The 72089-nt window shown below is 46.7% G+C and overlaps 1 protein-coding gene across 1 annotated transcript; it reads left to right on the top strand.

The window, feature by feature from the left end:
• Positions 1–18769: 18769 nt before the first annotated feature.
• LOC145339359 (ATP-binding cassette sub-family C member 10-like) lies at positions 18770–59543 on the top strand (the record flags this gene model as incomplete). Its single annotated transcript, XM_080183802.1, has 6 exons — positions 18770–18855; positions 19527–19719; positions 21548–22946; positions 56270–56497; positions 58460–58616; positions 59389–59543. Coding segments are annotated over exons 2-6 (2100 nt in total), but the record flags the coding sequence as incomplete, so codon positions are not given.
• Between the last annotated feature and the right edge of the window lie 12546 nt (positions 59544–72089).

Genomic DNA, 72089 nt, shown 5'->3' with positions numbered 1-72089 from the left:
TACTCTTGCTCTGGGCTTTGTGCAGTGTCTGGGATATTATTAAATGGGGTGTGATTTACTCTTGCTCTGGGCTTTGTGCAGTGTCGGGGATATTATTAAATGGGGTGTGATTTCCTCTTGCTCTGGGCTTTGTGCAGTGTCTGGGATATTATTAAATGGGGTGTGATTTACTCTTGCTCCGGGCTTTGTGCAGTGTCTGGGATATTATTAAATGGGGTGTGATTTACTCTTGCTCCGGGCTTTGTGCAGTGTCGGGGATATTATTTAATGGGGTGTGATTTACTCTTGCTCCGGGCTTTGTGCAGTGTCGGGGATATTATTAAATGGGGTTGATTTACTCTTGCTCCGGGCTTTGTGCAGTGTCTGGGATATTATTAAATGGGGTGTGATTTACTCTTGCTCTGGGCTTTGTGCAGTGTCTGGGATATTATTAAATGGGGTGTGATTTACTCTTGCTCTGGGCTTTGTGCAGTGTCTGGGATATTATTAAATGGGGTGTGATTTACTCTTGCTCTGGGCTTTGTGTAGTGTCTGGATATTATTAAGTGGGGTGTGATTTACTCTTGCTCTGGGCTTTGTGTAGTGTCTGGGATATTATTAAATTGGGTGTGATTTACTCTTGCTCTGGGCTTTGTGCAGTGTCGGGGATATTATTAAATGGGGTGTGATTTACTCTTGCTCCGGGCTTTGTGCAGTGTCTGGGATATTATTAAATGGGGTGTGATTTACTCTTGCTCCGGGCTTTGTGCAGTGTCTGGGATATTATTAAATGGGGTGTGATTTACTCTTGCTCTGGGCTTTGTGCAGTGTCGGGGATATTATTAAATGGGGTGTGATTTACTCTTGCTCTGGGCTTTGTGTAGTGTCTGGGATGTGATTTACTCTTGCTCTGGGCTTTGTGTAGTGTCTGGGATATTATTAAATGGGGTGTGATTTACTCTTGCTCCGGGCTTTGTGCAGTGTCGGGGATATTATTTAATGGGGTGTGATTTACTCTTACTCTGGGCTTTGTGCAGTGTCTGGGATATTATTAAATGGGGTGTGATTTACTCTTGCTCCGGGCTTTTTGCAGTGTCTGGGATATTATTAAATGGGGTGTGATTTACTCTTGCTCTGGGCTTTGTGCAGTGTCGGGGATATTATTAAATGGGGTGTGATTTACTCTTGCTCCGGGCTTTGTGCAGTGTCTGCGATGTTATTAAATGGGATGTGATTTCCTCTTGCTCTGGGCTTTGTGCAGTGTCTGGGATATTATTAAATGGGGTGTGATTTACTCTTGCTCCGGGCTTTGTGCAGTGTCTGGGATATTATTAAATGGGGTGTGATTTACTCTTGCTCCGGGCTTTGTGCAGTGTCTGCGATGTTATTAAATGGGGTGTGATTTACTCTTGCTCTGGGCTTTGTGCAGTGTCTGCGATGTTATTAAATGGGGTGTGATTTACTGTTGCTCCGGGCTTTGTGCAGTGTCTGGGATATTATTAAATGGGGTGTGATTTACTCTTGCTCCAGGCTTTGTGCAGTGTCGGGGATATTATTTAATGGGGTGTGATTTCCTCTTGCTCTGGGCTTTGTGCAGTGTCGGGGATATTATTAAATGGGGTGTGATTTACTCTTGCTCTGGGCTTTGTGCAGTGTCTGGGATATTATTAAATGGGGTGTGATTTACTCTTGCTCTGGGCTTTGTGTAGTGTCTGGGATATTATTAAATGGAATGTGATTTACTCTTGCCCCGGGCTTTGTGCAGTGTCGGGGATATTATTAAATGGGGTGTGATTTACTCTTGCTCCGGGCTTTGTGCTGTGTCGGGGATATTATTAAATGGGGTGTGATTTACTCTTGCTCTGGGATTTGTGCAGTGTCGGGGATATTATTAAATGGGGTGTGATTTACTCTTGCTCCGGACTTTGTGCAGTGTCGGGGATATTATCTAATGGGATGTGATTTACTCTTGCTCCGGGCTTAGTGCAGTGTCGGGGATATTATTAAATGGGGTGTGATTTACTCTTGCTCTGGGCTTTGTGCAGTGTCGGGGATATTATTAAATGGGGTGTGATTTACTCTTGCTCTGGGCTTTGTGCAGTGTCGGGGATATTATTAAATGGGGTGTGATTTACTCTTGCTCCGGGCTTTGTGCAGTGTCTGGGATATTATTAAATGGGGTGTGATTTACTCTTGCTCCGGGCTTTGTGCAGTGTCGGGGATATTATTAAATGGGGTGTGATTTACTCTTGCTCTGGGCTTTGTGTAGTGTCTGGGATATTATTAAATGGGGTGTGATTTACTCTTGCCCCGGGCTTTGTGCAGTGTCTGGGATATTATTTAATGGGGTGTGATTTACTCTTGCTCTGGGCTTTTTGCAGTATCGGGGATATTATTAAATGGGGTGTGATTTACTCTTGCTCTGGGCTTTGTGTAGTGTCTGGGATATTATTAAATGGGGTGTGATTTACTCTTGCTCTGGGCTTTGTGCAGTGTCTGGGATATTATTAAATGGGGTGTGATTTACTCTTGCTCCGGGCTTTGTGCAGTGTCTGGGATATTATTAAATGGGGTGTGATTTACTCTTGCTCTGGGCTTTGTGCAGTGTCTGGGATATTATTAAATGGGGTGTGATTTACTCTTGCTCTGGGCTTTGTGCAGTGTCTGGGATATTATTAAATGGGATGTGATTTACTCTTGCTCTGGGCTTTGTGTAGTGTCTGGGATATTATTAAATGGGGTGTGATTTACTCTTGCTCCGGGCTTTGTGCAGTGTCTGGGATATTATTAAATGGGGTGTGATTTACTCTTGCTCCGGGCTTTGTGCAGTGTCTGGGATATTATTAAATGGGGTGTGATTTACTCTTGCTCCGGGCTTTGTGCAGTGTCGGGGATATTATTAAATGGGGTGTGATTTACTCTTGCTCTGGGCTTTGTGTAGTGTCTGGGATATTATTAAATGGGGTGTGATTTACTCTTGCCCCGGGCTTTGTGCAGTGTCTGGGATATTATTTAATGGGGTGTGATTTACTCTTCCTCTGGGCTTTTTGCAGTATCGGGGATATTATTAAATGGGGTGTGATTTACTCTTGCTCTGGGCTTTGTGTAGTGTCTGGGATATTATTAAATGGGGTGTGATTTACTCTTGCTCTGGGCTTTGTGCAGTGTCTGGGATATTATTAAATGGGGTGTGATTTACTCTTGCTCTGGGCTTTGTGCAGTGTCTGGGATATTATTAAATGGGGTGTGATTTACTCTTGCTCTGGGCTTTGTGCAGTGTCTGGGATATTATTAAATGGGGTGTGATTTACTCTTGCTCCGGGCTTTGTGCAGTGTCTGGGATATTATTAAATGGGGTGTGATTTACTCTTGCTCTGGGCTTTGTGCAGTGTCTGGGATATTATTAAATGGGGTGTGATTTACTCTTGCTCTGGGCTTTGTGCAGTGTCTGGGATATTATTAAATGGGGTGTGATTTACTCTTGCTCTGGGCTTTGTGTAGTGTCTGGGATATTATTAAACGGAATGTGATTTACTCTTGCTCTGGGCTTTGTGCAGTGTCTGGGATATTATTAAATGGGGTGTGATTTACTCTTGCTCTGGGCTTTGTGCAGTGTCTGGGATATTATTAAATGGGGTGTGATTTACTCTTGCTCTGGGCTTTGTGCAGTGTCTGGGATATTATTAAATGGGATGTGATTTACTCTTGCTCTGGGCTTTGTGTAGTGTCTGGGATATTATTAAATGGGGTGTGATTTACTCTTGCTCCGGGCTTTGTGCAGTGTCTGGGACATTATTAAATGGGGTGTGATTTACTCTTGCTCTGGGCTTTGTGCAGTGTCTGGGATATTATTAAATGGGGTGTGATTTACTCTTGCTCTGGGCTTTGTGCAGTGTCGGGGTATTTATTTAATGGGGTGTGATTTACTCTTGCTCTGGGCTTTGTGCAGTGTCTGGGATATTATTAAATGGGGTGTGATTTACTCTTGCTCCAGGCTTTGTGCAGTGTCTGGGACATTATTAAATGGGGTGTGATTTACTCTTGCTCTGGGCTTTGTGCAGTGTCGGGGATATTATTAAATGGGGTGTGATTTACTCTTGCTCCGGGCTTTGTGCAGTGTCTGCGATGTTATTAAATGGGATGTGATTTCCTCTTGCTCTGGGCTTTGTGCAGTGTCTGGGATATTATTAAATGGGGTGTGATTTACTCTTGCTCCGGGCTTTGTGCAGTGTCTGGGATATTATTAAATAGGGTGTGATTTACTCTTGCTCCGGGCTTTGTGCAGTGTCTGCGATGTTATTAAATGGGGTGTGATTTACTCTTGCTCTGGGCTTTGTGCAGTGTCTGCGATGTTATTAAATGGGGTGTGATTTACTCTTGCTCCGGGCTTTGTGCAGTGTCTGGGATATTATTAAATGGGGTGTGATTTACTCTTGCTCCGGGCTTTGTGCAGTGTCTGGGATATTATTAAATGGGGTGTGATTTACTCTTGCTCCGGGCTTTGTGCAGTGTCGGGGAATTTATTTAATGGGGTGTGATTTCCTCTTGCTCTGGGCTTTGTGCAGTGTCGGGGATATTATTAAATGGGGTGTGATTTACTCTTGCTCTGGGCTTTGTGCAGTGTCTGGGATATTATTAAATGGGGTGTGATTTCCTCTTGCTCTGGGCTTTGTGCAGTGTCGGGGATATTATTAAATGGGGTGTGATTTACTCTTGCTCCGGGATTTGTGCAGTGTCTGGGATATTATTAAATGGGGTGTGATTTACTCTTGCCCCGGGCTTTGTGCAGTGTCTGGGATATTATTTAATGGGGTGTGATTTACTCTTGCTCTGGGCTTTTTGCAGTATCGGGGATATTATTAAATGGGGTGTGATTTACTCTTGCTCTGGGCTTTGTGTAGTGTCTGGGATATTATTAAATGGGGTGTGATTTACTCTTGCTCTGGGCTTTGTGCAGTGTCTGGGATATTATTAAATGGGGTGTGATTTACTCTTGCTCTGGGCTTTGTGCAGTGTCTGCGATGCTATTAAATGGGGTGTGATTTACTCTTGCTCCGGGCTTTGTGCAGTGTCTGGGATATTATTAAATGGGGTGTGATTTACTCTTGCTCTGGGCTTTGTGCAGTGTCTGGGATATTATTAAATGGGGTGTGATTTACTCTTGCTCTGGGCTTTGTGTAGTGTCTGGGATATTATTAAACGGGATGTGATTTACTCTTGCTCCGGGCTTTGTGTAGTGTCTGGGATATTATTAAATGGGGTGTGATTTACTCTTGCTCTGGGCTTTGTGCAGTGTCTGGGATATTATTAAATGGGGTGTGATTTACTCTTGCTCCGGGATTTGTGCAGTGTCGGGGATATTATTAAATGGGGTGTGATTTACTCTTGCTCCGGGCTTTGTGCAGTGTCTGGGATATTACTAAATGGGGTGTGATTTACTCTTGCTCTGGGCTTTGTGCAGTGTCTGGGATATTATTAAATGGGATGTGATTTACTCTTGCCCCGGGCTTTGTGCAGTGTCTGCGATGTTATTAAATGGGGTGTGATTTACTCTTGCTCTGGGCTTTGTGCAGTGTCTGGGATATTATTAAATGGGGTGTGATTTACTCTTGCTCTGGGCTTTGTGCAGTGTCTGGGATATTATTTAATGGGGTGTGATTTACTCTTGCTCTGGGCTTTGTGCAGTGTCGGGGATATTATTAAATGGGGTGTGATTTACTCTTGCTCCGGGCTTTGTACTGTGTCGGGGATATTATTAAATGGGGTGTGATTTACTCTTGCTCTGGGATTTGTGCAGTGTCGGGGATATTATTAAATGGGGTGTGATTTACTCTTGCTCCGGGCTTTGTGCAGTGTCGGGGATATTATTTAATGGGATGTGATTTACTCTTGCTCCGGGCTTAGTGCAGTGTCGGGGATATTATTAAATGGGGTGTGATTTACTCTTGCTCTGGGCTTTGTGCAGTGTCGGGGATATTATTAAATGGGGTGTGATTTACTCTTGCTCTGGGCTTTGTGCAGTGTCGGGGATATTATTAAATGGGGTGTGATTTACTCTTGCTCCGGGCTTTGTGCAGTGTCTGGGATATTATTAAATGGGGTGTGATTTACTCTTGCTCCGGGCTTTGTGCAGTGTCGGGGATATTATTAAATGGGGTGTGATTTACTCTTGCTCTGGGCTTTGTGTAGTGTCTGGGATATTATTAAATGGGGTGTGATTTACTCTTGCCCCGGGCTTTGTGCAGTGTCTGGGATATTATTTAATGGGGTGTGATTTACTCTTCCTCTGGGCTTTTTGCAGTATCGGGGATATTATTAAATGGGGTGTGATTTACTCTTGCTCTGGGCTTTGTGTAGTGTCTGGGATATTATTAAATGGGGTGTGATTTACTCTTGCTCTGGGCTTTGTGCAGTGTCTGGGATATTATTAAATGGGGTGTGATTTACTCTTGCTCTGGGCTTTGTGCAGTGTCTGGGATATTATTAAATGGGGTGTGATTTACTCTTGCTCTGGGCTTTGTGCAGTGTCTGGGATATTATTAAATGGGGTGTGATTTACTCTTGCTCCGGGCTTTGTGCAGTGTCTGGGATATTATTAAATGGGGTGTGATTTACTCTTGCTCTGGGCTTTGTGCAGTGTCTGGGATATTATTAAATGGGGTGTGATTTACTCTTGCTCTGGGCTTTGTGCAGTGTCTGGGATATTATTAAATGGGGTGTGATTTACTCTTGCTCTGGGCTTTGTGTAGTGTCTGGGATATTATTAAACGGGATGTGATTTACTCTTGCTCTGGGCTTTGTGCAGTGTCTGGGATATTATTAAATGGGGTGTGATTTACTCTTGCTCTGGGCTTTGTGCAGTGCCTGGGATATTATTAAATGGGGTGTGATTTACTCTTGCTCTGGGCTTTGTGCAGTGTCTGGGATATTATTAAATGGGGTGTGATTTACTCTTGCTCTGGGCTTTGTGCAGTGTCGGGGTATTTATTTAATGGGGTGTGATTTACTCTTGCTCTGGGCTTTGTGCAGTGTCTGGGATATTATTAAATGGGGTGTGATTTACTCTTGCTCCGGGCTTTGTGCAGTGTCTGGGATATTATTAAATGGGGTGTGATTTACTCTTGCTCCGGGCTTTGTGCAGTGTCTGCGATGTTATTAAATGGGGTGTGATTTACTCTTGCTCTGGGCTTTGTGCAGTGTCTGCGATGTTATTAAATGGGGTGTGATTTACTCTTGCTCCGGGCTTTGTGCAGTGTCTGGGATATTATTAAATGGGGTGTGATTTACTCTTGCTCCGGGCTTTGTGCAGTGTCTGGGATATTATTAAATGGGGTGTGATTTACTCTTGCTCCGGGCTTTGTGCAGTGTCGGGGAATTTATTTAATGGGGTGTGATTTCCTCTTGCTCTGGGCTTTGTGCAGTGTCGGGGATATTATTAAATGGGGTGTGATTTACTCTTGCTCTGGGCTTTGTGCAGTGTCTGGGATATTATTAAATGGGGTGTGATTTCCTCTTGCTCTGGGCTTTGTGCAGTGTCGGGGATATTATTAAATGGGGTGTGATTTACTCTTGCTCCGGGATTTGTGCAGTGTCGGGGATATTATTAAATGGGGTGTGATTTACTCTTGCTCTGGGCTTTGTGCAGTGTCGGGGATATTATTAAATGGGGTGTGATTTACTCTTGCTCCGGGATTTGTGCAGTGTCGGGGATATTATTAAATGGGGTGTGATTTACTCTTGCTCTGGGCTTTGTGCAGTGCCTGCGATGTTATTAAATGGGGTCTGATTTACTCTTGCTCTGGGCTTTGTGCAGTGTCTGGGATATTATTAAATGGGGTGTGATTTACTCTTGCTCCGGGATTTGTGCAGTGTCGGGGATATTATTAAATGGGGTGTGATTTACTCTTGCTCCGGGCTTTGTGCAGTGTCTGGGATATTACTAAATGGGGTGTGATTTACTCTTGCTCTGGGCTTTGTGCAGTGTCTGGGATATTATTAAATGGGGTGTGATTTACTCTTGCTCCGGGCTTTGTGCAGTGTCTGGGATATTATTAAATGGGGTGTGATTTACTCTTGCTCTGGGCTTTGTGCAGTGTCTGGGATATTATTAAATGGGATGTGATTTACTCTTGCCCCGGGCTTTGTGCAGTGTCGGGGATATTATTTAATGGGGTGTGATTTACTCTTGCTCCGGGCTTTGTGCAGTGTCTGGGATATTATTAAATGGGGTGTGATTTACTCTTGCTCCGGGCTTAGTGCAGTGTCGGGGATATTATTAAATGGGGTGTGATTTACTCTTGCTCTGGGCTTTGTGCAGTGTCGGGGATATTATTAAATGGGGTGTGATTTACTCTTGCTCCGGGCTTTGTGCAGTGTCGGGGATATTATTAAATGGGGTGTGATTTACTCTTGCTCTGGGCTTTGTGTAGTGTCTGGGATATTATTAAATGGGGTGTGATTTACTCTTGCCCCGGGCTTTGTGCAGTGTCTGGGATATTATTTAATGGGGTGTGATTTACTCTTGCTCTGGGCTTTTTGCAGTATCGGGGATATTATTAAATGGGGTGTTATTTACTCTTGCTCTGGGCTTTGTGTAGTGTCTGGGATATTATTAAATGGGGTGTGATTTACTCTTGCTCTGGGCTTTGTGCAGTGTCTGGGATATTATTAAATGGGGTGTGATTTACTCTTGCTCTGGGCTTTGTGCAGTGTTTGGGATATTATTAAATGGGGTGTGATTTACTCTTGCTCTGGGCTTTGTGCAGTGTCTGGGATATTATTAAATGGGGTGTGATTTACTCTTGCTCCGGGCTTTGTGCAGTGTCTGGGATATTATTAAATGGGGTGTGATTTACTCTTGCTCTGGGCTTTGTGCAGTGTCTGGGATATTATTAAATGGGGTATGATTTACTCTTGCTCTGGGCTTTGTGCAGTGTCTGGGATATTATTAAATGGGGTGTGATTTACTCTTGCTCTGGGCTTTGTGTAGTGTCTGGGATATTATTAAACGGGATGTGATTTACTCTTGCTCTGGGCTTTGTGCAGTGTCTGGGATATTATTAAATGGGGTGTGATTTACTCTTGCTCTGGGCTTTGTGCAGTGTCTGGGATATTATTAAATGGGGTGTGATTTACTCTTGCTCTGGGCTTTGTGCAGTGTCGGGGATATTATTTAATGGGGTGTGATTTACTCTTGCTCTGGGCTTTGTGCAGTGTCTGGGATATTATTAAATGGGGTGTGATTTACTCTTGCTCTGGGCTTTGTGCAGTGTCTGGGATATTATTAAATGGGATGTGATTTACTCTTGCTCTGGGCTTTGTGCAGTGTCTGGGATATTATTAAACGGGATGTGATTTACTCTTGCTCCGGGCTTTGTGCAGTGTCTGGGATATTATTAAATGGGGTGTGATTTACTCTTGCTCTGGGCTTTGTATAGTGTCTGGGATATTATTAAATGGGGTGTGATTTACTCTTGCCCCGGGCTTTGTGCAGTGTCGGGGATATTATTAAATGGGGTGTGACTTACTCTTGCTCTGGGCTTTGTGCAGTGTCGGGGATATTATTTAATGGGGTGTGATTTACTCTTGCTCCGGGCTTTGTGCAGTGTCTGGGATATTATTACCTTTCATATTGCTGGGGGAAGAATGATTGATAGGTGAGGTGTCAGGAGTTGTTTCATTTTGCGTTTTAGGTTGTTGGCTGCTGTGTTAGTTTCGAAGGCGGATACCAGACTGAAAAGCAGTGTTTTTCTATCTCTCTCTGGTGTGGTACATTCTGCTGGCTAGCTGGAAGCAGGTCTTCTTGCCTTTCTGGCATGAAAATTCTGCTGCTCGTTGTTTTTAGCTAGTAACTGGAGTCTCTCCCTCCCAGTTGTTTTGGGAAGTTGTTCTTACTTCACGATTATCTGTATGTGTGTGATGATGTGGAGATGCTGGTGTTGGACGAGGCTAAACACATTAAAAAGTCTCACAACACCAGGTCAAAGTCCAACAGATTTATTTGGTAGCAAAAGCCACTCACTTTCGGAGCGCCTGCTGCTCCTTCATCCAGTAAGTGGACCCTTACCTGATGAAGAAGCAATGGTCTGAAAGTGCTGGGGGTGGAGGGGTGGGGGGGAGGGGGAAATGGTGGAACCAGCACAAGTTATTGGTGATCTAGACACCTAAAAGCCTGAAGCTCTCAACCATTTCTACTTAGTCTCCATTAATGTAGAAAGAAATCTCACAACACCAGCTGAAAGTCCAACAAGTTTATTTGTAGCAAATGCCCCAAGCTTTCAGAACATGTTGCTCCTTCATCGGGTGGCTGGGAGTTCTGATCACAAACGGCACAAAGACACAAACTCAATTTACATGCATAATGATTAGAATGTGAGTCTTTACAGCTAATCAATTCCTTAAGGTACAGACAGTGTGAGTGGAGAGAGCTTTAAGCACAGGTTAAAGAGATGGGTATTGTTTCCAGAAGGACAGTTCGTGAGATTTTCTAAGTTGAGCTAAGTTGTGGGGGTTACAGATAGTGTGACATGAACCCAAGAATCCGGTTGAGACCGTCCTCATGTGTGCGGAACTTGGCTATCAGTCTCTGCTCAGCGACTCTGCGCTGTCGTGTGTCGTGAAGGTCGCCTTGGAGAATGCTTACCCAGAGATCAGAGGCTGAATGTCCATGACCACTGAAGTGTTCCCCAGCAGGAAGAGAACAGTCTTGCCTGGTGATGGTCGAGGTGTGGTTGTTCATCTGTTGTCGTAGCGTCTGCATGGTCTCCCCAATGTACCATGCTTCGGGACATCCTTTCCTGCAGCGTATCAGGTAGACAATGTTGGCCGAGTTGCAAGAGTATTTACCGTGTATCTGGTGGATGGTATTCTCATGTGAGGTGATGGTATCTGTGTTGATGATCCGGCACGTCTTGCAGAGGTTACTGTGGCAGGATGCGTGGTCACTGTCTCTGGAAGGCTGGGTAGTTTGCTGCGGAAAATGGTCTGTTTGAGGTTGTGCGGTTGTTTGAAGGCAAGAAGTGAGGGTGTGGGGATGGCCTTGGCATGATGATCGTCTTTGTCAATGATATGTTGAAGTCTCTGGAGAAGATTCGTAGCTTCTCCGCTCCGGGGAAGTACTGGACGACGAAAGGTACTCTGTCCACTGTGTCCCGTGTTTGTCTTCTGAGGAGGTCGATGCAGTTTTTCGCTGTGGCACATCGGAACTGTCGATCGATGAGTCGAGCGCCATATCCTGTTCTTATGAGGGCATCTTTCAGCATCTGCAGGTGTCTGTTGCGATCCTCCTCATCTGAGCAGTTCCTGTGTATACAGAGGGCTTGTCCATAGAGGATGGCTTCTTCAATGTGTTTAAGATGGAAACTGGAGAAGTGGAGCATTGTGAAGTTATCTGTGGGCTTGCGGTACAGTGAGGTGCTGAGGTCCTTGATGGAGGTATGTGTGTGCAAGAATGCAACTGATTCCAGAGAGTAGTCCATGGTGAGTCTGATGGTGGGATGGAACTTGTTGATATCATCATATAATTGTTTCAGTGATTGTCTTCCTTTGGCCTCATGGTGAACAATGTCATCGATGTATCTAGTGTATAGCATCGGCTGAAGATTCTGTGTGGTGAAGAAGTCTTGTTCGAACCTGTGCATGAAGATGTTGGCATATTGAGGTGCGAGTTTGGTCTCCATGGCTGTTCCGTGTGTCTGGATGAAAAACTGGTTGTTGAAGGTGAAGACATTGTGGTCCAGGGTGAAGCGGATGAGTTGTAAAATTGCATTTGGAAACTGGCAGTTGTCAGCGTTGAGTATCGAGGCAGTTGCAGCAATGCCATTGTCGTGGGGGATGCTGGTGTAGAGTGCCGAAATATCCATTGTGACGAGGAGCGCCCCTGGTTCAACTGCTCCACGTGTACTGAAGGAAGTCTGTAGTGTTGCGGCAAAAGCTGGGGGTTCTTTATACAATAGGTTGCCCTCGACATAGCCGGATAGGCTCTCGCACAGGGTCCCATTGCCCGATATGATGGGACGGCCAGGTGTGTTTGCCTTGTGAATCTTTGGGAGGCAGTAGAGATCTCCAACGTGGGGAGTACATGGGATGAGAGTACGGAGGGTGCTCTGAAGGTCTGGATTAAAGGTCTTGATCAGAGTGTTGAGTTGACGGGTGTGTTCTTTGGTCAGATCTGCGGGTAACTGTTTGTAGTTTTCCTCATTGTTCAGTTGTCGGTACACTTCTTTGCAGTAATCCATTCTGTTCAGTATGACAATGGCCCCTCCTTTGTCTGCTGGTTTGATGACAATGTTGCAATTGGTCTTGAGAGCGTGGATGGCGTTGCGTTGTGCTTGGCTGATGTTCGGGGCTGTCTTGTGAGCGCGGTTGATGAAACTGGTGTTGACGCACCTCCTGATGGCTTGGGCATACATGTCAAGTTGAGGGCAGCGGCCTTCCGGAGGAGTCCAATTGGACTCTTTCCTCTTTGGTTGCCGCACTGTGGATCTCTCTGTCGGCTGTTCCGATTCATTGACTGTCTCATTGTGTTCGCTGTTGGCCTCTTGGGGTTTGTGGAAGAACTCCCGCAGCCTCATTTACCTGATAAATTCCTGTGTGTCTGAATACACATCACTTTAATCTGTGCTTAAAGCTCTCTCCACTCACATTGTCTGCACCTTTAAGAATTGATTAGCTGTAAACATAAGAACATAAGAAATAGGAGCGGGAGTAGGCCATCTAGCCCTTCGAGCCTGCCCCGCCATTCAATAAGATCATGGCTGATCTGAAGTGGATCAGTTCCACTTTCCCGCCCTCTCCCCATAACCCTTAATTCCCTTGTCTATCAGAAACCTATCAACCCGTGACTTAAATATATTTAGCGAGGCAGCCTCCACTACTTCAACGGGCAGAGAATTCCAGAGATTCACCACCCTTTGAGTGAAGAAGTTCCTCCTCAACACCGATCTAAACTGCACCCTCCTTATCTTGAGGCTGTGCCCTCTAGTCCTGCTATCCTTTCTAAGCTGGAAGAATCTCTCTACCTCTACCCTATCCATCCCTTTCATTATCTTATATGTCTCTATAAGATCCCCCCTCATCCTTCTAAACTCCGAGTACAGACCCAGTCTATTTAGTCTCTCTTCATAGGCCAACCCCCTCATCTCCAGTATCAGCCTAGTGAACCTCCTCTGCACTCCCTCCAAGGCCAATATACCCTTGCGCAAGTGTGGCGACCAAAACTACACACAGTACTCCAGCTGCGGCCTCACCAGTACCCTGTACAGTTGCAGCAATACCTCCCTGCTTTTATATTCTATCCCCCTCGCTATAAAGGCCAACATCCCATTCGCCTTCTTGATCACCTGCTGCACCTGCAGACTGGGTTTTTGCGACTCATGCACAAGGACCCCCAGGTCCCTCTGCACTGTAGCATGCTGCAGCTTTTCGCCTTTTAAATAATAATCCCTCCTCCTATTATTTCTGCCAAAGTGGATAACCTCACACTTGCTAACATTATACTCCATCTGCCAGGTCCTCACCCACTCGCTCAGCCTATCCAGATCCCTCTGCAGACTTTCCACACCCTCCACGCAATTTGCTTTTCCACTCATCTTCGTGTCATCAGCAAATTTCATCACCCTACACTCAGCCCCCTCCTCCAGATCATCTATATAAATGGTAAATAGCTGAGGCCCCAGCACCGATCCCTGCGGCACTCCACTAGTCACCAACCGCCAACCAGAATAGCACCCATTGATAACAACTCTCTGCTTCCTATTAGACAGCCAATTCTCTATCCATGCTAACACCTTACCCCCAACTCCATGCACCCTAACCTTCTGTAACAACCTTTTGTGAGGCACCTTATCAAATGTGGAAAGTAAAGACTCACATTCCAATCATTATGCATGTAAATTGAGTTTGTGTCTTTGTGCTCTGTTTGTGATCAGAACTCCCAGCCACCTGACGAAGGAACAATGTGTTCCAAAAGCTTGGGGCATTTGCTACAAATAAACTTGTTGGACTTCAAGCTGGTGTTGTGAGATTTCTTTCTGTTTTACCCCAGTCCAACGTCGGCATCTCCACATCATGACTCCCATTAATGTAGACAGGGGAATGTTCTCCTCTGTGCCTGAATGGCCTTGGATGATGTACACGGTAACAGTGACGTCAATGCATTGACTTGATGCAAGCCCTGCCATTTTGAAGCTCAATGCTCCAGCTAACATCTACTCTTCACCTCACACATTTTACTCACAGCAAGAATCTCCCAGTGCCAGTACTCAAAGGGATCATCAACTATTTGCTGGCTTGTTAGTTGCTTCAATTCTACAAGTGTGTGGTACTTTTTATAATAGCAACTACAAAATCTACAATTTTGCAACTACAATATATAAGTTGCAAAGATCTACTTGGTGTGATACTGAAGGAAATTTTGCTGATTTCTAGAGAATCAGAAGGCAGAACATAATGCAGGTCAATGTCTGGTATCTTGGTAGATGTTATAATGCCTTAATTCCAGAAATCTACTACATCAACTACATATACTACAACAAACCAAAATACGGTGACTGAGTGACTAGGACTATCCACTGATGACATAGCTGATGACTTGGGGTATTAAAGCTTGTCCACTATCTACAAGGCACAAGTCAGGAGTGTGATGGAATACTCCTCACTTGCCTGAATGGGTGTAGTTCCAACAACACTCAAAAAGCTTGAATTCATCCAGGAGAAATCAGCCAGCTTGATCGGCACCATGTCCACAAACATCCACTCCTTCCATCACCAACAGTAGCAGGAGTTCAGTTTATTTATTCGTGCCACAAGTAGGCTTATATTAACACTGCAATGAAATTACTGTGAAAATCCCTTAGTTGCCACATTCCAGCGCCTGTTCAGGTGCACGGAGGGAAAATTTAGCATGGCCAATGCACCTAACTTATATGTCTTTTGGACTGTGGGATGAAACCGGAGCACCTGAAGGAAACCCATCCAGACACGGGGAGAACATGCAGACTCCTCACAGTCCCTGAAGCTGTGAGGCAGCAGTGCTAATCACTGTGCCACCGTATGTACTATCTACAACATGTCATCGATGAAGATAAACAACGCGCCAAGGCCATCCCCACACCCCCACTATTTGCCTTCAAACAACAGTGAAATCTCAAACAGACCATTGTCCACAGCAAACTATCCAGCCTTCAAGAGAACAGTGACCATGACACCACACAACCCTGTCACAGCAACCTCTGCAAGACATGCCGGATCATTGATACGGATGCCATCATCTCACGTGAGAACACCATCCACTAGGTGTACAGTACATACTCTTGCAACTCGGCCAACATTGTCTACCTGATACGCTACAGGAAAGGATGTCCCGAAGCTTGGTACATTGCGGAGACCATGCAGACGCTACGACAACGGATGAATGGACACAACTCGACAATCACCAGGCAGGAACGTTCCCTTCCTATTGGGGGACACTTCAGCTGTCAACAGTATTCAGCCTCTGATCTGAAAGGGTGGCATGGTAGCACAGTGGTTAGTACTGCTGCTTCACAGCTCATAAGAACATAAGAAATAGGAGCAGGAGTAGGCCATCCAGCCCTTCGAGCCTGCCCCGCCATTCAATAAGATCATGGCTGATCTGTCTTGGCTCAGTTCCACATTCCCGCCCTCTCCCCATAACCCTTAATCCTCTCGCTTATAAGAACATAAGAAATAGGAGCAGGAGTAGGCCATCTAGCCCTTCGAGCCTGCCCCGCCATTCAATAAGATCATGGCTGATCTGTCATGGCTCAGTTCCACTTTCCTGCCCTCTCCCCATAACCCTTAATCCCCTCTCTTATCAAAAACCCATCAACCCGCGTCTTAAAAATATTTAGCGAGGCAGCCTCCACCACTTCAACGGGCAGAGAATTCCAGAGATTCACCACCCTTTGAGTGAAGAAGTTCCTCCTCAACTCCGTTCTAAACCGCCCCCCCTTTATCTTGAGGCTGTGCCCCCTAGTCCTACTGTCTTTTTTGAGCAGGAAGAGTCTCTCCACCTCTATCCATCCCATTCATCATCTTATACGTCTCAGTGAGATCTCCCCTCATTCTTCTAAACTCTAACGAGTACAAGCCTAGTTTATTCAGCCTCTCCTCATAGCTCAACCCCCTCAACTCCGGTATCAGCCTAGTAAACCTCCTCTGCACTCCCTCCAAGGCCAAAATATCTTTGCGCAGGTGCGGCGCCCAAAACTGCACACAGTACTCCAGCTGCGGCCTCACCAATGCCCTATACAGCTGCAGCAAGACCTCCCTACTTTTATATTCAATCCCCCTCGCTATGAAGGCCAGCATCCCATTCGCCTTCCTGACCACCTGCTGCACCTGCAAGCTGGGTTTTTGCGACTCATGCACAAGGACCCCGAGGTCCCTCTGCACCGTCGCCTGCTGCAGTTTTTCGCCCTGTAAGTAATAGTCCTTCCTACCATTATTCCTACCAAAGTGGACCACCTCGCACTTGCCAACATTAAATTCCATTTGCCATTTCCTGGCCCATTCGCCCAGCCTATCTAGATCCTTCTGCAGACTCTCCACACCCTCTGCACAATTTGCCGTTCCCCCAATCTTGGTGTCATCAGCAAATTTCGACACCCTACACTCGGTTCCCTCCTCCAGATCATCTATATAAATGAATCCCGGCTCGGGTCACTGTGTGGAGTTTGCAGATTCTCCTCATGTCTGCGTGCGTTTCCTCCGGTTGCCCCAGTTTCCTCCCACAGTCGAACAGATGTGCGGGTTAGGTTGATTGGCCATGCTAAAATTGCCCCTTAGTTGTGAGCAACAGGTAAAGATGCTGTTAACACATATATCTGTACACCATAGAAAAATAGCCTAAAGTTAGGTAGACTGGATATAGACAGGCACATTGATAACCCACATTATGGAAACTGTGATTGTAGTCACAAACATAGGGCATAAAATTCGCTGCTGCTAACAGAGCAATAGTCAGGGACAATAAAGAAACTGCCTGTGGTGTAGGAATAACACCAGATGTATGGTGTGCAGTGAAGCATACACCACATCCTGAAGGAATGTACGAGGTCCAGGTTGTAAAAGCAAATGGTATACAAGATGTGTTGTTTCTACAGCTAAGCATAGAAGGGGGAAAAAGGTCACTGAGATAGTCGGGACAGCAGTGATCAAGTTGGCAAAGGATTGATTACCGCCAATCTGAACTGGACATGTAACAGTGTTGGATAAGATGGATGAGTTTACTAATGCACTCTTGTGATAACAGGAGACATTGTTAGGTGGGGAGTAGAGGGGATGGAAACTTGGGGCACCTCGAGCCAATAGGGGAATGACAACCCATAGATGGGACAGGGACCACCAATTAGGGGAGAACAACACATTGCAAAGCCATTACAATGCTTGTAAAAAAGTATAAAATGTGCTGCAAATCAATGTAAGGTGTGCCTATTTTTTTGGACACCCGGTCTTGCGAGAACGTTAAATAAAATATCTTGTTTCTTCAGAACTTGACTTGACTAAATTGTTTGACTGTGAGCTGCGTTTCTCACATTAGTGGAGTAGGATTCGTGGGTAAAATATGTAGAGGTATGGGAGTAGGGCCTAGGTGGGATTGTGGTCAGTGCAGACTCAATAGGCCGAAGGGCCTCTTTCTGTACTGTCGGCTTCTATGGTTCTCTTACAATCTTTGGGTAAATGTTCTCCAAGGCGGCCTTCGCAACACACAATGCAGAATCGCTGAGCAGAGACTGATAGCCAAGTTCTGCACACATGTGGACGGCCTCAACCGGGATCTTGGGTCCAGGACACACTGTTAACCCCACGATTTGCCTGGGCTTGCAAAATCTCACTAACGGTTCTGTCTGGAGACAATACACATCACTTTAACAGCTCTCTCTACTCACTTTGTCTGTACCTTTAAGACTTGATTACCTGTAAAGATTTGCATTCCAACCATTATTTTGTAAATTGAGTTTATGTCTTTATATGTCCTGTTAGTGAACAGAACTCCCAGTTACCCAACGAAGGAGCAGCGTTCCGACAGCTAGTGGTGTTTGCTACCAAATAAACCTGTTGGACTTTAACCTGGTGTTGTGAGACTTCTTACTGTGTTTACCCCAGTTCCATGCCAGCACCTCCACGTCAATAAATGCTGGTCAGCCAACGATACCTATGTTCCACATATTAATTTTAAAATATAATCCACAATTTCATCTGAATGTCAAGAATCCACATGAAATGTGACAGGGTATAGCACAGGAGTGGTGAAACAGTAGTGCCAGCTGTTTGGACTGCTTGAGGACCCCCACATTACTCAGTGGAGTACAGCAAGTGTTCAGATTGATGGTTATTTTTGCATGTTGCATATCCCCAAGGCCATGAAGGCACTAGCTTTGCCCCCCAGCTGTATGAGGAGTAACTGAGGAACAGGTATGAGGATGTGAGGAAGTGCTCCCGAATCTCTGATTGACGAGACTGACATGAACTTTGATTGCAGTCAGTAGATTATCACCAGTATTAAAAGAACAAGTGTTCTGGAAGGCTTTGCTGTGAAGATTGCTACGTGAAGATTAGCTCCTGCTCCCATAGTGAACAGGAGTTAGCTGTGAAGTGGAAGGTGGCTTGTAGCCTCCAGGTCTCAGGGGGTGCTCTCACAGCTCTGTCAGGCATTGAGAAGCTATCATCTTGTTTCAAACAGATCTTGTTGTCGAGGGAAGGGTGGAGTTTATCTGAATTACCGGCTCGGGGCTTAATGTAAGGTTTAATTTACAGTATTTCAGCAATACAAAATCAAAATGCAGCTAATGTCTGAAATAAAAATAAAACAAAGGACATCTCCACCTGAAACTTTCACCCTGCTTGGCTTTACAGGTCTTGCCTGATGTTTCCAGCATTCTTTTTGCTTTTAATTATTTCAGTGTCAGTAATGTTAAAACCGATAAGAAGGGAAGCACTCTAAAACCCGGCCCTTTCCATAGCCTTCATCATCATTTCAATTATTTTGCTATTGTTGGAAGCTGCCAGTCCTATCCGGAGAAATAGAAGGCAGGAATCCCACCTCGCAGTCTCCAGGAATGATCAGTGTCTATTGTCAGCTTCACCCACTGTCACCTTTTACAGTGTAATTTCACCCTGACACGGCAATCTCTGCACAGAAATTTGCCTGTTCTTATTGGAAATTAATCTCTCACTCAGCGTCGGGCAGTTATAGGCTTGGTATTTAGTCCATTTCCAACAGGGACGACTGGCTGATGTTTATGATCACTAACCACTAAATATTACTATTAATTCTAACAGTACCTTCACTGAGCTCAACTAACTGGGCCAAGTGCGATGAACAATGGCACTTTCCGAGAGCTATTTTTCTCAAGGATTCATCAATAAAATATGACATTTTTAAAGAAAAAAAATCTTTATTCAAAACAATAACTTTTAAACGAAGACAGTGCCTTTATTAAACTTGTTGTGTCCACTTTATAAAGACTGTTGTGATGGCGTGCTTGTTGCCTTATTTAACTAATGTATTATTTCTTCTTTCCCAGGTGTTCCCTGATCCTGTGGCTTCTGTCCTGATATGGCTGACTTCCTGGCTGAATTATGTGACACTGACCCTTCGAACCCATTTCCAGTGTGGGACAACGGTCGTGTTGGGTATTGCTTCACTCAACTAGTCCTTAATGTGGTACCACACACTGCTCTGGCTTTTGCCAGTGCCTGCTACCTTAACACCCCTCGGTATGTGAGTTCCACACTTATGCTATTATAGCAAGTTACAACCTCCAAGAATGGAGATCTTTTTATTGGTTTGATGAGCTTGTTAATGTTCAGGGGCTGGGGTGTCTGGTGCTGAAATATCGAATTGTTGCCTGGATAGAAGTAGCAAGTGTGAGTATTAATTTTGAGCTTATAAGTAAGGCCAGTGTCACACTAAAACCCTGTACTTTGATCTTTGCCTCTGTTTTTTCCCTCCATTGCTCTCACTTGGATAAGGAACAAAAGACACTTCTTAGGCTTCATGAGCACCGATTCTCTCTGTCAGTGGTACCTCGGTTAGATGGCCATTATTAGTGTGAAACTTGGCACTGTGCTAACAGGGTATTCACGTGTGGGAGGAGTTTCACATTTGATTCTCATCCTTTCCCCACTTGCTGACTCATGTTCCAGTGAGACAATTGTTGCTCAAGAGCTGTAGATGATTTCTGCATAACTCTTATAACATTGTGCATTTATCTATTAAGGACCATATATATAAGATTACACACACAAGAAATAGAATCAGAAGTAAGCCACCAAGCCATTCAGTACAATCGTGGTTGATCTATGCCGACCTCAACTCTTTTCTGTGCCATTTCCCCAAAGCACTCCATTCCTCGATCTATCAAATATTTATCCATCTCCACTTTGAATACTTACAATAATTCAGCATCCTTTGGGTCAGAGAATCCAGAGATTCATCACCCTCTGTGAGAATAAATTTCTGTGCTCAGTTTTAAATGACCGGTTCTTTATCTTGTAGCTATGTGCCCTTGTTCAAGACTCTCCCACTAGTGAAAACATCTCATCACCTCCCCTGTTAAGCACCCTCAGGATCTTATATGTTTGAATAAGATCACTCCTCACTCTTCTAAACTTCAAGGAATACAGACCCAGACTATTTAGTCTCTCTTGATAGGGTAACCCTCTCATCCCAGGAGTTAGCGTGATGAATCTCCTTTGGACTGCCTCCAATGTTACTATCTCCTTTATAGGTAAGGGGACCAAAACTGTAAGCAGTATTCCAGGTGAGGCCTCACTAATACCCAATACAATTGTAACAAAGTCTCCCTATTTTAAATGCCAATCCCTTTGCAAACAAGGCCAAAATGCTGGTTGCCTTCAGAATTACTTGTTGGACCTACCTGCTAACCTTTTGTGATTCATGCACTAGAACATTCTCGCCTCCTCTGTATTCCACTCACCTGCAGTCTCTCTCCATTTAGATAATAATCTGCCTTGTAATTCCTCCCATCAAAGTGTATGACTTCACACTTTGCCCCGTTATACTCCATTTGCCAGGTTTTCACCCAGTCACCCAATTGGCATGGTGACACAGTGGTTAGCATTGCTGTCCCACAGCCCAGGGACCTGGGTTCAATTCTGGCCTTGGGTGATTGTGCAGAGTTTGCATGTTCTTCCTGTTTCCTCTAAGTGCTCCAGTTTCCTCCTGCAGTCCAAAGATGAGCAGTTTGGGTGCATTGGCAATGTTAAATTGCCCCTTAGTGTCCAAAGATGTGTAGGTTAGGTGGATGAACCATGTGTAGGATTATAGGGATAGGGCAGAGGGAAGGCCTGGAGGGGAAGTTTGCCTGAGAATTGGTGCAGACTCGATGGGTCAGATGAGATTCTGTAGCTTATTTGCATTTTGGAGCTGGTGTCAAAGATACTTTGTGGCACCTAATGCTGTATCTGAATTTGGAGTGCTTGTTACTGACATTGACGTCCAAAGCTTTCCTATGTGCTACTATCTTTTTGACCACAAAAATAAAATAATTAAAATTTTCTTAAATTTGACTTTTTCTTGCAGATCCCGCTGGCCGACCTTCACCTGGAGCTGGGAATGCAGGATTATCATTTCTTTTGTTCAGGTGGCTCTTTTCCTCATTGATGCAGTGGCAATCATCTTTTTTCCGAACTTGCAAACTGTGTGGCTGGAGGAGTTGGGGGACTGTGTTGCTGTGATAGCCTGGTTCGTACATGGATTGGCAGTGAGCGCACTCAGCAAGTCTCAGTATGGATGCTCGATGGGTCCAGTAATACTGCCTTTCTGCGCAGTCCTGTCTGCCCCAGCATTCATTATCAATCTGTTAGCCGATTGCCAGATTGGACAGGTCACGTGTCCATATTACTTATTAAGTTGGCTGAGATTCATTTTGACTTGTGCAGAATTAACTTTGCTTCTTGCTTATCTGATTGCGCTTGTTGCCTCCCAAGCTGGAAGAGATGAAGTAAACCCCGAACAGGAGCCATTGTTGCAGGGTGGGACTGCAGGACTTGAAGGAGAGATTGTGGCTGAAGATGGAGCAAGCTGGGTCTCTCATCTCTTCTACTTCTGGATGAACCCCATCATGAAACGTGGCTACAATTTACAGATTACCCAGCCCAATGATGTCTACCAGCTGCCACCAAAACTTAGGACCCACAACATAGAGGAACATTTTCAGAAATGCTTGCAGAAGTGTGTGATGGAGAAGGCATTGAGAGAGGAAAAGAAACAACACAAACCAGAATCTGATGGAAATCAGAGCACTGACAGTAGTCAGAGAATGCGCAGAAATTTGTGGCGCGACCAACAGAAATCTGAGGACATCCAGAAAGAGGCCACATCTACAAACATGGAGAAGGAAGTGCATATTCTCTCCATTTTGCATAAAGCCTTTGGCTGTCGTTATTACTGTCTTGGGCTGTTAAAATTTGTAGGCAGCATGTTGGGTTTTTCGGGGCCTCTGCTTTTAAACTCGATGGTGTCTTTCATGGAGTCTGGCACTCAGCAAATAACCAAGGGCATCTGGTACACTCTGGGCCTCTTTCTGAGCACTTTTGTGGGTGCCATCCTTCTCAACCAGTTCAACTACCGAGTCATGATGGTCAGTCTGATGGTCCGATCAACTATAATATCTGCTATTTATCGCAAAGCTCTACATGTCAACATTACCACTCTATCCAAATTTTCTGTGGGTGAAATTGTCAACTTCATGAGCGTTGACACAGACCGGATAGTGAACTTCTTTCCCAGTTTCCATGAGGTGTGGAGCCTACCCTTTCAGTTTAGTATCACTCTCTACCTTCTGTACCAGGAGATTGGTGTGACTTTCCTAGGGGGCCTTGTGGTAGGGTTGCTGCTAGTGCCATTAAACAAGGTCATTGCCAACATAATCATGGAAAATAACAGGAAACTGCTAGGACACAAGGACTCCAGAGTCAGGGTAAGCATTAAATATAATTATTATTGAATTTATAGCAGAGAAGCAGGCTATTATGTCCAACTACTATGTCAACCCAACTTCACCTAACTCTTTTAGCGTATCACTCTATTCCTTTCCCTTTGGTTTATTTAACTTCTCTTTACAAGTATCTTATGCTATTTATTTGGTAATGGGTTCCTCATTCAAACTGAATATGAATTCCCTGTTCGGTTTTTTTGATGACTATTTTCTCATTTCTAACTTTTGACTTTTCTACAAATGCCAAACATTTCCTCTGCCTTTCCCCTAAGAAAGCTCCTGGTCCTCTCTTTTCAAACTGTTGAGTCTCTCCTGCTGTATATGGCTTTTCTGTGCTGATACTGTTCTTTAAAGTCACTTATGCAGCATCTTCAATGTCCCGCTAATCTCTTGCAATGTGGAAACTATTACTCCTTTGTGTGCTCTAACCAAAGTTCCATTTCAAGTTTCACATAACCTCTTTGTTCTCAATTGACTACAGAATTTGCTACAGAAGGTTAGGGTGCACGGAGTTGCGGGTAAGGTGTTAGCGTGGATAGAGGATTGGCTGTCTAATAGGAGGCAGAGAGTCGGTATCAATGGGTGCTATTCTGGTTGGCAGTTGGTGACTAGTGGAGTGCTGTGGGGATCAGTGCTGGGGCCTCAACTATTTACCATTTATATAGATGATCTGGAGGAGGGAGCTGAGTGTAGGGTGATGAAATTTGCTGATGACATGAAGATGAGTGGAAAAGCAAATTGTGTGGAGGGTGTGGAAAGTCTGCAGAGGGATCTGGATAGGCTGGGCGAGTGGGCGAGGACCTGGCAGATGGAGTACAATGTTAGCAAGTGTGAGGTTATCCACTTTGGCAGAAATAATAGGAGGAGGGATTATTATTTAAAGGGCGAAAAGCTGCAGCATGCCTCGGTGCAGAGGGACCTGGGGGTCCTTGTGCATGAGTCGCAAAAACCCAGTCTGCAGGTGCAGCAGGTGATCAAGAAGGCGAATGGGATGCTGGCCTTTATAACGAGGGGGATAGAATATAAAAGCAGGGAGGTCTTGCTGCAGCTGTACAGGGCACTGGTGAGGCGGCAGCCGGAGTACTGTGTGCAGTTTTGGTCACTGCACTTGCGCAAGGATATATTGGCCTTGGAGGGAGTGCAGAGGAGGTTCACTAGACTGATACCGGAGAAGATGGGGTTGGACTATGAAGAGAGACTAAATAGACTGGGTCTGTACTCGTTGGAGTTTAGAAGGATGAGGGGGGATCTTATAGAGACATATAAGATAATGAAGGGGATGGATAGGATAGAGGTAGAGAGAGTCTTGCAGCTTAGAAAGGACAGTAGGACTAGAGGGCACAGCCTCAAGATAAGGGGGGGCAGTTTAGAACGGAGTTGAGGAGGAAGTTCTTCACTCAAAGGGTGGTGCATCTCTGGAATTCTCTGCCCGTTGAAGTGGTGGAGGCTACCTCGCTAAATATATTTAAGACGCGGGTAGATAGATTTCTGATAGACAAGGGAATTAAGGGTCATGGGGAGAAAGTGGGAAAGTGGAACTGATCCATTTCAGATCAGCCATGATCTTATTGAATGGCGGGGCAGGCTCGAAGGGCTAGATGGCCTACTCCTGCTCCTATTTCTTACGTTCTTAATTTTATTCCTCTAGAAATGAACTCCAGAACTTTGCGTTTCAGGCCTCGTTGACTCATATTGCTTCTTTTAATGATTTGCAAATCTATAACTCTAGATCCTTTGCTCCTTGATCCCATTTAGAATCTTACTCAGAAAGAAGTTAATGGCCATTTTGTTTTACCCACCCAAATGCATCACAGCACAATTATTGATGTTGAAATTAATTTGCCAATAACTTCTTTTCTCTTTAAGTTTATGAACTACTTGTGATTTTTTTGCGTTTTCCTCATATTAACGACATCCCCCAATTTGGTATCTTCTGCAAGTTTTGAAATTGTAGTTCTGATTCCTAAGTCTCGATCATTCACATAAATGATGAACAACAATGAGCCAAATCTTCTTCTGCCCATCTAAATAACTACCCCTAAACCTAGCTCTCTGATTTCTGCTTGGCAACTAGCTTGCTATCCAGGGACTTGTTTTCTGTGTCTGAATGTTCTGACTTAGCGAGAAGCCTACAATGTGCTACCTTATTCGTGGTCATTTGAAAACCTGTGTGTTCCATATCCTGCATTCCCCTTATCTTTTCTTCTTCAAAGTCTCACAATAACTGTGTCAAATGCAGCAAGACCTGGACAGTATATTTGCGCCACACAAGTGTCAGGCAATGACCATTTCCAACAAGAGAGGATTTAACTATCACCCCATGACATTCAGTTGACGTGGTGTATGTGGATTTTAGCAAAGCGTTTGATAAGGCTCCCCATGGTAGGCTATTGCAGAAAATGCAGATGCATGGGATTGAGGGTGATTTAACAGTTTGGATCAGGAATTGGCTAGCTGATAGAAGACAGAGGGTGGTGGTTGATGGGAAATATTCAACCTGGAGTTCAGTTACAAGTGGTGTACTTCAAGGATCTGTTTTGGGGCCACTGCTGTTTGTCATTTTTATAAATGACCTAGATGAGGGTGTAGAAGGATGGATCAGTAAATTTGCTGACGACACCAAAGTCGGAGGAGTTGTAGATAGTGAGGATGGATGTTACAGTTTGCAGAGGGACATAGATAAGCTGCAGAGCTGGGCCAAGAGGTGGTGCATGGAGTTTAATACGGAAAAGTGTGAGGTGATTTACTTTGGTAAGAGTAACAGGAGTGCAGAATGTAGGGCTAATGGAAGGACTCTTCGTAGTATTGATGAGCAGAGAGATCTCGGTGTACATGTGCATAGATCCCTGAAAGTTGGCACCCAGGTTGATAAGGTTGTTAAGAAGGCGTACGGTGTGTTAGCTTTTATTGGTAGAGGGATTGAATTTCGGAGCCGTGAGATCATGTTACAACTGTACAAAACTCTGGTGCGGCCGCACTTGGAGTATTGTGTACCGTTCTGGTCGCTGCATTATAAGAAAGATGTGGAGGCATTGGAGAGGGTGCAGAGGAGGTTTACCAGGATGTTGCCTGGTATGGAGCGAAGGTCTTATGAGGAAAGACTGAGGGACTTGAGGTTATTTTTGTCAGAGGGAAGAAGATTAAGAGGTGACCTAATTGAGGCATACAAGATGATCAAAGGGTTAGATAGGGTGGACAGTGAGAGCCTTTTTCCTCGGATGGTGATGGCTAACATGAGGGCACATAGCTTTAAATTAAGGGGTGGTAATTATAGGACGGATGTCAGAGGTAGGTTCTTTACTCAGAGGGTAGTAAGGGCATGGAATGCCCTGCCTGCAGCAGTTGTGGACTCGCCAACTTTAAGGGCATTCAAATGGTCAGTGGATAGGCATATGGATAACATTAGAATAGTTTAGGTTAGAGGGTCATTAGATTGGTTCCACTGGTCGGCGCAACATCGGGGGCCGAAGGGCCTGTACTGCGCTGTAATGTTCTATGTTCTACTATTGCTGAATCCCCGATTGACGACATCCTTAGGATTACCATTGACCAGAAACTCAACTGGACTGCCACATAGAGTAGGTCAGAGGCTAGGAATCTTGCAGAGAGTAACTCCCATCCTGAATCCTCGAAGCTTGTCCACTCTCTACAAGGCAGAAGTCGTGAGTGAAATTGAGTACTCTCCACCTGTCTAGGCGAGTGCAACTACAGCAACACTCAAGCTTTACACTATCCACGACAAAGCAGCCCAGTTGATTGGCACTCCATCCACAAACATTTACTTCCTCATTCTGTAAATGAATTATAAAAGAAACAACTGAATCCTGATTTATTTTTCTACCATGTCCTGGTAAGGTGCTGACTCCTCCTGGTGTATTGTGTTACCAATATGAGGCACTCTTTAAGGTGCTGACTCCTCCTGGTGTATTGTGTTACGAATATGAGACAGTCTTTAAGGTGCTGACTCCTCCTGGTGTATTGTGTTACGAATATGAGACAGTCTTTAAGGTGCTGACTCCTCCTGGTGTATTGTGTTACCAATATGAGGCACCCTTTAAGGTGCTGACTCCTCCTGGTGTATTGTGATACCAATATAAGACAGTCTTTAAGGTGCTGACTCCTCCTGGTGTATTGTGATACCAATATGAGACAGTCTTTAAGGTGCTGACTCCTCCTGGTGTATTGTGATACCAATATAAGACAGTCTTTAAGGTGCTGACTCCTCCTGGTGTATTGTGTTACCAATATGAGGCACCCTTTAAGGTGCTGACTCCTCCTGGTGTATTGTGTTACCAATATGAGACAGTCTTTAAGGTGCTGACTCCTCCTGGTGTATTGTGATACCAATATGAGACAGTCTTTAAGGTGCTGACTCCTCCTGGTGTATTGTGTTACCAATATGAGACAGTCTTTAAGGTGCTGACTCCTCCTGGTGTATTGTGTTACCAATATAAGACAGTCTTTAAGGTGCTGACTCCTCCTGGTGTATTGTGATACCAATATAAGACAGTCTTTAAGGTGCTGACTCCTCCTGGTGTATTGTGTTACCAATATAAGACAGTCTTTAAGGTGCTGACTCCTCCTGGTGTATTGTGTTACCAATATAAGACAGTCTTTAAGGTGCTGACTCCTCCTGGTGTATTGTGATACCAATATAAGACAGTCTTTAAGGTGCTGACTCCTCCTGGTGTATTGTGTTACCAATATGAGACAGTCTTTAAGGTGCTGACTCCTCCTGGTGTATTGTGTTACCAATATAAGACAGTCTTTAAGGTGCTGACTCCTCCTGGTGTATTGTGTTACCAATATGAGACAGTCTTTAAGGTGCTGACTCCTCCTGGTGTATTGTGTTACCAATATAAGACAGTCTTTAAGGTGCTGACTCCTCCTGGTGTATTGTGTTACCAATATGAGGCACTCTTTAAGGTGCTGACTCCTCCTGGTGTATTGTGTTACCAATATGAGGCAGTCTTTAAGGTGCTGACTCCTCCTGGTGTATTGTGTTACCAATATAAGACAGTCTTTAAGGTGCTGACTCCTCCTGGTGTATTGTGTTACCAATATGAGGCACCCTTTAAGGTGCTGACTCCTCCTGGTGTATTGTGTTACCAATATGAGGCAGTCTTTAAGGTGCTGACTCCTCCTGGTGTATTGTGATACCAATATAAGACAGTCTTTAAGGTGCTGACTCCTCCTGGTGTATTGTGTTACCAATATAAGACAGTCTTTAAGGTGCTGACTCCTCCTGGTGTATTGTGTTACCAATATGAGGCACCCTTTAAGGTGCTGACTCCTCCTGGTGTATTGTGTTACCAATATGAGGCACCCTTTAAGGTGCTGACTCCTCCTGGTGTATTGTGTTACCAATATGAGACAGTCTTTAAGGTGCTGACTCCTCCTGGTGTATTGTGTTACCAATATGAGACAGTCTTTAAGGTGCTGACTCCTCCTGGTGTATTGTGTTACCAATATAAGACAGTCTTTAAGGTGCTGACTCCTCCTGGTGTATTGTGTTACCAATATGAGACAGTCTTTAAGGTGCTGACTCCTCCTGGTGTATTGTGTTACCAATATGAGACAGTCTTTAAGGTGCTGACTCCTCCTGGTGTATTGTGTTACCAATATGAGACAGTCTTTAAGGTGCTGACTCCTCCTGGTGTATTGTGTTACCAATATAAGACAGTCTTTAAGGTGCTGACTCCTCCTGGTGTATTGTGTTACCAATATGAGACAGTCTTTAAGGTGCTGACTCCTCCTGGTGTATTGTGTTACCAATATAAGACAGTCTTTAAGGTGCTGACTCCTCCTGGTGTATTGTGTTACCAATATGAGGCACCCTTTAAGGTGCTGACTCCTCCTGGTGTATTGTGATACCAATATGAGGCACCCTTTAAGGTGCTGACTCCTCCTGGTGTATTGTGATACCAATATAAGACAGTCTTTAAGGTGCTGACTCCTCCTGGTGTATTGTGATACCAATATGAGACAGTCTTTAAGGTGCTGACTCCTCCTGGTGTATTGTGTTACCAATATAAGACAGTCTTTAAGGTGCTGACTGCTCCTGGTGTATTGTGTTACCAATGTGAGACACTCTTCAAAACCATGGAATGAGTGAGAATGGCATAATTGTTACAGAACAGGAGGCCATTTCGCTCATTGTGTCTATGCTGGCTCTCTGAAGGAAGAATTCACCTAGTGCCACTCGCTTACCTTCTCCTTGGAACCATCTACCTTCCTCCTTTTCGGGTAATAATTTCAGTATTTCTTGCTTTGATTGGAACCTGCTTCTTGGACAATGCATTCCAGATTTTACTTGCTGAATTAAAAGGTTTTTTCTCATGTTGCCATTGGTCTTTTGCCAAGTATTTTATATCTGTGCACTCTTAATCTTGTTCCTTCCACCAGTAGGAAGGTACCCCCCTATCTACTCTGTCCAGTCCTCTTATGATTTTTGAATAATTATATCAAATCTTCTCTCAACCTTCTCCAAGGAAAACAATTCCAACTTCTCCAAACTACCTAAATAACTGAAGTTCCTCATCCTTGGAATCACACAGTGGCACAGTGGTTAGCATTGCACCATACACAGTGCCAGGGACCTGGGTTCGATTCCCGGCTTGGGTCACCGTCTGTGCAGAGTTTGCATGTTCTCCCCTTGTCTTCGTGGGTTTCCCCCAGATGCTCCAGTTTCCTCCCATATTCTGAAAGAAGTGCTGGTTATGTGCACTGATCCAAACAGGCTCCGGATTGTGGCAACTAGGGGAATGTCACAATAACTGAATTACAGCATTAATGTAAGCCTTATTTGTGACTAATAGGTAACCTTTACTCAGGGGAGATGGTGGTGTGGTAATAATGTCACTGGACCAGTAATCCAGAGACCCAGACTAATGTTTGGGGACATGGGTTCAAATCCCACCATGGGATTAATAAAATGTGTGATTGAAAGTTAATCTGAGTAATGGCGACTATGACAACTATCATCAATTGTCGGAAAAACCCACCTGGTTGACTAATGTCCTTTAGGGAAGGAAATCTGCTGTCCTGGTCTGGACAACATGTGACTGCAGAACCACAGCTAAGTGGTTGACTCTAAAATGTCCTCTGAAATTCCTTGAGTTTAAGAGCAATTAGGGATTGGCAAGAAATATTGGCATTGCGTGATGCCCAAGAAAAACCAAGAGAAATAAAATCATTTCTGCACTCTTTTAAAGCCTTCATAGCTTTCCAAAAGTGTAGCATCAAGAACTGCATGCAATATTTCAGCTGAGGCTAAGCCCCTATTCATAAAACTGGGGATGCTGCACACTTTATTAACCAGTCAACCTTCAATAATATACACTCTTTGCACCAGATTCCCTCTCCTCCTGTACCCCGTTTAGCATTGTATCCCTTCATTTTATATTGTCTCGCTCTTTCTACCAAAGTGAATCATTTCACGCTCCTCGGCATTAAATTTTATCTTCTTCTTGTTTGTCCATTCTACCAACTTGTCTATGTTCTTTTGGCGTTCTATATCTACTTTGCAACTCACATTTTTGCAAATTTTGAAATTGTTCCCTGTACACCAAGACCGAGGTCATTAATATATATCAGAAAGAGCGAGGTTATAACACTGACATATAGGGAACTCCACTGAAAAACTTGCTCCAGTCTGAAAAACAGTCTCTATTTTCTGTCACTCCATCAATTTCAGTCCATATTGCTGCTAACTTTGAGCTCTAACTTTGTTCACAAGTCACTTGTCCAGCAATATATTAGATGTCTTTTGGAAGCTCATCTCAGCACATCAGTAGCGTTACCCTGGTCAACCCTATTACATCATCAAAAATCTCTAAAAACGTGAGTTAAACATAAGAACACAAGAAATAGGAGCAGGAGTAGGCCAACTAGCCCTTCGAGCCTGCCCCGCCATTCAATAAGATCATGGCTGATCTGTCGTGGCTCAGTTCCACATTCCCGCCCTCTCCCCATAACCCTTAATCCCCTCTCTTATCAAAAACCCATCAACCCGCGTCTTAAATATATTTAGCGAGGCAGCCTCCACCACTTCAACGGGCAGAGAATTCCAGAGATTCACCACCCTTTGAGTGAAGAATTTCCTCCTCAACTCCATTCTAAACCGCCCCCCCTTTATCTTGAGGCTGTGCCCCCTAGTCCTACTGTCCTTTCTGAGCGGGAAGAGTCTCTCCACTTCTATCCTATCCATCCCATTCATCATCTTATATGTCTCAATGAGATCTCCCCTCATTCTTCTAAACTCTAACGAGTACAAGCCTAATTTATTCAGCCTCTCCTCATAGCTCAACCCCCTCAACTCCGGCATCAGCCTAGTAAACCTCCTCTGCACTCCCTCCAAGGCCAAAATATCCTTGCGTAAGTACGGCGCCCAAAACTGCACACAGTACTCCAGCTGAGGCCTCACCAATGCCCTATACAGCCGCAGCAAGACCTCCCTACTTTTATATTCAATCCCCCTCGCTATGAAGGCCAGCATCCCATTCGCCTTCCTGACCACCTGCTGCACCTGCAAGCTGGGTTTTTGCGACTCATGCACAAGGACCCCGAGGTCCCTCTGCACCGTCGCCTGCTGCAGTTTTTTGCCACGTAAGTAATAGTCCTTCCTACCATTCTTCCTACCAAAGTGGACCACCTCACACTTGCCAACATTAAATTCCATTTGCCATTTCCTGGCCTGTTCGCCCAGCCTATCTAGATCCTTCTGCAGACTCTTCCCACCCTCCGCACAATTTGCCTTTCCACCAATTTTGGTGTCATCAGCAAATTTCGACACCCTACACTCGGTTCCCTCCTCCAGATCATCTATATAAATGGTAAATAGCTGAGGCCCCAGCACCGATCCCTGGGGCACTCCACTAGTCACCATCCGCCAATCCGAATAGCACCCATTGACCCCCACTCTCTGCCTCCTATTTGACAACCAGTCCTCTATCCACGCTAACACCCTACCCCCAACTCCATGTCCCCTTACCTTCTGCAATAACCTCTTGTGAGGTACCTTGTCAAACGCCTTCTGAAAATCCAGAAAGACCACATCCACCGGCTCTCCTCTATCCACCGCCCTAGACACATCCTCATAGAACTCCGGTAAATTTGTCAGACACGACTTCCCCTTAACGAAACCTATAGCATGGACAAGTTGGGCCGAAAGGCCTGCTTCCATGCTGTAAATGTTTATGACTCTGTATATTGTGTCTGTGGGATTTGTTGAGTTTTAGCCCCTTAAATTTTTTCAGTACTTCTTTTGACTGATACTATTTCCATTAAATTCTTCATTGGACTTATGTAATGACCATTTGGTGTGTCTTTTAAAGAGATAAATAATATTTGTTTAATGTTACTGCCATGTTCTTGACCACCAGACTGCTATGGGCACTCAACCACCCTAATAATACTACAGACCCCCTTCCGCCTGAACCACCCTAATACTATAGACACTCTACCACCCTAATACTACAGACCCCCTTCCGCCTGAACCACCCTAATACTATAGACACTCTACCACCCTAATACTACAGACCCCCTTCCACCCGAACCACCATAATACTATAGACACTCTACCACCCTAATACTACAGACCCCCTTCCACCCGAACCACCTTAATACGAGAGACATAGTATCACCCTAATACTACAGACCCCCTTCCACCCGAACCACCCTAATAACATAGACATAGTATCACCCTAATACTACAGACCCCCTTCCACCCGAACCACCCTAATACTATAGACATAGTATCACCCTAATACTACAGACCCCCTTCCACCCGAACCACCCTAATACTATAGACATAGTATCACCCTAATACTACAGACCCCCTTCCACCCGAACCACCCTAATACTATAGACACTCTACCACCCTAATACTACAGACCCCCTTCCACCCGAACCACCCTAATAACATAGACATAGTATCACCCTAATACTACAGACCCCCTTCCACCCGAACCACCCTAATACTATAGACACTCTACCACCCTAATACTACAGACCCCCTTCCACCCGAACCACCCTAATACTATAGACATAGTATCACCCTAATACTACACAACCCCTTCCACCCGAACCACCCTAATACTATAGACACTCTACCACCCTAATACTACAGACCCCCTTCCACCCGAACCACCCTAATGCTATAGATACTCTACCACCCTAATACTACAGACCCCCTTCCACCCGAACCACCCTAATACTATAGACATAGTATCACCCTAATACTACACAACCCCTTGCACCCGAACCACCCTAATACTATAGACACTCTACCACCCTAATACTACAGACCCCCTTCCACCCGAACCACCCTAATACTATAGACACTCTACCACCCTAATACTACAGACCCCCTTCCACCCGAACCACCTTAATACGAGAGACATAGTATCACCCTAATACTACACACCCCCTTCCACCCGAACCACCTTAATACTACAGACACTCTACCACCCTAATACTACAGACCCCCTTCCGCCCGAACCACCATAATACTGTAGACATAGTATCACCCTAATACTATAGACCCCCTTCAACCCGAACCACCCTAATACTATACACACGCTACCACCCTAATACTACAGACCACCTTCCACCTTAACCACCCTAATACTACAGACATAGTATCACCCTAATACTACAGACCCCCTTCCACCCGACATGCCCTAATACTATAGACACTCTACCACCCTAATGCTACACAACCCCTCCCACCCGAACCACCCTAATACTATAGACACTCTACCACCCTAATACTACAGACCCCCTTCCACCCGAACCACCCTAATACTATAGACACACTACCACCCTGACCATGCTAATACTACACTCTACCACCCTGACCACCCTAATACTACAGACACTGTACCACCCTGACCATCCTAATACTACAGACACTGTACCACCCTGACCACCCTAATACTACAGACACTGTAACACCCTGATACCAGAGTTGAGGGGATTGAGCTATGAGGAGAGGCTGAATAAACTAGGCTTGTACTCGTTAGAGTTTAGAAGAATGAGGGGAGATCTCATTGAGACGTATAAGATGATGAATGGGATGGATAGGATAGAGGTGGAGAGACTCTTCCCGCTCAAAAAAGACAGTAGGACTAGGGGGCACAGCCTCAAGATAAAGGGGAGGCGGTTTAGAACGGAGTTGAGGAGGAACTTCTTCACTCAAAGGGTGGTGAATCTCTGGAATTCTCTGCCCGTTGAAGTGGTGGAGGCTGCCTCGCTAAATATTTTTAAGAAGCAGGTTGATGGGTTCTTGATAAGAGAGGGGATTAAGGGTTATGGGGAGAGGGCGGGAAAGTGGAACTGAGCCACGACAGATCAGCCATGATCTTATTGAATGGCGGGGCAGGCTCGAAGGGCTAGATGGCCTACTCCTGCTCCTATTTCTTATGTTCTTATGTTCTTATGACCATCCTAATACTACAGACACTCTACCACCCTGAACACCCTAATACTACAGACACTGTACCACCCTGACCATCCTAATACTACAGACACTCTACCACCATGACCACCCTAATACTACAGACACTGTACCACCCTGACCATCCTAATACTACAGACACTGTACCACCCTGACCACCCTAATACTACAGACACTTTACCACCCTGGCCACCCTAATACTACAGACACTGTACCACCCTGACCATCCTAATACTACAGACACTTTACTACCCTGACCATCCTAATACTACAGACACTCTACCACCTTGACCATCCTAATACTACAGACACTCTACCACCCTGACCATCCTAATACTACAGACACTCTACCACCCTGACCATCCTAATGCTACAGACACTCTACCACCCTGACCACCCTAATACTACAGACACTGCACCACCCTGACCATCCTAATACTACAGACACTGTACCACCCTGACCATCCTAATACTGCAGACACTGTACCACCCTCACCATCCTAATACTACAGACACTGTACCACCCTGACCATCCTAATACTACAGACACTCTACCACCCTGACCACCCTAATACTACAGACACTGTACCACCCTGACCACCCTAATATTACAGACACTGTACCACCCTGACCACCCTAATACTACAGACACTGTACCACCCTGACCACCCTAATGCTACAGGCACTCTACCACCCTGACCATCCTAATACTACAGACACTGTACCACCCTGACCACCCTAATGCTACAGACACTGTACCACCCTGACCACCCTAATACTACAGACACTGTACCACCCTGACCATCCTAATACTACAGACACTCTACCACCATGACCACCCTAATACTACAGACACTGTACCACCCTGACCATCCTAATACTACAGACACTGTACCACCCTGACCACCCTAATACTACAGACACTTTACCACCCTGGCCACCCTAATACTACAGACACTGTACCACCCTGACCATCCTAATACTACAGACACTTTACTACCCTGACCATCCTAATACTACAGACACTCTACCACCTTGACCATCCTAATACTACAGACACTCTACCACCCTGACCATCCTAATACTACAGACACTCTACCACCCTGACCATCCTAATGCTACAGACACTCTACCACCCTGACCACCCTAATACTACAGACACTGCACCACCCTGACCATCCTAATACTACAGACACTGTACCACCCTGACCATCCTAATACTGCAGACACTGTACCACCCTCACCATCCTAATACTACAGACACTGTACCACCCTGACCATCCTAATACTACAGACACTCTACCACCCTGACCACCCTAATACTACAGACACTGTACCACCCTGACCACCCTAATATTACAGACACTGTACCACCCTGACCACCCTAATACTACAGACACTGTACCACCCTGACCACCCTAATGCTACAGGCACTCTACCACCCTGACCATCCTAATACTACAGACACTGTACCACCCTGACCACCCTAATGCTACAGACACTGTACCACCCTGACCACCCTAATACTACAGACACTGCACCACCCTGACCACCCCAATACTACAGACACTGTACCACCCTGACCACCCCAATACTACAGACACTCTACCACCCTGACCATCCTAATACTACAGACACTGTACCACCCTGACCACCCTAATACTACAGACACTCTACCACCCTGACCATCCTAATACTACAGACACTCTACCACCCTGACCATCCTAATACTACAGACACTCTACCACCCTGACCACCCTAATACTACAGACACTGTACCACCCTGACCACCCTAATACTACAGACACTGCACCACCCTGACCATCCTAATACTACAGACACTCTACCACCCTGACCACCCTAATACTACAGACACTGCACCACCCTGACCATCCTAATACTACAGACACTCTACCACCCTGACCACCCTAATACTACAGACACTGTACCACCCTGACCATCCTAATACTACAGACACTGCACCACCCTGACCACCCTAATACTACAGACACTGTACCACCCTGACCGCCCTAATACTACAGACACTCTACCACCCTGACCATCCTAATACTACAGACGCTGTACCACCCTGACCATCCTAATACTACAGACACTCTACCACCCTGACCATCCTAATACTACAGACACTCTACCACCCTGACCATCCTAATACTACAGACACTCTACCACCCTGACCACCCTAATACTACAGACACTGCACCACCCTGACTATCCTAATACTACAGACACTCTACCACCCTGACCACCCTAATACTACAGACACTGTACCACCCTGACCACCCTAATACTACAGACACTGTACCACCCTGACCATCCTAATACTACAGACACTCTACCACCCTGACCACCCTAATACTACAGACACTCTACCACCCTGACCATCCTAATACTACAGACACTGTACCACCCTTACCATCCTAATACTACAGACACTGTACCACCCTGGCCATCCTAATACTACAGACACTGTACCACCCTGACCATCCTAATACTACAGACACTGTACCACCCTGGCCATCCTGTGAGAAACGGTCAGATACTCACTTTATGATTCCCCCCCTTGAATCATTGTGAGAAACGGTCAGATACTCACTTTATGATTCCCCCCCTTGAATCAAATACACGGATGAGTTCAGCTAACTGTCGGTTTATTCGATCTTGCAAGAAAGGGTGCCGTCCCGTGGGTACACACACCTTGCTTTACACAATCATAGTTTATATACATTTTTCCTAGATAACAATAGGACAGCCCTCCTTTCTTTATTGGGTACCACTCCTTAATCTCTTTACTGAGTGATCTCCTCCCTTGTTGACATCCCATTAACTCTAATCCAATCACCCCTTTTAAGGCTTAAATCGTTTTACCTCTCATCAATTCAGCTAACTCTTTTTCATTGTCCCGTAAATTGCTTACCCATTTATTTTATATGGTGTAAAACTCTTTTAGGCTATGCTGAAGACCCCGGGCGCCTGCCAGTCTCATGTTTTTTTTCTCCTTTTTCTGCGTGTTTCATCATCTGCTGGTCTTAGCGTTTAACCCCTCAGGTTACACTAACGGTTCTGTCATGGTTTCCGCCCCAGATGGCTTGACTCAAAAATTACACTACCGCTACCATCCCTCACAATCCCCCCTGTTTTTCTTACGCTTTGTAATTTTTGACATTCTTCTGGTGTTCCAGGCGTTCCAGCAGGTCGTGGGCCTGTTCATCCAGAGTTTTATCGCCTAAGAGGCTTATCCTCTCTTCCGTCTCTAAATTCATATTTATCACTTTTCCATTCAGGACATCCCCCCTAGTCAGGGCTGTTTCGATTAGCCGCTGAGCCAACCCCCGAACACAAGGGATGATACAACACCCTAGGGCGGCCAATACCCCTGCCGTTACCATGAAAGAGACAAGGACGGACATTACTACTCCTTTCCATTTGCCGAACCGAGCTTCCAACCACCTAGTGAGATCTAGGTCTGTACCCGAGTTCTCAGCTAGTTCATTAGCTAGGGTCGTTAGCCCTTCGAGGGCTCGGGTAATTGACCCATCGGGAGCTGTGTTATTTGGGATAAAGGTGCAGCATTCAGTTCCTATCATGACGCATACCCCCCCTTTCTCTGCTAGAATCATGTCCAGGGCTAGCCTGTTTTCCCAGGCCATTCTGCTGGTTGCGTCCAATTGTTCCGCTATCCCGCTTATCGCATTTCGGGTATAATTAACAAACCTCTGTTGATTATAATAGATATAGTTGATCGAATCTACATTCTTGTTGACAGTCACCCACCAGAACAGGGATTCAAATCCTGCTGCTATCTGGCTCCTGGCTTTGTACTCATCAGGGACCCCCCTAGGGACCCCTATGGCGTCCAGATATATTCGTTCATCAAAAGAACCCGGGAGGCTCCTTTTCCCTCGTTCTTTTCCACGGGGTCCCTGATGTTCGAATGCCAGGGTAAAGGGTACGGCCAATTGGATAAGTGCACAAGTGCCCTTCCATTTCTGAGGTAAAATGGGTCTCAAAGTCCTCCCTCCACAGTACCACCATAGATCAGCTCTAGGTACCTGGATTTGGGAGTAGTTTCCTCCCTCGGTGGTGTCGCTGACTTCCTTAACTGTTCCACACCTATCGAAGCTTCCCACTTCCCCGTCCAATCCATCCCCAGTCCGGGTGATAAAGGTGTGATGTATCCCCGTTACTCCGGAAAAAGGGGGGGGTTGAGACGCCCTGTTCAGTTTGATTGGGGGAAATGTCAGGCTCAAGGAGCGACAAGTGGGGTCTCCCCAAGCCTCTCTGTTTTGATACAGTTTCACCATACACTCCATTTCAGCTGGTTCTTTATCCCATCCCAGCGGGAATGGGACCACCTGGGGAGTTGGCCGGCTACTGGTGCACGCATAACAGTTACCTTTTCCGACACTTTGTACTGTATATTTGACCCATTCTATCCAGGTGTTCGCTTCCCTGAATCCCGTTTCTATTTCAATGGTCTCTCTTAAATCCTTTACCTCCACTACCCTGACTTCTCCCGAGACTCCCCGGCTAGGGGCGGAGGAGTTCCTGGTTTCGGCATTTTTGACTGTAACCCGCACACAACACAGGGCCGCCCCCACCCTCCCTGTGTGTTCCTTGATCTTGACCCCAAAAACTTGTCCGTCGAGGCCCTCTGTCCCACCATCGTCTGACTTTTTTATGGTGAGGTAGAGGGGGTTACATTGGTTTAGCTTACAGTCTCTGGGAAAGATCTTCCGTGGAACCAGTGATACTTTCTCGCGAATCCTTAACTTAACGTCTTCATTTAACCCCCCTACTTGACAAGATTCTACTTTCCCCTGTTCATTTTTAGTACACTTTGGGTTCTTATCGAAGACAAGTAATTCTATTTCCCTCCCCTGGTATCTCTTCTGCCCCGTAAGGTCGTCTTTGCAGGGTACCATTCGACAGAGGTCGATCTCAATTACCTGTGCCTGGGGTGATTGGATTATAGTAAGGGAGTACACTTGGGCCGCCTGCCCAGCACCTATGCCCCCATAGAGTAAACATATTATTAGTAACATCCCGCTATTGCCGTATATTGCCCAAATTGACATATCAAAAATCAAGTCCAATCAGTTCTTCGCGGTGTGGTGGCCAGGAGTAGGCACTTCTTCTGCTGGTTCTGGCACCGGTCCTTTCACTCGAGTGTAATGCGTCCAGCCTTTCTCAGCCGTGCGGATAGCCGTTTCCGTGGTCAGAAGTACTAAGTAGGGACCATCCCAGATCGGTTCTAAAGTCCGGAGTTTCCAGTTCTTGATTAGGACCCAATGCCCTGGCTTGATGGTGTGTATCGCAAACTCGAGAGGTGGTGTCTGTGCCAGGAGTCCCTGTTGGCGTAAATGAGATAGAGCAGACCCCAGGACCTCAACATATTTATGCACAAATACATCGCGGGACTCGAATGTGGGGAGTTCCCCTTTTGGCCCATTAAAGGGGAGACCGAACATTATTTCGTATGGGGACACCCCCAAGTCCCGCCGTGGCTGCGTTCGTATTTGCAGCAAGGCAAGGGGAAGGCACTTGGTCCAGGGCAACCCGGTCTCTGTCCTGAGTTTTGTCAGCTGTTTTTTAATAGTCTGATTCATTCTTTCCACCTTGCCCGAGGACGGGGGATGCCAAGGGGTGTGGAAATCCCAGCTTACCCCCACTGCCCGCACTATGTTCTGTAGGACAGTGGACGTAAACTGGCTCCCCTGGTCTGAATCGATGGCCCGGGGGAGTCCGTATCGTGGGATAATTTGTTCGAGAAGGACCTTGCTAACCTGTGTCGCCGAGGCTATGGCGGTTGGGTACGCCTCAACCCACCCTGTCAAGTGGTCCACTATTACCAAAAGATATTTCAGGCGCGCTATGGGGGGGGAGTTCGGTATAATCCACTTGGATATACTCGAAGGGCCTATAGGCTGGGCTTCTCCCTCCTTGCTTCGTATTCTGTCTCAGTCCTTTTTTATTTATCTTCCGACAAATTACACAATCTTTCGTGACTTGCTTAGCCACAGTGTATAAACCGGGATGTGCGTACTGACGCAGAAATGCATCGCACATCGCCTGTGTCCCCCAGTGTCCTCCCCGATGGAGATGACTAATTATGTCTCTGGTCATCGGTCGGTTTAATAGTTGTCGACCATCGGGTAATGTCCATTTCCCTCTTTCATCTTTCTGACCCCCAAGTGATTTTAGCTCGGCTTCTTCCTTTTCGCTAAATGCTGGTGTTTCTATTACTTCAGACACTTGGGGCACCCAGACCAAGCAGTCCACTATCTCCTCCTCCGTCCCTGCCAATTTTGCTTGTTCGTCCGCCAACTGGTTCCCCTTTGTCTCTATCCCATTGTCTCTCTGGTGTCCTTTTACATGGACCACAGCAATTTCCCGTGGCCCCAGCAGGTCTTTTAATATTTTAGTAACCAATTCCTCATGTATCAATTCTTTTCCCCTACTATTTATCATTCCCCTTTCCTTCCAAATTTTTCCAAAAGTGTGTACCACCCCGAACGCATACTTGGAGTCGGTGTAGATGGTCCCTATCAATCCCTCTAAGCCCTTGAGAGCCCGGTGTAGAGCATATAATTCACATGTCTGGGCAGACCAGGCATTAGGCAGTCGCCCCCTTTCTACCAAATTCCAGCCAGCTTCACGAATGATCGCGTATCCATTATGCCTTTTTCCGTTTACCACCCGGGAGGATCCATCTATATACCATCGCTTTCCAGTGTGAAGAGGGGAGTCCCTTAGATCCTCCCTTACCTTACTCTGGAGATCTATTACGTCCGAACAGCAATGTTCGAGTCCCTCGCCTTCTTCCCCCTTCCAGAGGAATTCAGCTGGGTTCTGACAGGAATTGACCTCTATCTTAAGATCGTCCCGATTTAGCAAAATGGCCTCATACTTCAAGATTCTTGAGTCCGTCAGCCATCTCCCAGCCCTCTGATTTAAAATAGTCCTAACCTGGTGGGGGGTAATGACCGTCAAGGGTGCCCCAAATGTCAGCTTCCTACTTTCTTCCACCAATTTGGCCGTGGCAGCCACCGCCTGGACACATTCTGGCCAGCCTCGGGAAACTGGGTCCAGTATCTTTGATAAGAATGCCACTGGCTTCCTTTTTCCCCCCCAATCTTGGGTTAAAACTCCGAGGGCGGTTCCCTGTTTCGCATTTACAAAGAGTCTGAATGCCTTACTGAAATCTGGCAAGCTCAAGACTGGCGCGGTCATCAATTTCTGTTTCAGGGTCTCAATTAGTTCCTCCTCTTTCTCGTCCCACTGGATTTTGTTAGGAGCCCCCTCTACAAGTTTTAGGTACAGACCCTTGGTTAGGGGGGCATAGCCATCTATCCATAATCGGCAATAACCTAAGAGTCCCAAAAACATTCGTAGCTCTCTCTTAGTTCCCGGGAGTCCCAGTTCAACTATTCCCCTCACCCTTTCCGGACTTATTCTCTTCTGTCCCTGGCTTATCAAGTGTCCCAGATACTTAACCTCTCTTTCTGCATATTGGAGCTTCTTCTGGCTCACCCTTAGTCCCTGTCCTGCCAAATAATTCAGAAGGGTATTTGTTCCCGCTACGACCTCCGCTTCTGTGGGTCCGGACAACAGGAGGTCATCCACATACTGTATGAGTTTTAGGGCTGGGGAAAGGATCAGTCCCTCTAATACCTGCTCTAAAATCTGACCAAACAAATTTGGCGATTCGGTGAACCCCTGGGGAAGCACTGTCCAGCGGTATTGCTGCTTCCTGCCCGTGTCAGGGTCCTCCCACTCGAAGGCGAATAAGTCTCTACTGGCCTCGTCCAACGGGCAGGCCCAGAAGGCGTCCTTTAAATCCACTACACTGAACCATTCATGTTCTGGGAGTATCCGCCCCAGTATAGTGTATGGGTTCGGCACCACCGGGTGTCGTACCTGTACAATCTTATTGATTTCCCTCAAGTCTTGGACCATTCTGTAACTGCCGTCAGACTTTCGGACTGGCAAAATGGGAGAGTTATATCTCGACATACATGGTTCCACCAGCCCATCACTTATCAGGTCTTTCATCACTTCTTTCAGGCCCTGTCTCCCTTCCCGGGAGATAGGATACTGACGTATCTTGACAGAGGGGCTCTGGGGCTTAAGATCAATTTTTACAGGCTGAATCGAGAGTCGCCCTCTGTTTCCCTTGGCCGTCCATACTCTAGAGTCTATACCCGTGAGTCGGTCCTCGCTAAGGTATGACATAGTTACCACCAGGTCTTCGTCGTCCCCTACATTTATTCGGAGCCCGAAGCGGATTATCAGGTCCCGCCCCAACAGACCATAGGGGAGATGAGGGAGGTGGAGGAGCTCTGCTAAAAGCTCCTCTTCCTCCCATTGTAGTACCTGTGGTTCAAATAGTTTCGCCCTAAATACCCCTCCCTTTACTCCTGATATGTTCAACATTTTAGTTTGGTAATTGGCTCCTGTAGGATAGATTGGGATTGAGGATCTGCCTGCCCCCGTGTCAACTAAAAATGTAACATCTTCCTTTTGTGGACCCACCTTTAAATTTACCAGGGGTTCTTGGTAGGTCCTTTTTCCGATTCTCCCCTGACCCCTCTAATCAACCTCACATTCCATTTCATAAATCCCTTCTCGTTCCTTCTTAAATTCAGGACACTCTCTTTTGAAGTGTCCCGGTTTCCCACAGTGGTAACACCCGGCCGCCCGGGGCCGGTCACCACCGTAAAATTCTCCTCGTCCTCTACCTCGGCCCCTCCTGGCCCCCCCTTCCTTCCAACCTCCCCTTGACCTTCCTCTACCTACTGTATATCCTTCATCCATTATCCCGGTGGACTTACATACTTCCCTAACGGCTGCCACCATCATCTTTGCCTTCTGCTTTTCCTTTACAACCTCTCTCTGCACAAAGACCTTCTGCGCTTCCCGCAATAATTCCGCCATGTCCTTCCCACTCCAATCCTCAATCTTTTGTAGTTTTCTCTGGATATCTGGCCAGGATTTCGTTACAAAATTAATTTTTAGCATTCCCTTTCCAATTTCATCATCAGGATCGATTCCTGAATATTTGCGGACAGACTCCCTCAGTCTGTCTAAGAACGTGCTGGGTGATTCATCTTTTCCTTGCCTAATATCAAATGCTTTTGCCACATTCTGCTGCTTGGGGACACATGTCTGGATCCCCCGAATTATAAGATTCCGGAGGTCCGACATGTTTGTCCGCCCTTCCTGGGTATTATGATTCCAATTTGGATCCTCAAGAGGGTATTTTTGATCTCCCCTGAGTTGTTCTTGCTGTTGGTGATCCCTATCCCAAATTTCCATGGCCCTATTTCGGATCATAACTCCTTCATCGTAGTTGAATAATATGCTCATTATGGCCCGGAGTTCCCCCCAAGTATACATGCTTGGACCCAGGAATTGGTCAAGTTGTGTCGCTACCGCGACAGGGTCCTCTAGGAGAGGGGGCAACTCCTTCCTAAGTTGTCGGATGTCTGCCGAGTTAAGAGGCACCACCACGAACCCTGTCTCTCTTTGTCCGAAGGGAACCTCCCTGAGAGGGTGCATTTCCACCTCGGGCGCTGAAGCCCCATTATTCTGCTGTTGTTCCAGGGACTGTTTTATTACCAACCTCTCGGACCTCCGCAGACCCTCAACTGGGGGTCCGCCTCCTGTGCCGTTCTCAAGATTTATGAGATCTTCCCCTCGGGGCCCTTGGGCCCCATTATTATTTGGTTGATATGCAGGGGGTACATTTGGTACAGGAGGGGGTGGCGGCGGGAGGTTGTCAAGAGGGTCCCATTGCCCCGGTCTGCTCTGTGGGATCATTGGATACAGGGAGACTGGCTGTGGCGATCTACTCATCGCGCCCACCCAACAGGCAGCGTACTTACTTTCCTCGGGGTTAAAGGGTTGTTTACTATTAACATATAAATTTAATATCTGACAGACCCAATCCTCATCCGATCCATATTTTGGCCACAATACAGATGGTTTCCGGATTGGTTCCTTCGTCCACACAAAACAACAATATTTTATCATAACCTTCTTTTTTAAGTCCTTAGTCTTTCGGTCCCCATCCCAATTTTCTAACTGTATCCCCAGAGGACTGTCGGGGGGTATTCCCTTTTCATCATTATTATTTCCTGGTTTCCCATCCTTACTCTTGGACGGTTTACCTCCCATGGTTAGTCTTCAGTTGTCGTCTTGGACACAAGTTAATTTATTTGTGCCCTCAGATCAAACTGTCATAACCATAAAGTCGTCAAGGAAGAAAATGACTCTCACCCTTAATCAGCCGAATTCCCGGGAGAGAAATTTCTTACCTTGATCCGTGCACGGAGTTGTCCGACTTCTTCCAATGATGTGTATACCCCCTCACAGATTTCAGTCACAGTCCTAGCAGTCCTAGTGTATAGAAGTCATCCGTGTGATTTCCAGGGTCCAGAATTATCTCAACTGAGTGGTTTCAGATTCCCCTCCTCCCAGACCAAAACGACGTTTTTACGTGTAAATATACACTAGACGCGTTTTATTCCATCGATTTGGTCTAGTCGAGGGAAACCCCCGTTATAATTCCAGATCCCGGACGAGTCCCCAATTGTGAGAAACGGTCAGATACTCACTTTATGATTCCCCCCCTTGAATCAAATACACGGATGAGTTCAGCTAACTGTCGGTTTATTCGATCTTGCAAGAAAGGGTGCCGTCCCGTGGGTACACACACCTTGCTTTACACAATCATAGTTTATATACATTTTTCCTAGATAACAATAGGACAGCCCTCCTTTCTTTATTGGGTACCACTCCTTAATCTCTTTACTGAGTGATCTCCTCCCTTGTTGACATCCCATTAACTCTAATCCAATCACCCCTTTTAAGGCTTAAATCGTTTTACCTCTCATTAATTCAGCTAACTCTTTTTCATTGTCCCGTAAATTGCTTACCCATTTATTTTATATGGTGTAAATCTCTTTTAGGCTATGCTGAAGACCCCGGGCGCCTGCCAGTCTCATGTTTTTTTTCTCCTTTTTCTGCGTGTTTCATCATCTGCTGGTCTTAGCGTTTAACCCCTCAGGTTACACTAACGGTTCTGTCATGGTTTCCGCCCCAGATGGCTTGACTCAAAAATTACACTACCGCTACCATCCCTCACAATCCTGATACTACAGACAGTGTACCACCGTGACCACCCTAATACTACAGACACTCTACCACCCTGACCATCCTAATACTACAGAAACTGTACCACCCTGACCATGCTAATACTACAGACACTGTACCACCCTGACCATGCTATTACTACAGACACTGTACCACCCTGACCACCCTAATACTACAGACACTCTACCAGCCTGACCATCCTAATACTACAGACAGTGTACCACCCTGACCACCCTAATACTACAGACACTGTACCACCCTGACCACCCTAATACGACAGACACTGTACCACCCTGACCATCCAAACACTAGACACTGTACCACCCTGACCACCCTAATACTACAGACACTCTACCACCCTGACCATCCTAATACTACAGACAGTGTACCACCCTGACCATCCTAATACTACAGACACTGTACCACCCTGACCATCCTAATACTACAGACAGTGTACCACCCTGACCATCCTAATACTACAGACACTCTACCACCCTGACCACCCTAATACTACAGACACTGTACCACCCTGACCATCCTAATACTACAGACACTCTACCACCCTGACCATCCTAATACTACAGACAGTGTACCACCCTGTCCATCCTAATACTACAGATACTCTACCACCCTGTCCATCCTAATACTACAGACACTGTACCACCCTGACCATCCTAATACTACAGACACTCTACCACCCTGACCATCCTAATACTGCAGACAGTGTACCACCCTGACCATCCTAATACTACAGACACTCTACCACCCTGACCACCCTAATACTACAGACACTGTACCACCCTGACCACCCTAATACTACAGACACTCTACCACCCTGACCATCCTAATACTACAGACGCTGTACCACCCTGACCTTCCTAATACTACAGACACTGTACCACCCTGACCACCCTAATACTACAGACACTGTACCACCCTGACCATCCTAATACTACAGACACTGTACCACCCTGACCACCCTAATACTACAGACACTGTACCACCCTAATACTACAGACAGTGTACCACCCTGACCATCCTAATACTACAGACACTGTACCACCATGACCATCCAATACTACAGACACTGTACCACCCTGACCATCCTAATACTACAGACACTCTCCCACCCTGACCACCCTAATACTACAGACACTGTACCACCCTGACCATCCTAATACTACAGACACTGCACCACCCTGACCATCCTAATTCTACAGACTCTCTACCACCCTGACCATCCTAATACTACAGACACTGTACCACCCTGACCATCCAATACTATGGACACTGTACCACCCTGACCACCCTAATACTACAGACACTGTACCACCCTGACCATCCAATACTACGGACACTGTACCACCCTGACCATCCTAATACTACAGACACTGTACCACCCTGACCATCCTAATACTACAGACACTGTACCACCCTGACCATCCTAATACTACAGACACTGTACCACCCTGACCATCCTAATACTACAGACACTGTACCACCCTGACCATCCTAATACTACAGACACTCTACCACCCTGACCATCCTAATACTACAGACACTCTACCACCCTGGCCACCCTAATACTACAGACACTCTACCACCCTGAACATCCTAATACTACACTGTACCACCCTGACCATCCTAATACTACAGACACTGTACCACCCTGACCACCCTAATACTACAGACACTCTACCACCCTGACCATCCTAATACTACAGACACTCTACCACCCTGACCACCCTAATACTACAGACACTCTACCACCCTGACCATCCTAATACTACAGACACTCTACCACCCTGTCCACCCTAATACTACAGACACTGTACCACCCTGACCATCCTAATACTACAGACACTGTACCACCCTGAACATCCTAATACTACACTGTACCACCCTGACCATCCTAATACTACAGACACTGTACCACCCTGACCACCCTAATACTACAGACACTCTACCACCCTGACCATCCTAATACTACAGACACTCTACCACCCTGACCACCCTAATACTACAGACACTCTACCACCCTGACCATCCTAATACTACAGACACTCTACCACCCTGTCCACCCTAATACTACAGACACTGTACCACCCTGACCATCCTAATACTACAGACACTGTACCACCCTGGCCACCCTAATACTACAGACACTCTACCACCCTGACCATCCTAATACTACAGACACTGTACCACCCTGACCACCCTAATACTACAGACAGTGTACCACCCTGACCATCCTAATACTACAGAAACTGTACCACCCTGACCATGCTAATACTACAGACACTGTACCACCCTGACCATGCTATTACTACAGACACTGTACCACCCTGACCACCCTAATACTACAGACACTCTACCAGCCTGACCATCCTAATACTACAGACAGTGTACCACCCTGACCACCCTAATACTACAGACACTGTACCACCCTGACCACCCTAATACGACAGACACTGTACCACCCTGACCATCCAAACACTAGACACTGTACCACCCTGACCACCCTAATACTACAGACACTCTACCACCCTGACCATCCTAATACTACAGACAGTGTACCACCCTGACCATCCTAATACTACAGACACTGTACCACCCTGACCATCCTAATACTACAGACAGTGTACCACCCTGACCATCCTAATACTACAGACACTCTACCACCCTGACCACCCTAATACTACAGACACTGTACCACCCTGACCATCCTAATACTACAGACACTCTACCACCCTGACCATCCTAATACTACAGACAGTGTACCACCCTGTCCATCCTAATACTACAGATACTCTACCACCCTGTCCATCCTAATACTACAGACACTGTACCACCCTGACCATCCTAATACTACAGACACTCTACCACCCTGACCATCCTAATACTGCAGACAGTGTACCACCCTGACCATCCTAATACTACAGACACTCTACCACCCTGACCACCCTAATACTACAGACACTGTACCACCCTGACCACCCTAATACTACAGACACTCTACCACCCTGACCATCCTAATACTACAGACGCTGTACCACCCTGACCTTCCTAATACTACAGACACTGTACCACCCTGACCACCCTAATACTACAGACACTGTACCACCCTGACCATCCTAATACTACAGACACTGTACCACCCTGAGCACCCTAATACTACAGACACTGTACCACCCTAATACTACAGACAGTGTACCACCCTGACCATCCTAATACTACAGACACTGTACCACCATGACCATCCAATACTACAGACACTGTACCACCCTGACCATCCTAATACTACAGACACTCTCCCACCCTGACCACCCTAATACTACAGACACTGTACCAGCCTGACCATCCTAATACTACAGACACTGCACCACCCTGACCATCCTAATTCTACAGACTCTCTACCACCCTGACCATCCTAATACTACAGACACTGTACCACCCTGACCATCCAATACTATGGACACTGTACCACCCTGACCACCCTAATACTACAGACACTGTACCACCCTGACCATCCAATACTACGGACACTGTACCACCCTGACCATCCTAATACTACAGACACTGTACCACCCTGACCATCCTAATACTACAGACACTGTACCACCCTGAGCACCCTAATACTACAGACACTGTACCACCCTAATACTACAGACAGTGTACCACCCTGACCATCCTAATACTACAGACACTGTACCACCATGACCATCCAATACTACAGACACTGTACCACCCTGACCATCCTAATACTACAGACACTCTCCCACCCTGACCACCCTAATACTACAGACACTGTACCACCCTGACCATCCTAATACTACAGACACTGCACCACCCTGACCATCCTAATTCTACAGACTCTCTACCACCCTGACCATCCTAATACTACAGACACTGTACCACCCTGACCATCCAATACTATGGACACTGTACCACCCTGACCACCCTAATACTACAGACACTGTACCACCCTGACCATCCAATACTACGGACACTGTACCACCCTGACCATCCTAATACTACAGACACTGTACCACCCTGACCATCCTAATACTACAGACACTGTACCACCCTGACCATCCTAATACTACAGACACTGTACCACCCTGACCATCCTAATACTACAGACACTGTACCACCCTGACCATCCTAATACTACAGACACTCTACCACCCTGACCATCCTAATACTACAGACACTCTACCACCCTGGCCACCCTAATACTACAGACACTCTACCACCCTGAACATCCTAATACTACACTGTACCACCCTGACCATCCTAATACTACAGACACTGTACCACCCTGACCACCCTAATACTACAGACACTCTACCACCCTGACCATCCTAATACTACAGACACTCTACCACCCTGACCACCCTAATACTACAGACACTCTACCACCCTGACCATCCTAATACTACAGACACTCTACCACCCTGTCCACCCTAATACTACAGACACTGTACCACCCTGACCATCCTAATACTACAGACACTGTACCACCCTGGCCACCCTAATACTACAGACATGGTACAACCCTGACCACCCTAATACTACAGACACTCTACCACCCTGACCATCCTAATACTACAGACACTGTACCACCCTGACCACCCTAATACTACAGACAGTGTACCACCCTGACCATCCTAATACTACAGAAACTGTACCACCCTGACCATGCTAATACTACAGACACTGTTGCACCCTGACCATGCTATTACTACAGACACTGTACCACCCTGACCACCCTAATACTACAGACACTCTACCAGCCTGACCATCCTAATACTACAGACAGTGTACCACCCTGACCACCCTAATACTACAGACACTGTACCACCCTGACCACCCTAATACGACAGACACTGTACCACCCTGACCATCCAAACACTAGACACTGTACCACCCTGACCACCCTAATACTACAGACACTCTACCACCCTGACCATCCTAATACTACAGACAGTGTACCACCCTGACCATCCTAATACTACAGACACTGTACCACCCTGACCATCCTAATACTACAGACAGTGTACCACCCTGACCATCCTAATACTACAGACACTCTACCACCCTGACCACCCTAATACTACAGACACTGTACCACCCTGACCATCCTAATACTACAGACACTCTACCACCCTGACCATCCTAATACTACAGACAGTGTACCACCCTGTCCATCCTAATACTACAGATACTCTACCACCCTGTCCATCCTAATACTACAGACACTGTACCACCCTGACCATCCTAATACTACAGACACTCTACCACCCTGACCATCCTAATACTGCAGACAGTGTACCACCCTGACCATCCTAATACTACAGACACTCTACCACCCTGACCACCCTAATACTACAGACACTGTACCACCCTGACCACCCTAATACTACAGACACTCTACCACCCTGACCATCCTAATACTACAGACGCTGTACCACCCTGACCTTCCTAATACTACAGACACTGTACCACCCTGACCACCCGAATACTACAGACACTGTACCACCCTGACCATCCTAATACTACAGACACTGTACCACCCTGAGCACCCTAATACTACAGACACTGTACCACCCTAATACTACAGACAGTGTACCACCCTGACCATCCTAATACTACAGACACTGTACCACCATGACCATCCAATACTACAGACACTGTACCACCCTGACCATCCTAATACTACAGACACTCTCCCACCCTGACCACCCTAATACTACAGACACTGTACCACCCTGACCATCCTAATACTACAGACACTGCACCACCCTGACCATCCTAATTCTACAGACTCTCTACCACCCTGACCATCCTAATACTACAGACACTGTACCACCCTGACCATCCAATACTATGGACACTGTACCACCCTGACCACCCTAATACTACAGACACTGTACCACCCTGACCATCCAATACTACGGACACTGTACCACCCTGACCATCCTAATACTACAGACACTGTACCACCCTGACCATCCTAATACTACAGACACTGTACCACCCTGACCATCCTAATACTACAGACACTGTACCACCCTGACCATCCTAATACTACAGACACTGTACCACCCTGACCATCCTAATACTACAGACACTCTACCACCCTGACCATCCTAATACTACAGACACTCTACCACCCTGGCCACCCTAATACTACAGACACTCTACCACCCTGAACATCCTAATACTACACTGTACCACCCTGACCATCCTAATACTACAGACACTGTACCACCCTGACCACCCTAATACTACAGACACTCTACCACCCTGACCATCCTAATACTACAGACACTCTACCACCCTGACCACCCTAATACTACAGACACTCTACCACCCTGACCATCCTAATACTACAGACACTCTACCACCCTGTCCACCCTAATACTACAGACACTGTACCACCCTGACCATCCTAATACTACAGACACTGTACCACCCTGGCCACCCTAATACTACAGACATGGTACAACCCTGACCACCCTAATACTACAGACACTCTACCACCCTGACCATCCTAATACTACAGACACTGTACCACCCTGACCACCCTAATACTACAGACAGTGTACCACCCTGACCATCCTAATACTACAGACACTCTACCACCCTGACCATCCTAATACTACAGACACTCTACCACCCTGGCCACCCTAATACTACAGACACTGTACCACCCTGACCATCCTAATACTACACTGTACCACCCTGACCATCCTAATACTACAGACACTGTACCACCCTGACCACCCTAATACTACAGACACTCTACCACCCTGACCATCCTAATACTACAGACACTGTACCACCCTGACCACCCTAATACTACAGACACTCTACCACCCTGACCATCCTAATACTACAGACACTCTACCACCCTGACCACCCTAATACTACAGACGGTGTACCACCCTGACCACCCTAATACTACAGACACTCTACCACCCTGACCATCCTAATACTACAGACACTCTACCACCCTGACCATCCTAATACTACAGACACTCTACCACGCTGTCCACCCTAATACTACAGACACTGTACCACCCTGACCATCCTAATACTACAGACACTGTACCTCCCTGACCACCCTAATACTACAGACACGGTACAACCCTGACCACCCTAATACTACAGACACTCTACCACCCTGACCATCCTAATACTACAGACACTGTACCACCCTGACCATCCTAATACTACAGACACTGTACCACCCTAATACTACAGACACTCTACCAGCCTGACCATCCTAATACTACAGACAGTGTACCACCCTGACCACCCTAATACTACAGACACTGTACCACCCTGACCATCCTAATACTACAGACACTGTACCACCCTGACCACCCTAATACTACAGACACTCTACCACCCTGACCACCCTAATACTACAGACACTCTACCACCCTGACCATCCTAATACTACAGACACTGTACCACCCTGACCATCCTAATACTACAGACAGTGTACCACCCTAACCATCCTAATACTACAGACACTGCACCACCCTGACCATCCTAATACTACAGACACTGTACCACCCTGACCATCCTAACACTACAGACACTGTACCACCCTGACCATCCTAATACTACAGACACTCTACCACCCTGACCACCCTAATACTACAGACACTCTACCACCCTGACCATCCTAATACTGCAGACACTCTACCACCCTGACCATCCTAATACTACAGACACTGTACCACCCTGACCATCCTAATACTACAGACACACTACCACCCTGACCACCCTAATACTACAGACACTGTACCACCCTGACCATCCTAATACTACAGACACTGTACCACCCTGACCACCCTAATAGTACAGACACTCTACCACCCTGACCATCCTAATACTACAGACACACTACCACCCTGACCATCCTAATACTACAGACAGTCTGCCATCCTTATGTGAGAAATAAAAGAATGACCAGGGTGAGGTTAGGGCCAGTCAAGGATAGTAGTGGGAACTTGTGCATGGAGTTGAAAGAGATGGGTGAGGCATGGAATGAATACTTCTCTTCAGTGTTCACTGAGGAGAGGGGCCATGTTTTTGTGGATGAGAGTGTGATACAGTCTGATAGGATGGAGGAGGTACATGTTCTGAGGGAAGATGCATTAGCAATTTTGAAAAACCTGAGGGTGGATAAGTCCCCTGGGCCAGATGGGATATATCCTAGGATACTTTGGGAGGTAGGGGATGAGGTTGCGGAGCCTTTAGCTTTGATCTTTGGGTCCTCACTGTCCACGGGGATTGTGCCAGAGGACCGGAGAGTGGCGAATGTTGTTCCTCTCTTCAAGAAAGGAAATAGGAATGACCCTGGTTTTTACAGGCCAGTTAGTTTTATTTTGGTGGTTGGTAAGTTAATGGAAAGGGTCCTGACAGATTGGATTTATCACCATTTGGAAAGATGTAGTTTAATCCGGGTTAGTCAGCACACTTTCGTGAAGGGGTAAGTCCTGCCTCACAAATTTGACTGAATTCTTTGAGGAGGTAACTAAGTGTGTGGATGAAGGTAGAGCAGTTGATGTTCTATACATGGATTTCAGTAAGGTGTTTGATAAGGTTCCCCATGGTAGGCTCATGAAGAAAATATGGAGGTATGTGATAGAAGGAAATGTGGCTGATTGGATAAGTAACTGGTTATCTCATAGAAAGAAGTCTCACAATACCAGGTTAGAGTCCAACCAGACTTCTTTGATCTGGATGATCTGGAGGAGGGAACCGAGTGCAGGGTGTCGAAATTTGCTGATGACACCAAGATTGGGGGAAAGGCAAATTGTGCGGAGGGTGTGGAGAGTCTGCAGAAGGATCTAGATAGGCTGGGCGAATGGGCCAGGAAATGGCAAATGGAATTTAATGTTGGCAAGTGTGAGGTGGTCCACTTTGGTAGGAAGAATGGTAGGAAGGACTATTACTTACGTGGCGAAAAACTGCAGCAGGCGACGGTGCAGAGGGACCTCGGGGTCCTTGTGCATGAGTCGCAAAAACCCAGCTTGCAGGTGCAGCAGGTGGTCAGGAAGGCAAATGGGATGCTGGCCTTCATAGCGAGGGGGATTGAATATAAAAGTAGGGAGGTCTTGCTGCAGCTGTATAGGGCATTGGTGAGGCCGCAGCTGGAGTACTGTGTGCAGTTTTGGGCGCCGCACCTGCGCAAGGATATTTTGGCCCTGGAGGGAGTGCAGAGGAGGTTTACTAGGCTGATACCGGAGTTGAGGGGGTTGAGCTATGAGGAGAGGCTGAATAAACTAGGCTTGTACTCGTTAGAGTTTAGAAGAATGAGGGGAGATCTCATTGAGACGTATAAGATGATGAATGGGATGGATAGGATAGAGGTGGAGAGACTCTTCCCGCTCAAAAAAGACAGTAGGACTAGGGGGCACAGCCTCAAGATAAAGGGGAGGCGGTTTAGAACGGAGTTGAGGAGGAACTTCTTCACTCAAAGGGTGGTGAATCTCTGGAATTCTCTGCCCGTTGAAGTGGTGGAGGCTGCCTCGCTAAATATTTTTAAGAAGCGGGTTGATGGGTTCTTGATAAGAGAGGGGATTAAGGGTTATGGGGAGAGGGCGGGAAAGTGGAACTGAGCCACAACAGATCAGCCATGATCTTATTGAATGGCGGGGCAGGCTCGAAGGGCTAGATGGCCTACTCCTGCTCCTATTTCTTATGTTCTTATGTTCTTATGTTCTTATTTACCAGGATGCTGCCTGGTTTGGAGGGTAGGTCTTATGAGGAAAGGTTGAGGAAGTTGGGGCTTTTCTCTTTGGAGCGGAGGAGGATGAGAGGCGACTTAATAGAGGTTTATAAGATGATGAGGGGGATAGATAGTCTCTGAACACCCATTCTATTTCCTCGGATGGATGTAGTTGTTACTAAGGGCATAACTATAAGGTTCATGGTGCGAGATATCAGAGGGATGTCTGAGGTAGGTTCTTTACTCAAAGAGTGGTTAGGGTGTGGAATGCACTGCCTGCTGTAATAGTGGTGTCAGACACTTTAGGAACTTTCAAGCAGCTATTGGATAGGCACATGGAGCACACCAGAATGATAGGGAGTGGGATAACTTGATCGTGGTTTGGACATAGCTTGGCACAACATCGAGGGCCGAAGAGCCTGCACTGTACTGTACTGTTCTATGTTTCTATGTTCTATGTTCTATCTCTCCACCAAGGGGAAAAGCTTCTTCCTGACCACTCAACCTATGCCCTTCATCATTTTATACATTCTTCTATTCTTTCAACCAAAATTAATAACTTCACATCTCCTTACATTATAACCCTTCTTCTTGCTCACTCACTTGACCTGACTACATGGCTTTGCAGCCTCTTGGTATTCTTTGCACAGCTAACCTTCCCACCTCACTTTGTATCATCAACAAAGCTTGGTTCATGGCACTCGAAGTGAGGAGCCTCTGTGTTCCCTGTGCATGGTGGGGAGTGAGACTTTGGAACGAAATCCTGTTGCCATGCTGTTGATGAGGAAAGGGGAGCCTCTCTTTTATGCTGCTAACATGAAGTGACGGGTCTACTCCTTGATTTACCTGGTAAATGTTCCCTGGGGATTGGTCCCATTTTCTGCTTTACCTGCTAACTTCAATCTTTCATTGATCCTCCAGCTGGTGTCTGAGATTCTTTCTGGAATGCGAGTAATAAAGTTCTACACCTGGGAGAACCATTTCATCAATAAGGTTGCTAACTACAGGGAAAAGGAACTGGGCCGCCTTCGAGTCATCAAGTATCTTGATGCAGTTTGTGTTTACATGTGGGCTGCACTTCCTGTAGTGATCTCCATTCTTACCTTTGTCACATACGCTTTGCTGGGACACCAGCTAACTGCTGCCAAGGTCAGTCATTTATTTCTTCGCTAACTCCGTTTCTTGATTTTATTTGACGCTTTTTCCCACCTTAGTTCCTAATGCTGGGGCCTATTTCAGTTCCAGTAAAGTAGATGGCCGAGCACAAGAAATCAATAATGCATTTAACTGTTATCCAGATGTAAATCCTACCCATCAAACATTACTCTGCTTTCCTTTTGTAGAAATATGTACTCTTTGTTTACAGAGACAGTTGTCAATTAAAATGGGTTTGAAACAAATAGTTTTTACCTGATGACTAGACAGCACAACATGACAGAAGCTAAATGAAGAATCACTAATTGGTGACTAAGTGCTATTTTATAGAACTGAATGAGATGCGACTCCATTAATTGACTTTGCTTCTCTTTGAAAAGGCATTTTAAACGACTCAGCTATATTCCAGAAGATCACTTACTGCTACCTTCTCAAAGACATTTTGTGGTGCACAGTGTAGGCTCACATCCTGTAAATGAATTAAAAATACAAGAAAAAACATGCTGAGGAACAAAGATGTAGCATTAGAAAGACAAAGTAAGGTATGTAAGATTAGAAGGAGTAGACTATTCAGCTTCAAAAGAAAAAAACGCTGGAAAATCTCAGCAGATCTGGCAGCATCTGTAAGGAGAGAAAAGAGCTGATGTTTCGAGTCCAGACGACCCTTTGTCAAAGCTAAAAGGCTTTTATTCAGCCTCAAACCTGCTCTACCATTTCATAAGATCATAGCTGATCTGATTATGCCTTTAACTCCACTTTCCTGCTTGTAGCTCACAACTCTTGATTCCCTTCTGGATCAAAAATCTATCTAACACAGACACTTTGATGCAGGGAGTTCCTCAGGGTAGTGTTCTAGGCCAAACCAGCTTGATCAGTGACCTTCCCTCCGTCATCAAGTCAGAAGTAAGGATGTTTGCTGATGATTATACAATGTTAACCATCATTTGTAGCTCTTAAGATACCAAAGCAGTCAGTGTCAATACACGGGACCATGGAACACAAGTGCTAGTCAATGACCATCTCCAACAAGAAATAATCTAACCATCCCCCTATGACATTATCATTGCTGATTCCTCCACTATCAAAATCCTGGGAGTTAGCATTGATCAGAAATGGAATTGGACTAGTCACTTCAAACCATAGCTACAAGAGCAGGTCAGATGCCAGCAGAGTATGGGGTTGAGGACTGAGAGGTGGGAAGCTATGGAGGGAATGTCTCCACATGAGATAAGGTCAATGACAGTCCTGAAATAAGTGACTTCATGTTCAATGGTGGGGGTCATTTTCTGGGGGGAGGTAGGAAGAAGTGTTTGAGAGTTGGTGCTCAGCCTCTGCAAGGTAAGAGTTTGGTATGCCCGACAACAGCAGCACCTTTATCAGCAGGTTTGACTAGAATGGCTGGGTTAGACCTGAGAGAATAGTTGAGGAAGAGGGGAGACATGTTGGGAGTGTTGTGGTGGTGGCAGGTTCAACTGAAGCATTCAAGAGGGAATCTGAAAAGAAAGAACATCCAGGCAGAAGGCAGAGCAGTGGCATCAGGTGAGCAGTTCCTTGAGCAAGTATGGGTCAAATAGTCTTCTCCTGCGTTGTAATCCTAAAATCTCCTTTTTTCTCATTCCATCAGGATGACCATTTCATCGACTATGAGTTTGTAGATCCCAGTTTTTTAAAGGGGGAAACAATCATTTAATTATAAATTAGATTTAAAGGAACCCTATCAAATTAAATAAAAGTTTGATTTTTTGTATTGATGATGCAGTCTTTTCCTTGCCGACAGGTCATGGAGGTCTCTAACTGGACACTGCATATTATCTCTACAAGAACAAACAAGTTCAAACATAGCCATAGAAGAGAGCAAGGCCATTAGGCTGAGCAACCCACCTCACTTTTGCTTCCTCTGTCACCCGCTGTCATGTTCCCTCTGTCTCACTCAGCATCCTTTCTGTCCACATGCAGGTGTTCACAGCCCTGGCTTTGGTGGTAATGATGATCCAGCCCCTGAACAACTTTCCTTGGGTGGTAAATGGAATAGTACAAGCAAAGGTGTCCATGGACCGAATCCAACGCTTCCTACAGCTTTCTGACCAGGATCTCAACACTTACTACATGGCACGTAAGTCAGGAAGACCCATCTAGAAAGAGAAATGATCATAAGATAATGACAGATGATGAAGGTATCTTAGTTAATATCTAAAATGTTAAAATTTCCCAATCGTCTCACGAGCTTAAATTGATTTCAAGATCTTAGCTTTCCATGCAATCACATGATCAAGATGCACTTGTTCATATTAGTAATTCACTGTAAAGTGTTTTGAGATGCTTTGGGAATGTAGTAATATCACTGGGCTCGCAATCCTGTGACCCAGTCAAACACTCAAAGGATACCGGCTCAAATGTCACCTTGGCAGCTGGTGGAATTGAATTCACCTGGAATTGAAAGCTAGCCCCAGTCATGGTGACCATGAAATCCATTTTGATTAAAAACTCATCTGGATTGACGAATGTCTCTTCGAGAAGGAAACCTACAATTCTTACCTGGTCTGATCTACACAGACACATTGCAATGTGGTTGAACTCTTAAGTGCTCTTAGAAATGACCTAGCAAGCCACTCTTGTGTTAAACTGCTACCGAACCAAAAAGGAATGAGCAACACTGTGGGTGTACTCACACAGCAAGAGGCTGAGCAACTGCAATTAAAGTTGGCCATCAAATGCTCACCCAGCCAGCAATTCCCACATCATGTGAATGAACATTAAAAGGAAACAAAGAAATGTCAAGTGGTCATGGCAAGCATAATAGAAATGCAATTGTGAAAAAATGTTTACTGGTTTAAAGCAGTGTGGCCATGTCCTGTTCTAATCTCACTCAATGTAACTGTGCACAGGGGAACCGGATGAGGCTGACTCAGCAGTTGAGCTACATGATGCTTCCTTCTCTTGGATTCCCAGAAAGGCTTCTAATGACCCGAGTAACAATCAAAATGAGACCAGGCCTGATGGCAATCTGGAGCTCCTCAACCTGAATCTAACGGTGAAGCAGGTAAGCACATTGCTAAAATAGTTAGTTATGTGGGTGGTACAGTGGTTAGCACTGCTACCTCAGTGCCAGAGACCCGGGTTCAATTCCAGCCTTGGGTCACTGTCTGTGTGGAATTTGCACATTCTCCCCATGTCAGTGTGGGTTTTCTCTGGGTGCTCCAGTTTTCTCCTATAGTCCAAAGGTGTGTGGATTGGCCATGCTAAATTGCCCCGTGATAACTAGGGTAAAATAAAAAAAAGCAAAGATAAAATGCACGGGGTTGTGGGGATGAGGCCTGGGTGGGATTGTAGTCAGTGTGGACTCGATGGGCTGAGTGGCCTCCTGCACTGTAGGGATTCAGTATTTCCCTTATGCTTATAAGGAAAGGGTTAGTCAGAAGTCTATTAAATTTATCCCACTATTTTTTACTCTGTAGATTGTAGGGCTGTTGATCTTCAACCTCAAGTCAGTTGAAAGTATCACTGAGCTGTTGGGCTAACAGCAATGGTCAGTTGAATGAAAGAATCAGAGAACTGTTATCATGCAGAGGGAGGCACTGGCTCCAAGCAAGCACTGTGACTAAGCATCATTCTCCTGCATTTTCCCCACACCTCCGCATATTCTTTCCATTCAAATCATCAACTAATGCCCTCTTGAATGTCATCCCTGAACCTGCCTCCAGGCACACTTCCAGGCACTGCCTCCACCTCACCCCCAGGCACTGCCCCCACCTCACCCCCGGGCACGGCCCCCACCTCACCCCCGGGCACGGCCCCCACCTCACCCCCGGGCACTGCCCCCACCTCACCCCCGGGCACTGCCCCCACCTCACCCCCGGGCACTGCCCCCACCTCACCCCCGGGCACGGCCCCCACCTCACCCCCGGGCACGGCCCCCACCTCACCCCCGGGCACGGCCCCCACCTCACCCCCGGGCACGGCCCCCACCTCACCCCCGGGCACGGCCCCCACCTCACCCCCGGGCACGGCCCCCACCTCACCCCCGGGCACGGCCCCCACCTCACCCCCGGGCACTGATTCCAGGCACTGCCCCCACCTCACCCCCGGGCACTGCCCCCACCTCACCCCCGGGCACTGCCCCCACCTCACCCCCGGGCACTGCCCCCACCTCACCCCCGGGCACTGATTCCAAGCACTGCCCCCACCTCACCCCCGGGCACTGATTCCAGGCACTGCCCCCACCTCACCCCCGGGCACTGCCCCCACCTCACCCCCGGGCACTGATTCCAGGCACTGCCCCCACCTCACCCCCGGGCACTGCCCCCACCTCACCCCCGGGCACTGCCCCCACCTCACCCCCGGGCACTGCCCCCACCTCACCCCCGGGCACTGATTCCAGGCACTGTCCCCACCTCACCCCCGGGCACTGATTCCAGGCACTGTCCCCACCTCACCCCCGGGCACTGCCCCCACCTCACCCCCGGGCACTGCCCCCACCTCACCCCCGGGCACTGCTCCCACCTCACCCCCGGGCACTGCCCCCACCTCACCCTCGGGCACTGATTCCAGGCACTGCCCCCACCTCACCCCCGGGCACTGCCCCCACCTCACCCCCGGGCACTGCTCCCACCTCACCCCCGGGCACTGCCCCCACCTCACCCCCGGGCACTGTCCCCACCTCACCCCCGGGCACTGCCCCCACCTCACCCCCGGGCACTGATTCCAGGCACTGCCCCCACCTCACCCCCGGGCACTGCCCCCACCTCACCCCCGGACACTGTCCCCACCTCACCCCCGGGCACTGATTCCAGGCACTGCCCCCACCTCACCCCTGGGCACTGATTCCAGGCACTGCCCCCACCTCACCCCCGGGCACTGCCCCCACCTCACCCCCGGGCACTGATTCCAGGCACTGCCTACAGAGCCAAACCACTCATTAGGTGAAAAAGCTTCTTCTCACATCACATTTTCTTCTTGTATAAATTTAAAGCAATTTAAATGTGCCCTGTCGTAATTGATCCTTTTACAAGGGGAACAAGTTTTTCTTATCTCCTCTGTCCAGCCTCCTCATGATTTGAACATCTCTATAAAATCTCCTCTCAGCTTTCTTTTCTCCAAGGAAAACAATTCTAACCTTTCCAGTCTATCCTCAGTTTTGAAATTTCTCGTCCCTGGAATCATTCTTGTAAAATTCTTCTGTGCACTCTGTAATGTGTTCAAATCTGTCCTATAATGTGGCACCCAGGACTGTAGGCAGTATTCCAAGCTGATGCCTAAGTGCCTTATACAAGTTCAGCCTCCTTTATGTCCCTTTTAATAAAGTCGAGGATACTTGAACTGCTCCCTCCCCCTGTCCTGTCACCTTCAATGATTTATCACATATACAACCAGGTTCCTCTGCTCCTGCACTCCCTTTAAGAATTTTACCTTTTAGTTTGTATTGTCCCTCCATGTTCTTCCTACCAAAATGCATTGTCTCACATTTCTCCACATTGAACTTCATTTGCCATCTGTCTGCTCACTGCACGCACTGCCTCTGCCCATTTGAACTTCTGAACTGTCTTCTTCACAATACTTGCATCTTTGTATCATCCGCCAATTTTGAAACTGTCCTTTGTACACCAGTGGAGACAATTCACACCTCTTTAACCTGTGATTATACCTCTGTCCACATGCACTGTCTGTACTTGTAAGGACTCACATTCCAATCATTATCTTGCAATTGTGCCTTTGTCTATATATGCTGTTTGTGAAACCTACATCTCCACTCACCTGATGAAGGAGCAGCGCTCCGAAAGCTCGTGATTCCAAATCAACCTGCTGGATTTTAAGCTGATGTTTTGAGACTTCTTCCTGTGCCCACACCAGTCCAACACCGGCATCCCCACATCATCATCTACACACCATGATCTAGATCATTAATACATATCAGGAGAAGCAATACCTCAATACCGTTATTATTCACCTTTTAATTTAAACACTTTGCAAGCATTTCAGTTTAATGAGACAAACCAGAACAGTAATTAACTCTTTCAACTATTTACTTCTTTATTTAACACTTCTGGTACCAGCTCAAACTTAAACAGTTGCAACACTTTAATTCTTGTACTGAACTTTGACTCTTAACTGAACATCAACTCTCAACTGAACTTTAATCTTAACGGCACATTAACTTAAACTGAACGTTAACTTTAATTATTTAACTGAAAATAGATACTACTGAGTTTTGGAAAAGCCTTGGCCAAGAAATATCCCTGATGTAGAATCTATCCTCTTCTCTGAAGAAAATTCTGTCAGGGCACTGGCTTCTTATGATGGTTCATCTCTGTCGAGCTGTTGTTGGCAAACAAAAGACTGCTTTGACTTTTATCCACAAATGCTCCACTTGCTTCCAGAAGATTCTCTGTCATCCAGCCAACTGTATAACCAGAAACCAATCACATAGCTTGAACATTCAATGAAATTACTTATGAACAACACCATTATGCTTACTTTACATGACATGTACCACACGTAATGGCAATAAAATTCAATGCCACAATGTCTGTTCAAATGTAAACAACTTCCCTTATTTAGCCAACACAGAAAGCATCAGGTCACAGTTCCCAGACCAGAATAACTTCACTACCTGCATCTAGTTTGAATTATAAGTTGACCAAAAATTGCAGCATGCTTAGCTCTCAGCCAGAATAGCCATTTGAAAGCTACGATTGCCATTATTGTTGTTAAGTCATTGTGGTAGCTGTTCTTTCTCCGTACACATGACCCCTGAGGAATATCACTACAAACCTTCCTCCAGCCTGAAAAATACCCATTGATCTTCTCTGCTTCCTATTATTTAGCCAATTTTCTAACCACATTGCTTTATCCCTTTTATTTCATGAGCTATAACCTTTCTCACAAGTCTGTTGTATGACATTGTATTGAAAGCTTTCTTTGTACACCACATCAACATTATTACTCTCATCCACCCTTATTATAGTCTCCTCAAAAAAACTCCAGCAAGTTAAAAATCCAAGTCAACATTTTTCCATGTGACTTTTATAGCTAGCCTGAATAATTGTTTCTTGAAGTTTGTCCATTACTGATGTTAAAAGTAATTGTGTCTGGAAGCTTAGCTTAAATCTATGCCTGTGGTTACTGAGCTGTCTATTTTGGGGATCAGCTCTCCCCTCAGCCTTCTCTTTCCTAAGGAAAAGCAATCTCAGCCACTCCAGCCCAGCCAACATCCTGGTGAATCTCCTCTGCACCCTTTCTAGTGCAGTCACATCCTTCCTATCGTGTAATGATTAGAACTACGCACCGTGCTGTCTGAGTACCTCCAGTTCAATCATCCCTTCACCAGTCTGGGACTTGTCTCTCTTGTTATGTGCCAGCTTGTCCCACTTGAAAAGAGATGGAGAGGATGTAAGCAGGGTACCTGCGAGGATAAATGATAAGGATGCCTGGTATTTGTGAGTGGTAGTGGGGGCCATGGGTGGAATGGGGACAAGACCTGCAGGGGCGATGACAGTGGGACAGTGAGTGGTGGTGTCCCTTGAGCTGGCATTGAGTGGATGTGTGATGGGTCTGTGAATGTATGAGCTGAAAGTGATGAGAAGGGTGACTTACCCTGATGGAACACATTTAACCTCTTCCAGCACTGGATGGCTTTTCTCTGCTGACCACTGCTGTCCATCTCCTCCCATGCTGACAGAGGGTGGGTATATTCCATCACAGTGGGCCTCTGGTGTATTTAGCAGTCATTCCAGGAGGCGTTGGAGAATTTGGGTGCAGAGTATTTCCTGGGTTTGGCAGCCATGACTGCCCAGTGAGGTTGATGCACAGAAGAGCTGCCTTTAAATGTGGTGCCCCAATCATTGAAGTGCGGACATAATGGTGGGTGGGCAAATCAGAGATTGCTTGTCACCGATATGATTTGGAAGCAATGTGCACTAAACGTTTTGACAAAGTGCCATACAATATGGTGGAAAAGCTGCAGTGCTGTTGGCAGGTTCATTGAGCCTTTTCCCTCCTAACATCCTGGGCTTAATTCCACCCTCTGTCTCATGAGGGATTCTGCAGGAACTTGGCCACAAAAAGGTGGATGAATGCATTATAATATTCAATCTTCCTGTAAAAGTATCCAAATTCAGTACAGCATGAACTCAGAACTGGAAGCATCTCATTACACAAGACCCTCATGGTGAGATTAAACCTACCAAAGCTCATGCTAGCTATAATGTAATTCCCACAAACTCATATCTGCTGAAGACATTAGTATAAACATCCAAATAGGAAGATGTTTACTGTACTGAGAGAGGCAAGAGAGGACATTGCTGGGGCCATGAGAGAAATCTTTATATCCTCACTGGCTACAGGGAAGGTCCCAGAGGATTGGAGAATCGCCAGTGTTGTTCCTTTGTTTAAGAGGGGTAGCAAGAATAATCCAGATAATTACAGGCTGGTGAGCCTTACATCAGTGGTAGGGAAATTATTGGAGAGGATTCTTCGAGACAGGATTTATTCCCGCTTGGAAATAAGTGGATGTATTAGTGAGAGACAACATGGTTTTGTGAAGGGAGGTCGTGTCTCACGAACTTGATTGAGTTTTTCGAGGAAGTGACCAAGATGATTAGGGTTGTCTACATGGACTTCAGTAAGGCCTTTGATAAGGTCCCTCATGGCAGACTAATGCAGAAGGTGAAGTCACATGGGATCAGAGGTGAGCTGGCAAGGTGGATACAAAACTGGCTCGGTCAAAGAAGATGGAGGGTAGGAGTGGAACGGTGTGTTTCTGAATAGAGAGCTGTGATAAGTGATCCTCAGGGATGAGTGCTGGGACCTTTGCTGTTTGTAATTTATATAAATGATTTGGAGGAAAATGTAAATGGTTTGATCAGTAAGTTTGCGGACAACACAAAGATTGGTGGACTTGTGGATAGCAATGAGGAACAGAGGATACAGTAGGATATCGATCAGTTGGAGACTTGCAGAGAGATGGCAGATGGAGTTTAATCCGGATAAATGTGAGGCAATGCATTTTGGAATGTCTAATACCGATAGGAAATATACAGTTAATGGCAGAACCCTTAAGAGTATTGATAGGCAAAGGGATCTGGGTGTACAGGTACACAGGTCACTGAAAGTGGCAATGCAGGTGGAGAAGGTAGTGAAGAAGGCATACGACGTGCTTGCCTTCATCAGCCAGGGTATTGAGTTTAAAAATTGGCAAGTCATGTTGCCGCTTTATAGAACCTTAGTGAGGCTGCACTTGGAATATAGTGATCAATTCTGGTTGCCACACTATCAGAGGATGTGGAGGCTTTGGAGAGGATCCAGAAAAGATTTTCCAGGATGTTGCCTGGTATGGAGGGCATTAACTGTGAGCAAAGGTTGGAGAAAATTGATTTGTTCTCACTGGAGGCGACCTGATAGAAGTCTACAAGATTATGAGAGGCATGGACAGAGTGTGGATAGTCAGAAGCTTCTTCCCAGAGTGGAAGATTCAATTACTAGGGAGCACAGGTTTAAGGTGTGAGGGACAAGGTTTAAAGGAGATGTACGAGGCTGATTTTTTATACAGAGAGTGGTGGGTGCCTGGAACTCATTGCTGGGGGAGGTAGTGGAAACGGATATGGTAGTGTCTTTTAAGGGATGTCTTGACAAGTACACGAATGAGATGGGAATAGAGGGATATGGTGCCCGGAAGCGTAGAGGGTTTTAGTTAAGTCGGGCAGGTTTGGAGGGCTGAAGGGCCTGTTCCCGTGCTGTAATTATCTTTGCTGTTTGTATAACATTCTATAACAGATTCCCAGCTTCACCTCAGGACACTGAATCAGGCTCCAGACTGGGGCACATTGTACAGCGAGTGGAATTTCATTATTATTGCTGGGAAAATGAGTGCTTGTCTGAAGCAGTGGTTTTACTAAGACTCATCTTTCAAAGCTGAATTCTCTTCAAAAGACACTCCCAACCAGATGTCTTTAACATATAATTGCCATACACTCTTTGGTTATATAATACACAACAATCATAGAGGGAGTATGGAAAATATCAAAAACAAATTATCTGTCATGGTTTTACATAAGAACATAAGAAATAGGAGCAGGAGTAGGCCAACTAGCCCTTTGAGCCTGCCCCGCCATTCAATAAGATCATGGCTGATCTGTCGTGTCTCAGTTCCACATTCCCGCCCTCTCCCCATAACCCTTAATCCCCTCTTTTATCAAAAACCCATCAACCCGCGTCTTAAAAATATTTAGCGAGGCAGCCTCCACCACCTCAACGGGCAGAGAATTCCAGAGATTCACCACCCTTGAAGTGAAGAAGTTCCTCCTCAACTCCGTTCTAAACCGCCCCCCCTTTATCTTGAGGCTGTGCCCCCTAGTCCTACTGTCCTTTCTGAGCGGGAAGAGTCTCTCCACCTCTATCCTATCCATCCCATTCATCATCTTATATGTCTCAATGAGATCTCCCCTCATTCTTCTAAACTCTAACGTGTACAAGCCTAGTTTATTCAGCCTCTCCTCATAGCTCAACCCCCTCAACTCCGGCATCAGCCTAGTAAACCTCCTCTGCACTCCCTCCAAGGCCATAAGTGCGGCTACCAAAACTGCACACAGTACTCCAGCTGCGGCCTCACCAATGCCCTACACAGCTGCAGCAAGACCTCCCTACTTTTATATTCTATCCCCCTCGCTATGAAGGCCAGCATCCCATTTGCCTTCCTGACCACCTGCTGCACCTGCAAGCTGGGTTTTTGCGACTCATGCACAAGGACCCTGAGGTCCCTCTGCACCGTCGCATGCTGCAGTTTTTCGCCACGTAAGTAATAATCCTTCCTACCATTATTCCTACCAAAGTGGACCACCTCGCACTTCCCAACATTAAATTCCATTTGCCATTTCCTGGCCCATTCGCCCAGCCTATCTAGATCCTTCTGCAGACTCTCCCCACCCTCCGCATAATTTGCCTTTCCACCAATCTTGGTGTCATCAGCAAATTTCGACACCATACACTCGGTTCCCTCCTCCAGATCATCTATATAAATGGTAAATAGCTGAGGTCCCAGCACCAACCCCTGGGGCACTCCACTAGTCACCAACCGCCAATCCGAATAGCACCCATTGACCCCCACTCTCTGCCTCCTATTTGACAACCAATCCTCTATCCACGCTAACACCCTACCCTCAACTCCATGTCCCCTTACCTTCTGCAATAACATCTTGTGAGGTACCTTGTCAAACGCCTTCTGAAAATCAAGAAAGACCACATCCACCGGCTCTCCTCTATCCACCGCCCTAGACACATCCTCATAGAACTCCAGTAAATTTGTCAGACACGACTTCCCCTTAACGAAACCGTGCTGCGTCTGCTCTATCAAGCAATTCCCCTCAAGATGCCTCGCTATTTCCTCCTTGATGACGGATTCTAACATTTTACCGACAACAGTTATTCAAGGCCTCTGCCATTTCCCCATCCCCTACCACTAAGTCCCCCTTCTCATCCTCTAAGGGTCCAACGTTCACCCTAGCCAGCCTCTTCCTTTTTATATATTTATAAAAACTCTTGCTATCCTTTTTTATATTAAGCGCTAGCCCAGCTTCATAGTTTCTCCTACCCTTCTTCATCAACTTCTTTGTCAATCTTTGTTGACATTTAAACCTCTCCCAATCCTCTTCTTGCCCACTACTCTTAGCTACTCTAAACGCCTCCGCTTTTAATTTAACACTTTCCTTCACCTCCTTCGTTAACCACGGCTTATTACCTCTCCTCCGACGGTCCTTTTTAACCATCAGAATAAATTTCTGCTGAGCACCAAGAAAGATCTCCTTAAAGATCCTCCACTGCTCCTCAGCAGACCTACCTTCCAATGCACTCCCCCAGTCCACATTCGCCAATTCTTCTCTCATCCTACCATACTCCCCTCTGTTCAAACAAAGGACGCGTGTCTGGGAACCCACTTTCTCCTCCTCCATCTGCACCAGAAACTCCACCATACAATGATCACTCTCCCCAAGAGAGAGTTTTATTAAGGTCTGAGTTCAGAACTGTAACATATTTAAATTTCTCAGCTAAACTGACAGATTCAGCTCTAAGTAAAAGCAAAATACTGCAGATGGTGGAAATCAGAAATAAAAACAGACCAAGCTGGATAAAGGCAGCAGATCTGGCAGCTTCTGTGGAAAGAGAAACAGTTAATGTTTCCGGTCTAAATAACACTTTAGAACTGAAAGTAGAAATGTAATCCTGAACTGAGGATTCCCCCACTATGGTTGACGGTGATCAACTGTGTCTGACTCATTTGATTTGATTTATTGTCACATGTGCGAGCAGTGAAAAGTGTTGTTTCTTACACACTATACAAAGCATACTGTTCATAGAGAAGGAATGGAGAGAGTGCAGAATGTAGTGTTACAGTCATAATGAGGGTGTAGAGAAAGATCAACTTAATGCAAGTGGAAGGGAGAATGTCCGGGGTGCGTGGGGTCCTTTATTATGCCGGCTGCTTTGCTGAGGCAGCGGGAAGTGTAGACAGAATCAAGGAATGGGAGGTTGGTTTGTGTGATGGATTGAGCTACATTCATGAACTTTGTACCAAACTGTGATACAACCAGAAAGACTGCTTTCTATGGTGCATCTGTAAAAGTTGATGACAGTCGTAGCTGACATGCCAAACTTCCTTTGTCTTCTGACAAAGTTGCGCCGTTGGTGAACTTTCTGAACTGTAGTGTCGGCAGGGAGACCAGGATTGGTTGTTGGTGATCTGGATACCTAAAAACTTGAAGCTCTTCACCATTTCTACTGTGTCCCCTTTGATATAGACAGGGGCATGTTCTCCTTTACACTTCTTGAAGTCGATGACAATCTCCATCATTTTGTTGACATTGAGGGAGAGATTATTGTTGCCGCACCAGTTCACTAGATTCTCTCTCTCATTCCTGTACTCTGTCTCATCATTGTTTAAGAGCCGACCCACTATGGTGGTGTTGTCAGCAAACTGGAAAATCGAATTGGAGGGGAATTTGGTCACAGTCAGAGGTGTATAAGGAGTGTAGCGGGGGCTGAGAACACAACCTTGTGGGGCACCGGGCTTGAGGATGATTGTGGAGGAGGTGTTGTTGCCTATCCTTACTGATTGTGGTCTGTGAGTTAGGATCCAACTGCAGAGGGAGGTGCCAAGGCCCAAGCCACGGGGTTTGGAGATGAGTTTCATGGCAATAATGGTGTTGAAGACTGCGCGATAGTCGATAAATAGGAGTCTGACGTAGGTGACCTTGTTATCTAGGTTACCACACGCAACCCCACCTTTACTCCTTTGGTCTGTCAGCCAGAACCAAGAAAGTGTCTTCCACAAGGGCCACTCCCACCCTGATTCATTCCCCGAGGACCACTCCCTCCCTCCCACCCTGATTCATTCCACAGGGACCACTCCCTCCCTCCCACCCTGATTCATTCCACAGGGACCACTCCCTCCCCCCCAACCCTGATTCATTCCCCGAGGACCACTCCCTCCCCCCCACCCTGATTCATTCCACAGGGACCACTCCCTCCCTCCCACCCTGATTCATTCCACAGGGACCACTCCCTCCCTCCCACCCTGATTCATTCCACAGGGACCACTCCCTCCCCCCCAACCCTGATTCATTCCCCGAGGACCACTCCCTCCCCCCCACCCTGATTCATTCCCCGAGGACCACTCCCTCCCCCCCACCCTGATTCATTCCACAGGGACCGCTCCCTCCCCCCCACCCTGATTCATTCCCCGAGGACCACTCCCTCCCCCCGACCCTGATTCATTCCCCGAGGACCACTCCCTCCCCCCCACCCTGATTCATTCCACAGGGACCACTCCCTCCCACCCTGATTCATTCCACAGGAACCACTCCCTCCCTCCCACCCTGATTCATTCCACAGGGACCACTCCCTCCCCCCCACCCTGATTCATTCCACAGGGACCACTCCCTCCCCCCCACCCTGATTCATTCCACAGGGACCACTCCCTCCCCCCGACCCTGATTCATTCCCCGAGGACCACTCCCTCCCCCCCACCCTGATTCATTCCACAGGGACCGCTCCCTCCCCCCCACCCTGATTCATTCCACAGGGACCACTCCCTCCCCCCCACCCTGATTCATTCCACAGGGACCACTCCCTCCCCCCGACCCTGATTCATTCCCCGAGGACCACTCCCTCCCCCCCACCCTGATTCATTCCACAGGGACCACTCCCTCCCCCCCACCCTGATTCATTCCCCGAGGACCACTCCCTCCCCCCCACCCTGATTCATTCCACAGGGACCGCTCCCTCCCCCCCACCCTGATTCATTCCACAGGGACCACTCCCTCCCCCCCACCCTGATTCATTCCACAGGGACCACTCCCTCCCCCCGACCCTGATTCATTCCACAGGGACCACTCCCTCCCCCCGACCCTGATTCATTCCCCGAGGACCACTCGCTCCCCCCCACCCTGATTCATTCCCCGAGGACCACTCCCTCCCCCCCACCCTGATTCATTCCACAGGGACCACTCCCTCCCCCCACCCTGATTCATTCCACAGGGACCACTCCCTCCCCCCCACCCTGATTCATTCCACAGGGACCACTCCCTCCCCCCCACCCTGATTCATTCCACAGGGACCACTCCCTCCCCCCGACCCTGATTCATTCCACAGGGACCACTCCCTCCCCCCGACCCTGATTCATTCCCCGAGGACCACTCGCTCCCCCCACCCTGATTCATTCCCCGAGGACCACTCGCTCCCCCCCACCCTGATTCATTCCACAGGGACCACTCCCTCCCCCCCACCCTGATTCATTCCCCGAGGACCACTCACTCCCCCCCACCCTGATTCATTCCCCGAGGACCACTCACTCCCCCCCACCCTGATTCATTCCCCGAGGACCACTCCCTCCCCCCCAACCCTGATTCATTCCCCGAGGACCACTCCCTCCCCCCCACCCTGATTCATTCCCCGAGGACCACTCCCTCCCCCCCACCCTGATTCATTCCACAGGGACCACTCCCTCCCTCCCACCCTGATTCATTCCACAGGGACCACTCCCTCCCTCCCACCCTGATTCATTCCCCGAGGACCACTCCCTCCCCCCCACCCTGATTCATTCCCCGAGGACCACTCCCTCCCCCCCACCCTGATTCATTCCCCGAGGACCACTCCCTCCCCCCCACCCTGATTCGTTCCACAGGGACCACTCCCTCCCCCCCACCCTGATTCATTCCACAGGGACCACTCCCTCCCCCCGACCCTGATTCATTCCACAGGGACCACTCCGTCCCCCCACCCTGATTCATTCCCCGAGGACCACTCGCTCCCCCCCACCCTGATTCATTCCCCGAGGACCACTCGCTCCCCCCCACCCTGATTCATTCCCCGAGGACCACTCCCTCCCCCCACCCTGATTCATTCCACAGGGACCACTCCCTCCCCCCCACCCTGATTCATTCCCCGAGGACCACTCCCTCCCCCCACCCTGATTCATTCCACAGGGACCACTCCCTCCCCCCCAACCCTGATTCATTCCCCGAGGACCACTCCCTCCCCCCCACCCTGATTCATTCCCCGAGGACCACTCCCTCCCCCCCACCCTGATTCATTCCACAGG

The sequence above is a fragment of the Carcharhinus amblyrhynchos genome, unplaced genomic scaffold (assembly GCF_965287045.1).
Source record: "Carcharhinus amblyrhynchos unplaced genomic scaffold, sCarAmb.v2.hapA scaffold_428, whole genome shotgun sequence".
NCBI classification, from domain to species: Eukaryota; Metazoa; Chordata; class Chondrichthyes; order Carcharhiniformes; family Carcharhinidae; genus Carcharhinus; species Carcharhinus amblyrhynchos.
The sequence above is the reverse complement of the archived record's forward strand: the minus strand, read 5'-3'. Positions and strand labels throughout refer to the sequence as shown.